Genomic DNA, 72,089 nt, shown 5'->3' with positions numbered 1-72,089 from the left:
ATATAGTTTCCTAAAGTGACTAACAGAGAGCAATTTACACATTTTGAGACTCAGGTTCAATATTTGATATAGCATATCATCTTTCTGCCACCAAAATTCACAGGCTGGAGACTCCCCAGGGCAGTTCCCCTTCTATTCCTAGGAGGGTATGAGAGCTGGTAGAGATCTGCCCAGTGTTAAAGGATAATTTCTGAGAAATAAAGTCAAATCATGAGTCTACCATAAATATAAAATGAATGTGAATGACTTTTAAAAATTCTTTAATTGATGGATGAACCAGTACAGTGTTACAATTGATTCAACAGAGAACCCGAAGAACAGGAATATTTTTAAACAATTGGAATGCTTAATGAATTTGCTTAATAAACCCAAAACTGACTCCTGAAGTAGGGGAGGAAAAATCAATACATCTGTACCAGTCAAAATCCATTTGCATATATATAGACAATTATCATTTGTGCTATCAGTTATCTACAATTTATAGAATTATGAAATAGCTCAAAGGCAGTGAAAGGCACAGAGAGCATATAAAATTAGGTAATGAGAAAAGTTTTCCATTGAAGATACCAGTAATAATTTTTGTTCATTTCAAGGATATTTATACCTGCTTTGAGAGTAAGAATTATGAAGTACTGGTTGGAGCCTGAGCTGTAGAGTAAAAAGCTAGGGTTGGCTTCTTGCTCTGTCACCTATTAGATTTTTCACTTTTGAAAATTAAAATTGTTAAAACCTTTCTCTGGGCCTCTGAATCCTCATCTATAAAATGAGATTGACTATAATATTTACCTCACAATGGTGTCACAATCATTGTTTATACTATAGCTTCCTGTGAAATAGGGTATAGGAAGTGCTTTTCCATACAAATGTTATCAGTAACAGTAATTAACTTTATTTTAAATTCTTATTATGCACCAGACATTTTGTCAAACACTAGTCCATGGGTTGCCTTATTTAACTTTCTCTTAAACCCTATGCAGTTAATATTATTATCATATTGCAAATGACAAAAATTAAGCTCACAAAGTTAAATTATCTCCCAATGTCACAGTGGCTGAGCAGGAATTCAGTGACTGGAAGCCTGAGCCAGAGTCTATGATCTTAACTCTACTACCCATAGGAGCGTTGTGTGTATATTGGAAAGGACTGTGGGGCTGTTCACTGTCTCTCCATCTCTCTTTTAAAAAATATTCATTTATTTATTTTGTGCTTACCTTATTTTTTAAAAATAACTTTTATTGGAGTATGGTAGCTTTACAATGTGTTAGTTTCGGGTATACAGCAGAGTGAATCAGTGATACATATATATATATATATCCACTCCTTTTAAAATTCTTTGCAAATATGTCTTAAGGAATTTGAGATAACTGCCCATCTTGGGGTACGGTTGAGAGGTAGGATCTTTGCTGAAAGAGTGGGTGGAGAAAGCTGACCTTTGGAAATTTCACTTTGAATATATTAAGGCATACCTAGAAAGATCCTTACATTATGTTGTGCACAACTCAGTACCTCCTTCTCTTCCCATTTTAGACAAGGGACTCCAAGCAGAAAAGGGAGGGAGCTGGCATATTTTGTTAAGACATACCATAGATTAAAAATCTGGAGTGAGCATTTCCACTTTTCCTCACTTAATATTGTGAAATTTCCTGAGAGATGGAGACTGTTTCTTTTCCCTTTCTTGAGAAACTCATATAAGACTGTGTCATTTTAGCAGAGCTATTTTGTGGCATTGATGATGTCATTGGTATTTATATCAAAGACATTGATTGATTTGTTCTGATATTAACAACCAGCTTTCATGTTCTCTGATATTTATGGCTTTTAAAAAATTTTTTGGACTCAGATGGAATCATAAAAATGCTGAGGAAAATTTATTATAGCTAGTGGCATTTATTTCTTACAAAAATACCATACAAAACAAAAGATATGTATGGGTTTATTTAGCAAAATTCAATGAATTCCATTGTCATTGACATGTTTATTTTTTTTAGTGAACTGAGTACCTATAAATGCTTTTGCATCTGGAAACTGTTTATTTTTTTTGAAGAAAAATAATAGTGATTAGATTTGGCTAAAGACAAGGTAAAATAGAATGTTTCTTTTTAGGGTTTATTTTGTGTGCTCCTCCAGACACTAAATTTGATGAAATTTCTTTTTTGGGTCTGTCATTAGTGTTGAATGATCTACTTTTAGAATTGGAGAACCAGTCTATCCTCCTCCAGCACCTACTTTATAAGCAGGTAAATAGAGCTTAGGTTATTTTATGAGTAACATTATTAAAGGAGTAAATATGATTTAATTACTCAGGCTCTTTAAATCTTCTGTCACTGTCAGGAATCTCTATCAACAAAAATTGAGTTATGTTCTTTTGAAGCTAGGTTTTTCTCTTTCTTTACAACTCTGAAAGGGAGAATCATAGACCTTTATTACCTTCTAATGTATTTGATTTGCTTAATTTCTTTTCAATATTGGCTTTCTAGTTAACGCATGTTAATTGTATAACCATCAGTCCTTCCTCTCTTTTTCTGTGAATGTGACTCTGAAAATGCACAGAATAGCCACCATAGTTGAACTCTCTGGAGAATCCGAAACACTCTAGAGATTTTTCAAAGTATCATCCATTTCCATCTAAATACTTTAAGCATAAAGAAATGAATACATCAGTAACATTTCCACATTCTAGTGTGTGGTTAGCAGACTGAAGCTAAGGTAACAGGAAGACAGTTTAGAAATGTTTGGCTAAGGGGGAAGTGGCTGCTTTTCTAATACAAAAGCATTTCTTTCTGAATTAAAGTCTTTTGTCACACTTGCATGAATAGATGTTAGGGGAAAATCAGCTACTTTTGAAATCCTGGATCCAGTAGAAAAGGCCTTGATTCTTCCCTAAAGCATAGCAATGCTGTTGTCTAAACCAAGTGATGAATTCTTGCAAGAAGAGTAGTTTGACTACTTCCAACTTATTGCTATGTAGTAAAGGTTTTTCAAACTCCTGGAATTAAACTACAATCATTTTATAGAAAGAATGATTTGTGAACTTGAACATCAGTGTGTATGCACATGTGTAGAAACAGACCCAGAGCTAAATCAGGATCTGGAAAACTTTTCATCCCATCAGAATTCACTCTGAATTCTTATAAGGCCTCCTAGATGGGGTTCTGTAAGTCTTTTATCACTGCCATGAAATTTCTGTCAGCTCTAGATTTTTTCTCTCTTGCTCATGCACCACTCTCTCTTTGCATTTCTCAGTCTCTAAGAGATTGCTCATGTCTCTGTAGTGTATTTGTATGTTTACACACACACACACACACACACACACACACACACACACACACACGGGCTTCCCAGGTGGCACTGGGTAAAGAACCCACCTGCCAATGAAGGAGACGTAGAGGTGCAGGTTTGATCTCTGGATCAGGAAGATCCCCTGGAGCAGAGCATGGGAACCCATTCCACTTTTCTTGCCTGGAGAATTCCATAGACAGAGGAGCCTGGTGTGTTATGGTCCTTAGGATCACAAAGAGTCAGATACAACTGAAGCAACTTTGTGTGTGTGTGTGTGTGTATACATATAAGCTCAGTTTTTTCTTCACTTATCTCTGTCTTAATTATTGCAACAAGTGGATTAGAAACTCTTTAGCATCATTCTTTTTCTGTCATTGAGAGCTAAGAACACTGAATTTGAGGTCACATGAGTTGAATATATCTTTTCTCTCACCAGCGAAGGGAGCTTGGATAAGTTATTTGACTTGACATCACTGAGTTCCACCTTACTTATCTACAAAATGGAGTTAAGCATGCTTGTCTCACGATCATGAGGACTGACCAGTAATGCTGTGTTTTAATGAGTGCCTTTTCAAAAATTTAATGTTTATTTTTTGGCCATGCCTTGTGGCATGTGGGATCTTAGTTCACCAACCAGAGATTGAACCCAAGCTCAGAGTCTTAACCACTGGGTCACCAAGGGAAGTCCAAACCCTTGGTCTTTTTTTTTTTTTTTTTTTGGCCAAGTTGGGTCTTAGTTGTGGCACTTAGGATCCCTGATCTTCATTGCAGCATGCAAGATCTCTTTTAGTTGAGGCATGCGGGATCTTTAGTTGCAGCTTGTGAGATCTAATTTCCTGCTCAGGGCTTCAACCTGGGCCCCCAGCACTGGGAACATAGAGTCTTAGCCACTGGACCATCAGAGAAGTCCCCCCACAGTCTTTTAACTGAGATCATACCTGGTCTCATCTTATGAAGCTCAGGTTCTTGATGTCTTGTCACAGAAAGAATTCAAGGAAGAGACACCATGATAGGTAAGAAGTGGACTTATTTAGACAGGAACACATTCCACAGGCAGAGTGTGGGCCATCTCAGAAGGTGAGAACAGCCAGAACCTGTTTTTGACAGACACTGTGCAAGATGCTTCACACACATTTTCCCCTCATGAAGCAGATCTCCAAGGCAGAGTATTTAATCACCATTTTATGTACGAGGAAACTGAGGTCCCTAGAATTTCCTCCAGCTACTGAGTGCCTGTGATCTGTCTCTCTGGTTCATGACAACCTGAACCACATATGAACTTTCTTCACTGGTTGGATGTTGCCCTTTGGATTATCTGTTTACTGTTTAGTCTTTAGAGCCAAGTTACAATGTTACTTTTTCCAGGGCTTTTCTTACTTGGGCTTCCCAGGTGGTGCTAGTGGTAAAGAATCTGCCTAATGCAGGAGACATAAGAGACCTGGGTTCAATCTCTGGATCAAGAAGATCCCCTAGATGAGGGCATGGCAACCCCCTCCAGTATTCTTGCCTGGAGAATCCCATGGACAGAGGGGCCTGGTGATTCATAGGGTCAAAAATAGACATGACTGAAGCAACTTAACGAGTAGCACAGGTGGTAATCAGGAGCATAGACTTAGAAACTAGATAGCCTAAAGTCAAACCCTAGCTTTCCAGCTGTGTGACCTCGATCAAGTTACTTAATTTCTGTATGTCTCGGTTTTCCTATATGTAGATGAAGATAGAAATACCTATGTCAAGGTTGTTGGGAAGATTAAGTAAGTTGTTCTATACAAAGCATTTAGAATACTGTCTGAAATTTGTTAAGCACTATTATCAGTGTTGGCTACAAAATCATCCCAGAAAGCCCTGATTTTTTAAAGTCCACTTGCAATATAAAACATAACTATAGTTTCTTCTCCTAGCCTTCAGTTTCCTAATCTTCAATTTGGGAATTTCTAAAAACTATAATCTTCTTTTGGGGATTTATGAACCATATTTATAAATCTAATTCTCTGAGAATTCCTGATGAAAAGGTACCTGTTGAATTTTGTTTAAGCCAGTATTTCTCAAGTTATTTTTCCACTTCCCCCTTATATGTTTTAGAATACCCACACACTGTTAGCAATGGTAGTCTAGTGAGATCTGGCTTCTTTTACTAAGAGACCATATGAAGACAGTACTTAGGAAACTTTGTCTTAAATATATACTGTATAGTAATTTTATCTTTGTAGCTAATTAAGTTACCAGAAGACTACTTGCTTAGCTTATCTTGATCCAGGCTATTCAGATTCACCAAACCGTGTTGCATTTTAATATTTTGAGCACTAATTATGCTGAAAATAGAGATAAAAAGCAATCATTTGCAATTTATTTGGGCTATTGTGGTCTACCATGTTGAGAATATTATCTTTCATATGAATTAAGCTCTTCTATATACAATCACCTATAGTGAATATTACTTTAGGGTTCTCTCTTGGGAATAAACTTGTTTTCCTTGAAGAACCAAGGTAAACAATATTTTTCTCCTTTCTGTTGATAGTCTTTTCATGAAAAATTCCAAGAAGTTCAAGGAAATATTTGAAGCCTATAAAGGGCAATTTTATGTTTGACAATCTTATTTCTTCTTTTCTATGGTCCTAGTTTTCTATTTCCATATTTGCTTGCACTGTTTTTTATTATAAGCCACTTCAAGTTCTTTATGGAAAGATGTAGATATATAATAAGTGTTAAATAAGAAAACTTTAAAAGGGAAGCACTTGCTATCAAAGGAAGCAATTGCGATATAAGTTTCTGTGAGATTTAGGTGCAGATTGCCAAGCTGCTCAGGAGAATTCAGCTGTGGGAATGAGAGAAGGACAGGAACATCAAAGAGGATCTAACTTGTGAGATACATCATTAAGGAAAATGTCATGGTCCCGGCACAGGTTGGAAAAGAATTTCCAGACATGGACAGAATGAGAGGGAATATTAGAGTGGGAGATGCTGTTAGAACAGCGGGGCAGCTCAAGCGAGAACCAACATTGAACAGGGGTCTTTAGTCCACTTTTATACCCAGAGTACAAGGAGTGGAATAGGGGTCTTGTGGGTCTTTTGCTGATTGGATGAGTCATGTATACTGGATGGGGGAAGGTAGGGCAAATATCTTCTCCCTATGGGGTAGGAGATGAGACAGGTTGTACTGTCCCATTAATAGTTACAATATAGGGGAGGGAAGGACAATAAGGGTCTGGTTTTTCTGTTCCTGCATTCCAAGACCCTCCTTGGTTTTATCTGCTCTTTCATCCTTGGTCACCACAGAAAAGATAGGAAAAGTTCTCCTTATTAAGAGAATAATACTTATAAAGGCAAAATTGGAAGACAATATGCCTACAGGCTATTTAGGGGTTGGCTGGTAGTGCAGTGAGGTGAAATAGAGTTGTTGGGAGTAATGAAGCAGGGGTGTTGAGTAGGGCCTTGCTCCCTCTCATCACCACAGTGATTAGTAGAATGTTCTCAGAGTTATGGTGGCTCCTGGGTTTAAAACCACTCTCCCCTAAATTCTGATGATATTTCTGTGTCTGGTAAATTCTATGTATTCCTTATAATAATAGTGATTTATAATCATCATGGGTTTCCCTTGTGGCTCAGTGGTAAAGAATCTGCCTGCCAATGCAGGAGACAAGGGTTCAATTCCTGAGTTGGTAAGATCTCATGGAGAAGGAAATGGTAACCCACTCCAGTATTCTTGCCTGGGAAACCCCATGAATAGAGGAGCCTGGTGGGCTACAATCCATGGGGTCGCAAACAGTCAGACATGACTGAGTGACTGAGCTTGCTCGCATAATCATCAAGGACCAACATAGGGATTATAGATATATTAAATGAGGATTTACATATTACAGAACAATGAGAGTCATAAGTAACCTGGGATTGTATGAAGTGTTCTGGGGAGAAATAACATTATAATGGAAGTTTTATTGGAGAAGTAGTTTTTAACTGATGCTGTTCTGATTGTATATACTGTTTTACTGCAACCTGTCAAGGAAGTTATTATATATCAAGAGGAGTTAGTTGTCCATGCCATTCTGTGCATATATTATCCACTTAATAGCAAATAGTCTTCATTGTTAGTAGAATGTATCTTCCAAGAGCCGCTGCTTCATTGTATTGTATTTTATTACTGTGGCCAGGATGATTCACAGAATTCCTAACTTTTCTACTGTGTGTTGCAGTGAAAAGATATCTTTGGAACTCTGCCAAAAGATGATGGCTCCACTATGGAAACAGTCAGAGATGATTCTCTCCAGTTCTCTTTTTTCCTTTTTTTTAAGAACAGTATGCTATTTGGGATCCCCTATATGTATTCATTCCCTCATACCAATTCTTAGTTTTTCTATAAGGATATTTCTGAAATATATCTGACAACTTCTCTAAATTGCCATTATTCCTTTTTAAAAATCATGGGATGTATGTATGGTAAGAGAAGAACATTATTAGAACAGATAATTTCTGCCTAGATAATAGTTAATGTCTAATAATTCACTGAAGTATGATTAGCTCCTGATTATTTTTGCTCCCATTCTCTGATTCAGTATTTCCTTATTTTACCAAACTAGGCATTTTGCTGAGACACAGTGAAGTAGAAGGTTATATAGTGAGGAATTATAATGGTTAATTTAAGGTAGATTTAAACCTGCCATATCAGTATTAATACTAAATGTAAATGGTCTCACATCACATTTTGAAGATTGAGATCGTCAGATTGGATAAATGTCTCTACTGCCAACCTAATACTCACTTTAAGTAGGAAAACACAAATAGGTTAGAAGTAGAGTGATAATTAAAATATACCATGATAACACTATTTAAAAGAATCTTTATCTTGCTGTATTAGTATAAGACAAAATATATTTTCAAGCAAAGAAATTACCAGAGGCAGAGAATGTTATTTCATAATGATAAAGGGATTCTTTCATCAAGATGACCCAACAATTCTAAAGGTTTATGTACCAATCCTAAACACCCAAATAATGGAGCAAAAACTGATAGAACTGTGAAGTGACATAGACAGATCTATAGCTATACTTAAGTATTTTAATACCACTCTCTCAATAATGGAGCCAGTGTACAAAAATATCAGTAATTATACACAAGATCTGTACAACATTGTCAAACAATTAGACACAATTACCATTTAAAGAACACTTTACCTAATAAAAGAGCAAAAGACATATTCTTTTCAAAGTGCACATGGAACACTTACCAATATAGACCATATTCTCAGCATAAAGCAAGTGTCTATAAATTTAAAAATGATCAAGTCATGCAAATTATGTTCTCTGACTATAGTGGAATTAAGCTAGAAATTGGTAATGTAAAGATATCTTGAAACTCTCCAAATATTTGGAAGTTAAACTCAGTCATTTCAGCTGCTCAGCCGTGTCCAACTCTTTGCAACCCCGTGGACTGCCACACACCAGGCTTCCCTGTCCATCACCAACTCCTGGAGCTTGCTCAAACTCAAGTCCATTGAGTTGGTGATGGCATCCAACCATTTCATCCTCTGTCATCCCCTTCTCCTCCTAAATATTTCATGGATTAAAGGAGTAGTCAAAAGGAAAATTTGAAAATACCTTGAATGGAAGGGAAGCAAAACACAATATATCAAAGTTTCTGGATGCCACTAAAGCAAGGTTTAAAGGGAAATTTATAGCACTAAATGTCTATATTAGAAAAAAAAACAAAGAACTAAAGTCAATGATCTCAGCTTTTACTTTAAAAAAACTAAAAATGGATGAGCAAATGAAACTTAAATCAAGTAGATGACAAAACTAATAAATATCAGAGCAGAAATCAGTGAACTAAAAAAAGTCAAAAGAGGAAATCAATGAACCCAAAAGCTAGTTCTTTAAGAAGATGCATGAAATTAATAACTCCCTCTGGGTCTTCCCAGTGCACCAGCCCTGAGCACTTGTCTCATACATCCAACCTGGGCTGGTGATCTGTTTCACCCTTGATAGTATACTTGTTTCAATGCTATTCTCTCAGAACATCCCACCCTCACCTTCTCCCACAGATCCCAAAGTCTGTTCTGTACATCTGTGTCTTTTTTTCTGTTTTGCATATAGGGTTAGGCGATAGGGGGGATCAGGATGGGGAACACATGTAAATCCATGGCTGATTCATGTCAATGTATGGCAAAAACCATTACAATATTGTAAAGTAATTAGCCTCCAACTAATAAAAATAAATGAAAAAGAAAAGTTAAAATGAAAAAAAAAAGATTCAAATGAAACAAAAAAATAAAATAACTCTGTAGCCAGATTTGTAAAGAAAAGAAGGGCCAAGACAAAAATCACCAGTACCATGATTGAGAGTTGATGATACTACATAATCTAGAGATATTAAAAGGTTAATAAGTGAATGAGTGTTATGAAATGCATTGTAAAACAATGCCAGTAAGTTCACCAATTTATATGATATGGACAAATTCCTTAAAGTACAATCTATTAAAACTCACTGAAGAAGAAATAAATAATCATCTAATATTTACTTTTAAATTGAATTTTTAATTAAAAATTCACTTGCAAAGAAAATTGCAGACCCAGATTGCTTTGTTGGTGAATTCTGTCAAACATTTAAGGAAAAATAATATAAATTATTCCTAAACCCTCTGAAAAAACAGAAAAGGAGAGGCTCATTGTTTGTGGCCAACATTATAACTAAAACTAAAGATACTAATACTAAAACCAAAGATATTGATTGTTACGGCAACAACATGTAACCCTTCATTAGAACATAAATGCAAAACTCTTTTTTAAAAATTTAGCAAATATAATTTACCAATATATACAAAGGATAATATTTCCTGACTGAGTAGGATTTCTTCCAAAAATATATGATTGGTTTGGCATTAAGAACTCAATCACTTCAAGTCAGTATATTCAAGTATGGAAAAGTAAAATTCATAGAATTATCCTAGTAGATGCAAGAAAAACATTTGATGAGATTCAAAAGATTCAATAAATTTATTCATTGTTAATGAATAAGACAAAACAAAAACTCAAAGATAAGGTGTAGAAAGGTAGTTGTTTAACCTGTAAAATCAGACATCTAGGAAAAACCTATAATCAACATCACTATGAAAGATTGGAATATTTCTCCTATAAGGCTAGGATATTCCCTTTCACCACTTGTATTTAACCTTATTGGTGATGTCAGCCAGTGCATGAAGGCAGTACAAAAATTAAAGGTATCTAGAATGCAAAAGAAGTAAAACTATCTTTGTTTGCAGGTGATATGATGATTTTTGTGAAAAAACTGAAGTCTACAAAAATGCAACAGACCTAACTGTATTTTGCATACCCACAGGATATAGGATTGATATATAAAGATCAATTTTGTTTACATGGTAACAGCAAACAATTGGAAATTCAAATAAAAATGCAAGTTATTACAACATTAAATTATATAAAATGTTGTGGGATAAGCTTAATGACATATGTATAAGACATCCACAATGAAAACCATGAAACATTGCTGAAAGAATTTCAAGGATCTAAATAAATGGGGGACATATGTTAATGATTAGACAATGTTTCCAAGATGTCCGTTCTATATTAATTCATTTTTAGATTCAATGCAGCCCCAATCAAAACCTCAGCAAGCTTTTAATTTTTTTGTAAAAACTGACAAGCTGAGTCTGTAAGTCATATGAGAATGTAAAAGGAAGGCCTAGAATTGCCAAAAGAACTTTGAAAAACAAAGGTGGAGATCATATACTAACTGCTTTCAAAGTTTATTATAAAGCTATTAGCAAACAAGTCAGTGTGGTATTTCATATGGTGATACAAAGAACAGAACAGAGTCTAGAGACAGACAAAACATGAAAGGTCAATTGATTTTTGATAAAGTTGTCAAGGTAATTCATGGATTTGGTGAAAAGCTTCAACAAATGATACCAGAACAATTGGATATCCATGTGAAAAGAAATAAACCTCAGCTCTTTCTACACTCAGCTCTTTCTATTTATCGTGTATAAAAATTAAATTGAAGTGCATTATAGATGTAAAAATAAAAGATAATATTACACAATTTCTAGAAGGAACCATAGGAAAAAAACGTTATATCCTTGACTTAGGCAAGAATTTCTTAGAATACCAAGAGCATAATGCATAAAAAAATAATGTTACATTGAACATCTTGAAAATTAAAAGCTTTGCTTTTCAAAAGATACTGTTAAGAATCAGAAAAATTAAGCCACTTTCTGAAAAAAAATTATATAACATATATCTGATAAAATACTTGTAATCAGAATATGCAAAAAATTCTTACAACTCTCTGAAAACAATAAAACCAGAGAATTTAAACATTTCACAAAGGGAGATACAAGAATGGCAAGGAAGCACAGAAAAAATCCTCAACACCTTTGTTGTTCAGGCTGCTCAGTCCTGTTCGACTCTGTGTCACACATGGACTGCTGCACGCCAGGCTTCCCTGTACTTCACCATCTCCTGGAGCTTGCTCAAACTCATGTCCACTGATGTTGCCATCCAACCCTCTTGGCCTCTGTCATCCCCTTCTCTACCTGCTTTCAAACTTTTCCAGTGCCAGAGTTTTTTCTAATGAGTCAGATCTTTGCATCTGGTGGCGAAAAGTATTGGATCTTCAGTTTCAGCATCAGTCCTTCCAATGAATATTCAGAGTTGATTTCCTTTGGGATTGACTGGTTTGATCTCTTTGCAGTCCAGGGGACTCTCAAGAGTCTTCTCAAAACCATAGTTCAAAAGCATCAATTCTTCGACGCTCAGTCTTCTTTATGATCCAGTTCTCACATCCACACTTGACTACTGAAAAACCCATAGTCTTGACTAGATGGCAAAAAAATGTCTCTGCCTTTTAATATGCTGTCTAGATTTCTCACAGCTTTTCTTCCAAGAAGCAAGTGTCTTTTAATTTCATGGCTGCAGTTGCCCTCTGCAGTGATTTTGGAGCCCAAGAAAGTAAAGTCGGTCATTGTTTCCTTTCTTCCCCCATCTATTTGCCATGAAGTGATGGGACTGGATTCCATGATCTTACTTTTTTGAATGTTGAGTTTTAAGTTATTTTTTTTTTTACTCTCCTCTTTTACCTTCATCAAGATGCTCTTTAGTTCCTCTTCATTTTCTGCCATAAGGGTGGTTTTATCTGCATACCTGAGGTTACTGATATTTTTCCCTGCAGTCTTGATTCCAGCTTGGGCTTTATCTTGCCTGGCATTTCACATAATGTACTCTGCATATAACTTAAATATGCAGGGTGACAATATACAGCCTTAACAGACTCTGTTCCCAATGTTGAATGAATCTGTTGTTCCATGTTCTGTTCTAACTGTTGCTTCTTGACCTGCATATAGGTTTCTCAGGAGACAGGTAAGGTGGCCTGGTATTCCCATCTCTTTAAGAATTTTCCACAGTTTGTTGTGATCCACACAGTCAAAGGCATTAGAGTACTCAATGAAACAGAAATAGATGTTTTTCTGGAACTCTCTTGCTTATTTGATGATCCAGCAGATGTTGGCAATTTGATCTCTGGTTCCTCTGCCTTCTCTAAATCCAGCTTGAACATCTGGAAGTTCTCGATTCACGTACTGTTGAAGCCTCACTTGCAGAATTTTGAGCATTACTTTGCTAATGTGTGACATGAGTGCAATTGTGTGTTTAAACATTCTTTGGTATTGCCTTTCTTTGGGATTGGAATGAAAATTGATTTTTTTCAAGCCCTGTGGCCACTGCTGAGTTTTCCAAATTTGCTGGCATATTGAGTGCAGCACTTTCACAGCATCATCTTTTAGGATTTGAGATAGCCCAACTGGAATCCCATCACTTCCACCACTAGCTTTGTTCATAGTGATGCTTCCTAAATCCCACTTCATCTCACACTCCAGGATGTCTGGCTCTAGGTGAGTGATCACACCATCCTGTTTATCTAGGTCGTGAAGAACTTTTTTGTAAAGTTCTTCCGTGTATTCTTGTCTCCTCTTCTTAATATCTTCTGCTTCTGTTACGTCCATACCGTTTCTGTCCTTTATTGTGCCCATCTTTAAATGAAATGTTCCCTTGGTATCTCTCATTTTCTTGAAGATATCTCTAGTCTTTCCCATTCTATTGTTTTCCTCTATTTCTTTGCATTGATCACTGAGGAAGGCTTTCTTATGTCTCCTTGCTATTCTTTGGAACCCCTGTTCAAATGGGTATATCTTTCCTTTTCTCCTTTGCCTTTCTCTTCTCTTCTCAGCTATTTTTAAGGCCTCCCCAGACAACCTTTTTACCTTTGCATTTTTTTTCTTGGGGATGGTTTTGAACACTGCCTCCTGCACAATGTTATGAATCTCCATCCATAATTCTTCGTGTACTCTATCAGATCTAATCTCTTGAATTTATTTGTCACTTCCACTGTATAACTGTAAGAGATTTGATTTAGGTCATACCTGAATGATCTAGTCATTTTCCCTACTTTCTTCTATTTAAGTCTAAATTTTATGGTAAGGAGTTCATGATCTGAGCCGCGGTCAGCTCCTGGTTTTGCTGACTGTATCAAGCTTCTCCCTCTTTGTCTGCAAAGAATATGATCAATCTGGTTTTGGTATTGACCATCTGGTGATGTCGATGTGTAGAGTCATCTCTTGTGTTGTTGGAAATGGATGTTTGCTATGACCAGTGCGTTCTCTTGTCAAAATTTTTCTAGCCTTTGCCCTGCTTCATTTTGTACTCCAAAGCCAAACTTGCCTGTTACTCCAGGTATCTCTTGACTTCCTACTTTTGCATTATAGTCCCCTATGATGAAAATTACATCTTTTTTGGTATTAGCTCTAGAAGGTCTTGTAGGTTTTCATAGAACCATTTAACTTCAGCTTCTTCAGCATTACTAGTTGGACCATAGACTTGACTTACTGTGATATTGAATGGTTTGCCTTGGAAATGAACAGAGATCATTCTGTCATTTTTAAGATTGCCTCCAAGTACTGCATTTTGAACTCTTTTGTTGACTGTGATGGCTACTCCATTTCTTCAAAGGGATTCTTTCCCACAGTAGTGTGTATATATATATATTTATTTATATATAATGGTCATCTGAATTAAATTCACCCATTCTGGTTCATTTTAGTTCACTGGTCCCTAAGATGTCGATGTTCAGTCTTGCCATTTCCTCTTGACTGTTTCCATTTTACCTTGATTCATGGACCAAATATTCCAGGTTCCCATTCAATATTGTTCTTTACAGCATCGCACTTTACTTTCACCACCAGACACATCCACAACAGGGTTTTGTTTCAGCTTTGGCTCAGCCTCTTCAATCCTTCTGGAGCTATTTCGCTGCTCTTCTCCTGTAGCATGTTGGGCACCTACCAACCTGGGGAGTTCATCTTTCTCTGTCATATCCTTTTGCCATCTTATACTGTTCATGAGGTTCTCAAGGCAAGAATACTAAAGTGGTTTGCCATTCTCTTCTCCAGTGGACCACGTTTTGTCATAACTCTCCACCATGACCCATCCGTCTTGGGTGGCCCTATATGGCATGGCTCATAGTTTCATTGAGTTAGACAAGGCCATGATCTGTGTGATTAGTTTGGTTAGTTTTCTGTGATTGTAGTTTTCATTCTGTCTGCCCTATGATGGATGAGGATAAGAGGTTTGTGGAAGCTTCCTGATGGGAGGGACTGGCTTTGGGAGAGTTGTGTCTTGTTCTGGTGGGCAAGGCTGTGCTCAGAAAGCCTTTAATCCAATTTTTGTGTTGATAGGTGGGGCTGTGTTCCCTCCCTGTGAGGTCAATCTACAGTATGGTCACCTCCTTCAAAACAACTTATGCCAGCATGCCACAGATTCCAGGACTGTTGTAGTCAGTACCCCTGACCCCAAAGCAGGCTGCTGTCAACCCATGCCTCCTATAGTTATTCAGTTCAGTTCAGTTCAGTAGCTCAGTCATGTCCAACTCTTTGTGACCCCATGAATCGCAGCATGCCCGGCCTCCCTGTCCATCACCAACTCCCGGAGTTTACTCACACTCATGTCCATCAAGTTGGTGATGCCATCCAGCCATCTCATCCTCTGTCGTCCCCTTCTCCTCCTGCCCCCAATCCCTCCCAGCATCAGGGTCTTTTCCAATGAGTCAACTTTTCACATGAGGTGGCCAAAGTATTAGAGTTTCAGCTTCAACATCAATCCTTCCAATGAACACCCAGGACTGATCTCCTTTAGGATGGACTGGTTGGATCTCTTTGCAGTCCAAGGGACTTTCAAGAGTGTTCTCCATCACCACAGTTCAGAAGCATCAATTTTTCAGTGCTCAGCTTTCTTCACAGTCCAACTCTCACATCCATACATGACCACTGGAAAAACCATAGCCTTGACTAGATGGACCTTTGTTGGCAAAGTAATGTCTCTGCTTTTTAATATGCTATCTAGGTTGGTCATAACTTTCCTTCCAAGGAGTGTCTTTTAATTTCATGGCTGCAATCACCATCTGCAGTGATTTTGGAGCACAAGAAAATAAAGTCAGACACTGTTTCCACTGTTTCCCCATCTATTTGCCATGAAGTGATGGGACCAGATGCCATGATCTTAGTTTTCTGAATGTTGAGCTTTAAGCCAACTTTTTCACTCTCCTCTTTCACTTTCATCAAGAGGCTTTTTAGTTCCTCTTCACTTTCTGCCATAAGGGTGGTGTCATCTGCATATCTGAGGTTATTGATGTTTCTCCCGGCAATCTTGATTCCAGCTTGTGCTTCTTCCAGCCCAGCGTTCCTCATGATGTACTCTGCATAGAAGTTAAATAAGCAGGGTGACAATATACAGCCTTGACATACTCCTTTTTCTACTTGGAACCAGTCTGTTGTTCCATGTCCAGTTCTAACTGTTGCTTCCTGACCTGAATATAGGTTTCTGAAGAGGCAGGTCAGGTGGTCTGGTATTCCCATCTCCTTCACAATTTTCCACAGTTTATTGTGATCCACACAGTCAGGCTTTGGCATAGTCAAGATAAATGCTAATTAAAATCATGATGAGTTATCACCACCACACACTAGAATGACTAAAATGAAAAAGATTGACAAAATTAACTACTGGCAAAAAATGAAACAACTGGAACTCTCCATATGTTGCTGTGGGACTGCTAGATATAGTGAAGGACAAGGAAGCCTGGCATGTTACCGTCCATGGGATCACAAGGTGTTGGATGGGACTGAGGGACTAAATAACAACAATGATAAATGCCAGCCCCTTTGTGGGCCTGAAGAAGTAGCAGTATATTATAGGGCATTGTCAAGGCTTTTTAAGAGTTTACTCTTCACCATTTTTAGTTGCAAGATCTTAAGCAAGCTACTTGATATTTCCGGGCTTTTATTACCTTCTGTATAATAGGGGTAGTGGTGAATAGATAAAAGTCAGATTTCAAATAAATCTGCTTACTATTTTCTGGCAGTATTTTCTCCAGAGGAATATCCTAGGCATCTTGGAAGGAGTAGTATGTCTTTATTGTGATTCCTTCTTTCAGTTCATTAAATGGGGCTTTTTTTCTGTTTTCCCTAAGCCGTTGCTACAGATGATTTTTTTTTAAATGACCATTTAATTCCCAAAAGCTAAGTTACAGATTGTTGGGTGGGTGGTGAGAAGCAGTACATTTTTCTTTCAGGCGCTTATTTAGAGTGATTGTTAACATGTATCCTTAGTGATTAAATCATTAAGTGAGAATACAATCTGTGAAATAATGTTTTCTCAAGCTACTGAATTTTTTAAAGCATGGTACAGCAAACATCAACTCATAGCTTTCATTCTGACTGATCTGAATTCCTATTACCAAACACTTCATAAATAATTCAAAAGGAAAACAATGGATAAGTCATGTTATATTTTTCTTTCATAAATAATGCTTTCAAACCATTATGTCATGTCTTCATGGCGACTTGTGAAATGAAGACTTGCCCATTCTTTGTTTAAATATGATCAATGTATTCAGAGATGATAAATAATTATTATATAATAAGTAGCACAGAGTGCTTCTATTTATTGATTATCTTCAGTATGGCAGGCACTATTCTTGTCATTTTACATACCTTATTTTATTGAATTTTTACAACAACTGTGCAAAGTAAGTATTATTTCTTCCACTTTGAAAATTAGAAATCTGAACTGAATAAAAAATCGAGTAGCTATTGCACAGTTAAAAAAAAGAAAAGCTCAAAGTCATCTCTGTTTGATTCCAGACCATTGCTTTTAATAACCATACTGTATGGATCCATCACAACTCTACCACCCTGCCACTTGATAAATGAGCACCTCCTGGAAGACAGAAGGTTGGGGTTTTGGCCCATTTCTCTGACACTAATTTTTATGCATTTGGAGTGGAATATTTGTGCCTTACCCCCACCACTCACTCTTTTTTTCCTCTGGAAATTCTTACTGAGAGGTCTTGACAGTAGTGATAACTGCTAGATTGTAAACAAAAAAATAGTTTTCAAAGGCAACTAAAGCCTCAGGATCCTCAAGATTTAGGGACTTAAATCATAAGACTCAATCATGGGGTTCCCAGCATAATCTTCTTTCTGACCCCCCACTCTGAACTAGATAGTCTTTCTTTCATGTCAGATTCTAATAGAAATCATGAGGTAATTCACTCAAATTACAACATGATCCAAAGGCCAGATCTTTGCTGTGTGCTTGCTGCGTGAAAGAGGAGATAGAAAAATGGCCCACTGAATGCCTGGTGGGAAGGAAGAGGGAGCAGGATAAGGTGAGAGGAGATGCATAGAGTAGAGAATCTTTGCCTCTTTACAGGTCCATGTGACAACTGTAAGAAGAAGCATCTCAATTGCTTTGGCCCCCATGGCACAGTATTCTTGCTACCTTACTAAACTGTGGCTCAAAAATATATCTGGCTTAGATCATTGCAGAAGAAGGATAGTATGTCATTATTATTTAAGCCAAGAAACCACATGGTGGAATGGAACAAGTGCTTGTTTTCATTGCAGGCCTCACTATAGACTTGCCTTATTGCTTGGGGCAAGTCATTTAGAGTCTCTGAGCCCCATTTTCTCACTTTATAAAATAACAATTGCAATATTTATCCCTTAGAGATATGAGATTGAAATATTTATGAAGTAAATGTTACCAGACATAAGTAAATATAAACACAAATTTTATTATTATTGATGTTATTGTTAAGAATAATGATACATAGTATGTATCCATAAATTCTTAGAATAATAATTTTTAGATTTAAGAAATAATCAACACAGCTGATATTTACTGAATTCATACTCAATTCCAGGCAGTTCTGTTGTGAACTATTGTTATGTTCATTTTATACATAGGAGTCTTACAGAAGATGTTACTTTAGGTCACCAAGCTAATAAATGGTAGGAAGTCAAGTCCTTGTGTTATTTTATACCAGTTTCATGAGTTATTGCTTATACTTGCATTGTCACAAACATGAGAATCTTATTTTCAAAGTTGATATGACCTTAATAAGACCTTATTTTCAAAGTTAATGACTTCATTATTTCTGCCTTAAAAATCTCTAATGTTTCTCTATTGCTCTCAGGAGAGAATGTAGACACTTTGGCATGGTATTTAACATAGTATCAGCACAGTCTTCCTCTCCAACCATATCTCCTAACAGTTACCCCCACCTCATCTCCACCCTTTACTGCCGCATCAGTCTTCTCATCGTTTCCTGAATGTGACCAACCCTGTGAAGGATTACACACCTAGCTCATTGCTTACTCTGCCCGGAATGTCCTTAATGCCTTCTATGCACCCTCCATTCATTCTTGAATTTATACTCTCACTTAAGACCTGGTCAAATGTTATCTTCTATGTGAAAGCTTGTTTGAACTCCAATGCGGTACTATGTTATTTTCTATGCCTTCATTTAGCGTTTTTCACATTTTATCAAAAACATTTGTCTTGTGTTTACTCTTCTAGCTAGAATATGAATCTCTCAAGAGGGAAGCTCTTGACTTACTCTGTTCTGTAACCTCAGTACCTATAGCTGTTGGCAGTAAGTAGGCAACCAGTATATGTTAGCTGATTGAAAAAATAAAATATGCTGATTGGTCTCGTCTCTTCCACCCATCTCTGTGTCAATGAGTAGTGCTGGGTCCAATGATGAGTGGTCTGGTAGTGACAGAGCTCATATGGGAGGCCAGGGAGCTGTTATGTCCAGCCATATGTATCTTCTGGGCCACACACCTGTCTAGTTGTGAAAAGGCAGAATTTTAATAACACTTTTGACAAGCAGTCAACCCTGGAGGAACTCATCTTTGTTCAGTAGTTTAACCTTAATGGTTGATTTTTCTTGTTTTCCATGAGGCTCCCTTAGCACCGGAAATACAGTGAAGCAGGTTCATATAGAGGAAAGTGTGAAACCTGTGCTGACATTTGTCTGCATTTTAACAAGGTATTTGACAGATTCTCATGATAGGCTGATGAACCAGCTGGAGAGATACAAGCTGGATAAAATTAGCATTCAGTGGATTAGTAGCTGGTTGAGGAGTTGTACCTAAATATCTATACAGTGGGATTGCTGCTCCCAGGATGCGTTCATTGCTAGTCTCACTCTCTCAGTCTACTGAAGTGTAGTCCAAGTTCTATCTCTTCCAAGAGCCAACCTTGATTACTTTGATCTGTAATCATAAAATAATTTAAAAATAATTATAAGGGCTTTTGTTTCTTTTATATGTGTTTATGATCGCCAGAGCTCTCTAGAACAGAGTCAGTATCTCATTATTCTCTTCCATAGAACCTATATAGGTTTTGTATAATGGTAATACCATAGAACCTAGAGTTAGATATTGGGTCAAATCTCTGATCAGTCATGAACTAGCCATGTAATCATAAGCCTTTGTTTCACACCTCATGTATAAAATGGGGACAAGGACATCTTTGATCCCCCAAATATAATCATTCATGACTTCGCTTGTGATCACTTTCTCACAGTAGCCTTTCTTTTTTTATTTTATTTTATTTTATTTTATTATTATTATTTTTTCCATTTATTTTTATTAGTTGGAGGCTAATTACTTTACATCATTACAGTAGTTTTTGTTATACATTGAAATGAATCAGCCATGGATCCACATGTATTCCCCATCCCAGTTCCCCCTCCCACCTCCCTCCCCACCCGATCCCTCCGGGTCTTCCCAGTGCACCAGGCCCAGTAGCCTTTCTTGATGCTAAGACTATGTTAGCTCCCTATGAAAATATTCTCATAATACTATCTTTTTCTTAAAATAAATTACAGTACTTAATTTTATAGATAGTTGTTTGTTAAAAGTCTTATCCATGAAACTGTAATCTCTGTGAGGTCAGAGACCATGTTTGTTTTAAATACTTCTGTATTTGGAGCACCCAGCTGAAAACATGGACCATGAAAGACAATAAATTTTCATGGGTAAATGAACCACTTTTAGCACCACCTCCATGCTTCTGTTTGCCACAGCTCTTCCATTTGGAGTCATCCTCCTCATTACCCTCCAAGTGTCAGCCACATTGGCCTTTTCTTAGTTCCTTAAATGATTCCTGCTTTTTCTCTCTGGCTTTTTCTCCTGTGCTCCTCCCACTCCAGTCTTTGCCTATCAAATACCTACTTTTTTTTTCAAGTCTGACCATAAACACCTCTTCCCCAGCAAAGCCTTCTGGGCATCCCTTCACACTTACTTATTTCAGCTCTGGGCTGACTGTGACTGAAAGCTGCTCACCAAAGTCCATTCTCCCTTCCTGAGCACAGGGCTACCGTACACGTTAAATCTCCAATGCATCTAAATGCAACCACGTGTTTTAGCAAAAGCAACATGTACCCCTTGCTCTTTCAGATCTGACACAGGACAGAATCCTGCTCGTGTTTTTCCATGCTTTTTCTCCCTCCTGGATGACCTGAATTGAGATGGCTGTCATGATCTTGGTAGCTACACGTTGAAGATTTCATAAGCTCCTTTTGCCTGGATCCCTGGTGTCTATTTGGAGAAGAGCTGTACCTATCTTGCTGATTAGGAACACCTGTCTTGGACTGTCACACATGCATGAAATAAATCCCCTTCTGATATTTCTTTCACCTTGTCTTTGAGTCATTCTGCATTTTGGAGTATATCTAAATGTAACTATTTGTAACTGTTTGTCCCATGCTAACCAGTAAAAAAGCTACTATGAAATATTGGAAGGACCATTTTGTGGCAGAGGAAGCAGACTTACTGCATAAAGTAGGTTGAATGTGTACTAAGTCAGTTGCCCTCCAACTCTGAGTGGCAGCACCATTGCTGAGAATCTTCTTAAAAATGCAAGATTCTCAGGCCCCAGCCCAAGCCTACAGAATCAGAAATCCTGGGGAAGGGCCTGTTTTCACAAGCCCTTCAGGTGTTTCAGATACATATTAATTTGGAGAAGCAGTGGATTCTGAATATACAGGGGCTTAATCCTTGGAAGCCTTTTGTCTTTGGACAAATTAATTAGTCTGAGTTGTAACATTTTTTTCAATGAAATGTTAGAGATATATACTAAGTGGCATTGTTTTGAGAATGTTTTAAATAAAGTGCCTGTCACCGATTAGATTCTCAAACCATCTCTGTTCTCTTCCTTCCATTTCTGTGCCATGGTGGCATTCTAGGAAACAGAGGAATAGGAATGAATAGAACATCACAAATGCAGTGTGTGGAAGTTAAGATGTCCTGGGCTGCTATGCTGAGCTTAAGGGAAGAGGAACAGTTTATGATAGATACAAGTGCTAGTCATCTCTGCTTGTAAGGTTAGGTTGACCTATATTTAATATCATGCTTTAACCTGATAATTCATGAACATTATTTTCAGCTGTTAACCTCTTTTTTTCTTGTAAACTATACATATAAAGGACTTAGAACAGTTCTTAATACCAATTAAGCACTCAGTATGTGTGAGTTACTCACTATTAGAATAAATTCCATGAAGTAGGAGATTTTTATTTTATTTCTTGTAGTCTCCTTCGCATGTAAAACCATTCTCCACACATGGCATGTGCCTGACAAATAAATGTGGAATGAATAAATGAGATAGCATCTGTTATGTAAATTGCACAGCTTTATACATGTGTGTGGGAGAATGCAAGGGCAACCCACTCCAGTACTCTCGCCTGGAGAACCGCATGGAAGGGGGAGCCTGGTGGGCTGCAGTCCATGGGGTTGCTGAGAGTCGGACACAACTGAGTGACTTCACTTTCACTTTTCACTTTCATGAATTGGAGAAGGAAATGGCAACCTACTCTAGTGTTATTGCCTGGAGAATCCCAGGGACAGGGGAACCTGGTGGGCTGCAGTCCATGGGGTTGCTGAGAGTCGGACACAACTGAGTGACTTCACTTTCACTTTTCACTTTCATGCATTGGAGAAGGAAATGGCAACCCACTCCAGTGTTCCTGCCTGGAGAATCCCAGGGACAGGGGAGCCTGGTGGGCTGCCGTCTACAGGGTCGCAGAGCTGGACATACTGAAGCGACTTAGCAGCAACAGCAGCAGCATACATGTGTGTGAAATTGCTCGGTTGTGTCTGACTCTTTGCAACCCCATGGACTGTAGCCCACCAGGATCCTCTGTCCATGGGATTCTCCAGGGAAGAGTACTGGAACTAGTTGCCATTCCTGTCTCCAGGGGATCTTCCCAACCCAGGAATCAAACCCGGGTCTCTTGCATTTCATGCCGATTCTTAACCATCTGAGCCACCAGGGAAGCCCATTAAAATCTTCTTTTTTCCTCCTCTTCTCCCTCCCCAATGTGGCTTTAGTTTACAACCATGCTATGAAAAACTCCCTGACCTTTAGATCACTGAGCCCCAAAGTTTAATGTGTATATCTGTCACATTGGAAGGTTATTAAAATGCAGATTCTGATGCAGCATATCTGGGATGGGACTTGACATTCTGCATTTTGGACAAACTCCCATGTGATGGTGGTTTAGGTGTTGCCTATGCCCAATTCATTCCCACATCTTCAGACTACTGCAGTTCTATCACTATCACTATTGTTTTGAAATGCTTACTAATCCTCTTTGGTTTTCAAAGTTCTCTAGAGAAGACAATGCTTTTGAGTGGTATCATTTGATTTATAAGTGATTCATTATCTCTAAAATATAAAAAGTCTTAAAATACAGCAACAATCTCATTCTTGCACCCCTTGAATTGATAATTTCTTAATATCATCAAATATGTATTCAGTGTTCAAATTTTCCAAATTGTCCCTTTGTTTTTCAGCAATTGATTTGTTTAAATAAAAGTCCAAGTAAGGGCTGCATATTGAATTGGTTTTTATGGCCCTTAGGGTTATTTTATTTACTTTATGCCATAGATCCCTCCCTGTTTTTTGTTCTTAAAAGTGATGATATCATTCGTTCTGTAGACCTTCCCACATTCAAAACTTGATGATTAGATTGTCATGATGTCCTACAAAATATTACTCTGTCCTCTGAATTTGCTGTAATTATGTATTTAGACCTCGAGGAGGTTTGATATGTTTCAGGTTCTGTTTTTTGGCAAGAAGTCCTCATAGCTGCTATTAAAGGGCATTTTTAAATTTGAAAGAGTGCTGAATACCCATGAGTGGGAGGAGGGGAGGATTTATTGTCTAAGACTGGAAGCTTTTGACTGCACAAACTTTGGAAACCCTGGTTTCTCCTCATGTGGATGAAGACTGCGCCGTGTCAGAGAGCCCTGACTCAGAGGACTCTCCTGGGAAATGTTTGTAAGGTCATGTCTATTGGCTTCTCAGGAAAGTGCTGTGAGTCATGACAGAACTCTTGGCTTCAAAAGAAGAATAGAAGTAAGGTTTTAGAATAAATTCAGTGGTTAGAACTTAAAGAGTGTGAAAGGAATTAAGCTCTGTTTTGATACAGATAATAATAAAGAGTGTTCCTTTTTTTTTTTCCTGAGAGTTACATAGTGATTGCTGTGTGACATAGATTAAATAACCAGGACATACAGTTAAGTGTCAGAGGTGGGAGTTGAAGCTTAAAAGTCAGGTTCTACGGTTTGTGGCCACAATCACTGAACTATACTACCTTCTGAGGAATTATGTCATTTCTCTGCTAAAATCCTGTGGTGTATCTCATTGAAAATGTCAAATTGTATTAATAAGCTAAATAAGGTTCTTTATATGTGGACCTTGCTTATCTTGACAGCTTCTCCAGATACGATCTCCTTCCTCTCCTGCCCCTCCTTAGAAACCCAGACAATACATCCTCCGATTATACTGAAATTCTTTCATTTCTTTGAGTGCACCATGCTTTTCCACTTCTCGGCTTTTGCACGAGCAGTTTCGTCTCTCTCAAACACTCTCTCCTTGTCTGTGCTTCCTGCCACTATGCCCTCACCACCCTATTGCTTACTTATCCTGCTGGTTCCAAGTTCAGCTTTTTCCTTTTCAAGAGTCTTCTGTGCCCTTTCCGTCTGGGTTAGCAGCTGCTGTGAGCTCTTAGAAAACCTTTGTTTCTGCTGTGGGAACACTCCATGCACCACATTCCCATTCTGTGTCTTACTATAAGACCAGAAGATCTATAGGACAAGAGACCATGTTCACCTCATTCACTGCTCTATCCTAGGCACACTGTTCGTTGCCTGCCACATATTAGATACTTGAAGAAATCAGTCTGAAGGAAGGGCATTCAGACTAGTACCCTTCCACAGAAAAAACTGCTCCAGTGGACCCTCAGACCCACTTCTCAGATCATACCCAGCTCCTTCCACTTGAACGTCATAAAATGAGATCTTAAGGTCCTTGCTCATTCCCGTGCTCTTTCCTGATACACTTAAACCTTTTGGCGAACTGATCAATTTGACCAACAGATAGGCGAGGCAGGGAAGGCAAATAAGATCTTCATTCCATGAGTATAAAATCTTTCTGTGGCTGAGAAATTTTTAAATAAGGCATGTTTGTACATGGGCCTGCATTTTATAAAGCCCCATTAAGAGGCATAAGGGCAGCAATCTGTGGTGATCATTCATCTCCCTGCCCACACAGCAATTTTAAGTTACTTTGAGGCAGTGTTTTCTTTCATCTACAAACTGATAGTTCACCAGGGGGCTGGCAAGCTGACTAATATATGTAGTGTTATTGGTGGCTGCTTAGAAACCCTGTTTCCCAGAATCATGTAAATTGTATTATTTTGACTCCCGCTGACGAGATGTGACTTCTGTTAACTTTTCTTGCCAAACTCCCTTCTTCTCGCTTTGTCAAGTTCTCAAAGCACTTTCATCTCAGTAGGACTCAGAAAATTACTGAGGATGTTGTTAAAACATATGTATTTTTATGTATAGTACAATTCATAAGTAGCATGTATATTGCCGGGAGAAACCTAGCCTCCCTTTTCCTTTTCTGTTTGAAATTATATTTGAAAAATTTAACTATTAAAGGGTATTTTGTCATTGTTGGTGTTATAATTTAGCTACCAAGAACTTCCTGACCCAAGATTTCACTCACTGTGCTACTGGAATACCGCTGCAGATGCAGATGGTTGTTTTTTGTATGTTTGATTGTTTAGTTTGTAATTTAAGTTTTATAAACTTATGTAATGGTATACGCCAGTGAGGTAACATTGGTTTGTACCATTATATAAGTTTCATGTATATATTATATTTACACTTCTATATAAACTACAGCATGTCACCACCACAGTTCTAAACTCCATCCATCACCACAGAGTTGATCTCTTTACCCATTTTGCCCTCCATCCTTGCCCCTTCACTTCTAGTAGCCACTACTCTCTTCTGTTTATCTACACACTTGGTTTTGGTTGATTTTTTCACTTATTTTTTGTTTGTTTGTTTCTTATATCACACATATGAGTGAAATAATATGGCATTTTTCTTTCTCTGACTTATTTCACTTGGGTTAATACCCTCAAGGACCATCCATATTGTCGTAAATGGCAAGATTTTGTCTTTTTTATGGGGCATGTTCTGTTATATATATGCCAGTCTTCTCCTTTCATACACTGGTAGTCACTTAGGTTCTTTCTATATCTTGGCTATTGTAAATAATGCTACAATGAGCATAGTGGTGCATATATCTTTCCAAGTTAGTGTTTTCATATTCTTTGGACAAACACCCAGAAGTGGAACAGCTGGATCATATGATGGTACTCTTCTTGATTTTTTGAGGACTCTCCATACTGTTTTCCTCAGTGGCTGCACCAATTTGCATTCCCACCAACAGTGCATGAGGGTTCCTTTTATCCATATCCTTATCATCACTTCTTTCTTGTCATTTTGGTAATAGCCTTTCTAACAGGCCTGAGGTGATATCTCGTTTTGATATTTTAAATTAATTAATTTTAATTGGAGAATAATTACTTTACAATGTTGTGATGGTTTTTGCCGTACATCAACATGAATGGGTCACAGATATACATGTGCTTCTCATTCTGAACCTCCTCCCCACCCTATTCCTCTGGGTTATCCCAGAGCACTCGCTTTGGTGCCCTGCTTCATTGTGATTTGATATGCATTTTCCTAATAATTAGTGATGTTGGATCTAAGATGATTTTTGATGCCTTTCTAGACACCTTCACCTGAAATGACTGGGCACTAGAAATCAAGTCCTTCTTCAAAGGGTGTCAGTGAGAGATGCCATGCTTTTCATGATCAGTGAATATGTTATATATGTTCAAAGTGATCATTGATTGGATTACTTGATTTTATTCCAAATTTCATCTCTTTTGTTGGACAGTTAGCTTCTCAAGGACAGAAACAATGTTTTACTCACATTTGGTCCCCTTTAGTGCATAGAGTTGTTCCATGTATAAATCACGTATCCAATATATGTTGAATTTAATTAAATATTCATTTCCCTGAATTGTGAAAAATCCATCCTTATTAGAAAGCACTAAAACATAAATACTTCTTAAGATAGAGCATGAAATTAAGTAGACATGATCCAAGCTTTTTAAGTATTAAAATGTTCATCATCAACACCTCAATAAAAGTTCTGTTAAACATTTAAGGGGTACAACAATGACTGTGATATAGTATCTGAGTTCTGATACATTATAGTTATGGAAGTAGACATGCAAACAAGTGATTTTATTTTTATTTCATTACGAAGTATTCAGCTACTCTGAAGCACCTTTGGACATTTCTAAAATTATGAGAGGATGGGAATTGGCTACTATTGAGAATGTTCATGAGATTGTGGTGTAGATTCTTATTTTCAAAGCAGCTGTCCCAAAGGTCAAGACCATGCTAGTGTACTTGGCATAGGACTACTGCTCTGCAGAATGATGGAGAGAAGACAATTTCTGCATTTGAGATAAGACCACTTTTCTGCAGGAGATCTTCTCACCTTACCAGCAGTAATAAAGGGGAGGCCCAGAACCCTTCCTGCTCTGAGAAGTATCCTCCCTGTTCGTCCTTCTCTTCCCTATGTCCTCGTCACTTCTCCATCACTATCTGCTAGGGATTGTCAAGGCTAGTTCCTCATGCTCCTTATTCCAGATTAATTATTCATCCCCCCGAACCACAGCTATTTCTCATACTCAGAATTCTAATCCTCAATGACTTTGCTGATTCATTATTGAACCCTCCCCATTTCCTAAGCCTCTCTGCCTCCCAAAGCTCTCCCCATGCTCCCTGGACCTCAACATTGATCCTCAGCAAAACTTTAAACTCAACCAGTTTATGAGTTTATGAGCTACCTATTTACTCTCTTCCTCTAACAGAAACTTGTCTCTTCACAGGTGTTTCTCCAAACTTTCTTTAATCACAGGCTCTTTCACCACTTAAACCCTTCCTACCATAGACTCAGAAGGTAGGGTAGATGGTATCCTTATTTCTCTGTGCTCCCGTCACATCCTTTTTTCTTCATCATCCGTAAAAGCACCCAGCTCTGATTCTCATGCCGTGTGGCTATACCACCCATCATTCTACTTTGCTATCGTCACCCACCAGGTCACTTTTAGCATCTGGCTCATTGTCACTCTCTAGCACTAATCCTGTCTTAATTGTTAATGAATTCAATATACATAGTGATGATTGTTGCAATACTATAGTATTTCAGTCCATTGAATCTTTTCCTGCAATGATTTTATCTTAACTTACCTTGCACACTACCATGCTTATACTCTATACCTTATCATTGTCAATAACTGCACCCCTATATAACTGTAAATTTATACACCATCTAAGCACTATCACCTGACTGACTGTCTTTTGTAAATCTGAATTATAATACTCATTGGAACTCATACTCATTGGAACTTTCAGTATTTCAGTCTTATATTTTTTGCTCCCCACCACTCTCAAGACTTGTCCACTAGGTCCTAGTTTTGACTCTGATAGTGACTTTCTGGAACACCTTGTATTAATCAATTTATTTCTCTATGCATCATATTTATTAATCTATAAATTAAAGAAGTTGCTAGAAGTAATAATGGTAATAATGTTGTTGTGTTCAGTCTCTAACTCATGTCCGACTCTTTATGACCCCTTCGACTGCAGCACACCAGGCTTTCCTGTCCTCCATTATCTCCTGGAGATTTCTCAAACTTGTGTCCATTGTGTCGGTGATGCCATCCAACCATCTCATCCTCTGTCACCCACTCCTCCAGCCCTCAACCTTCCCCAGAACCAGGGTGTTTTCCAATGAATCTGCTTTTTGCTTCAGGTAGCCAAATTTTTGGAGCTTCAATTTCAGCCTCAGTCCTTCTGGTGAATATTTAAGGTTGATTTCTTTTAGGATTGACTGGTTTGATCTCCTTGCTCCAGGGGATCTCCAAGGGACTCTCAAGGGTCTTCTCCAGCACCACAATTCAAAAGTATCAATTCTTCAGCACTCAGCTTTCTTTAAGATCCAACTCTCACATCTGTACATGACTACTGGGAAAAGCACGTGTGTGTTAGCCACTCAGTTTTGTCTGATCTTTGTGACCCCAGAGACTAGAGCCCTCTAGGCTCCTCTGTCCATGGAATTCTCCAGGCAACAATACTGGAGTGGATTGCCATTCCCTTCTCTGGAAAAATTCCCAACCCATGGATCGAACCCTGGTCTCCTGCCTCACAGGCAGATTCTTTACCATTTGAGCTACAGGAGGCTTCATAGCTTTGACTATATGGAACTTTGTCAGCAAAGTGATGTCTCTGCTTTTTAATATGCTATCTAGTTTTGTCATAGATTTTCTTCTAAGGAGCAAGCATCTTGGAATTTCATGACTGCAGGCACCATCTGCAATGATTTTGGAGCCCAAGAAAATAAGCCATTTTTCACTCTCTTTCATAGTCAGTGAAGCAGAAGTAGATATTTTTCCATAATCCCCTTGCTTTTTCTGTGATCTAGTGGATGTTGGCAATGTGATCTCTGGTTCCTCTGCCTTTTATAAATCCAACTTGTACATCTGAAAGTTCTTGGTTCATGTAGTGTTGAAGCCTAGCTTGAAGGATTTTGAGGATTACCTTGCTAGTGTGTGAAATGAGCGCAACTGTACACTAGTTTGAACATTCTTTGGCATTGCATTTCTTTGAGATTGAAATGAAAACTGAACTTCTCCAGTTTTGTGGCCACTGCTGAGTTTTCCAAATTTGCTGGCATATTGAGTGCAACACTTTCACAGTACCATCTTTTAGAATTTGAGGTAACTCAGCTCAAATTCCATTACCTCCATTAGCTTTGTTCATAGTAATGCTTCCTAAGGTCCACTTGACTTCACAGTCCAGTATATCTGGTTCTAGGTGAGTGATCACACCATCATGGTTATCCAGGTCATTAAGAGCTTTTTTTTTTTGTACAGTTCTGTGTATTCTTGCCACCTCTTCTTAATATCTTCTGCTTCTGTTAGGTCCTTGTTGTTTCTGTCCTTTATTGTGCCCATCTTTGCTTGAAATGTTCCCTTGATATCCTTTATTTTCTTGAAAAGATCTCTAGTCTTTCCCATTGTATTGTTTTCCTCTATTTCTTTGCACTGTTCACTTAAGAAAGATTTCTTATATGGTCAAATTCTCTTGCATGCTTACTATATGTTAAACAAAGTTCTAAATACTTTTTATTTATTAACTCATTTAATCCTTACAACAACCATTTAAGGTAGGTGCTGTTATTAGTTTTCTTCTCCACATGAGAAAATGGAGGCAGAGAGTGGGTAAATAGCTTGCATAGTATCAGTAAAGCTATTTTCTGACTTATATAATATGTGGGCATTTTATTGGAAAATATCATTTGAAAGCAGTTTTTAAAAGTAATTTTTTTGTTATTATTTAACCTTTCAGTAACTACAAGAAAGTATATAAAACCTGTCTTCCTTTCCAGACCTTGACTACTCTCAGGTATTATAAGATGTAATGGATATGCTTTATTTTCTAGGTAAAGAAGGAATTGGCCAATGTAACATGGTGTTGTTGCTGCTGCTAAGTCGCTTCAGACGTGTCCAACTCTGTGCGCCCCCATAGACGGCAGTCCACTAGACTCCTCTGTCCCTGGGATTCTCCAGGCAAGAACATGGTATTGATAGTGAGGTAAATGGGAGAGGTGAAGATTGGAAAGATTTTTTCTGGCTTAAAAAATGGAAATAAATATATAATATCAATTCATTTTCAACAAGGACGCCTGCAAAGGCCAGTGGTATAGTTTGGGTAAGCATGATTTTCTTTTTGCTTATAAGCAAAACAAAACACAGTTCAGTTCAGTTGCTCAGTGATGTCCGACTCTTTGCCATCCCATGGACTACAGTACACCAGGCTTCCCTGTCCATCACCAACTCCCGGAGCTTACTCAACTCATGTCCATTGAGTCAGTGATGCCATCCAACCATCTCATCGTCTGTCGTCCCCTTCTCCTCCTGCCCTCAATCTTTCCCAGCATCAGGGTCTTTTCAAATGTGTCAGTTCTTCGCATCAGGTGGTCACAGTATTGGAGTTTCAGCTTCAGCATCAGTCTTTCCAATGAACACCCAGGACTGATCTCCTTCAGGATGGACTGGTTGGATCTCCTTGCAGTCCAAGTGACTCTCAAGAGTCTTCTCCATCACCACAGTTCAAAAGCATCAATTCTTTGGTGCTCAACTTTCTTTATAGTCCAACTCTTGCATCCATACATGACTACTGGAAAATCCAAAACTTTGACTAGATGGACTTTTTTGGCAAAGTAATGTCTCTGCTTTTTAATATGTTTTCTAGACTGGTCATAGATTTTCTTCCAAGGAACAAGGGTCTTTTAATTTCATGGCTGCAGTCACCATCTGCAGTGATTTTGAGACCCCCAAAATAAAATCTCTCACTGCTTCCATTGTTTCTCCATCTATTTGCCATTAAGTGATTAGATCGGATGCCATGATCTTAGTTTTCTGAATGTTGAGTTTTAAGCCAACTTTTTAACTCTCCTCTTTCACTTTCATCAAGAGGCTCTTTAGTTCTTCTTCACTTTCTGCCATAAGTGTGCTGTCACATGCATAACTGAGGTTATTGATATTTCTCCCTGAAATCTTGATTCCAACTTGTGCTTCATCCACCCCAGCATTTCACTTGATGTACTCTGCATTTAAGTTAAATAAGTAGGGTGACAATATACAGCCTTGACATACTCTTTTGGAGTATGTTGGAACCAGTCTATTGTTCCATGTCCAATTCTAACCATTGCTTCCTGATCTGCATACAGATTTCTCAAAAGGCAGGTCAGGTGGTCTGGTATTCCCACCTCTTTCAGAATTTTCCACAGCTTTTTATGATCCACATAGTCAAAGGCTTTGGTATAGTCAATAAAGCAGAAATAGATGTTTTTCTGGAACTCTCTTGCTTTTTTGACCATCCAATGGATGTTGGGAATTTGATCTCTGGTTTCTCTGTCTTTTCTAAATCCAGCTTGAACATCTGGAAGTTCACAGTTCTTGTACTGTTGAAGCCTGGCTTGGAGAATTTTGAGCATTACTTTCCTAGCGTGTGAGATGAGTGCAATTGTGTGGTAGTTTAAACATTCTTTGGCATTGTCTTTCTTTGGGATTAGAATGAAAACTGACCTTTTCCAGTACTGTGGCCACTGCTCAGTTTTCCAAATTTGTTGACATATTGAGTGCAGCACTTTCACAGCATCATCTTTTAGGATTTGAGATAACTCAACTGGAATTCTGTCACCTCCTCTAGCTTTGTTCATAGTGATGCTTCCTAAGGCCCACTTGATTTCACATTCCAGGATGTCTGGCTCTAGATGAGTGATCACACTATTGTGGTTATCTGGGTGATGAAGATTTGTTTGTGTAGTTTTTCTGTGTATTCTTGCCACGTCTTCTTAACATCTTCTGCTTCTGTTAGATCCATACTATTTCTGTCCTTTATTGTGCCCATCTTTGCATGAAATAATCCTTTAGTATCTCTAATTTTCTTAAAGAGATTTCTAGTTTTTCCCATTCTATTATTTTCCTCTATTTCTTTGCATTGATAACTTAGGAAGGCTTTCTTATCTCTTCTTGGTATTCTTTAGAACTCTCACTTTGCAAGTTACTTTAGTTTGCAACATTTGTCTGTTCCCACACATTTGAGGGGCATACTCATTTTCATAAGTAACAATGGCTTCTAACAAAAGTAATCCTCATTTAAGTATAGTGGAGCAAATCTTCTTAAAGCATGTACCTCATAGAGAAGAGGCTAAACATGTATAATATATTTAAAAAAATCCAAGTTTATTCTGATTTGTTTTTCTGAGGGTTCAAACCAGATAGTCAAAAAGTATAGTTCTCACTTATTCATGTGTCTATGTATAATCTCAGTTCTTTTACTTCATTTTCACTGCCATTATCCCAGTTTGGGCTTTCATCATTTCTTACTGAGATAATTATAATTTCCTCCTACCTATTTTCTCTGCTTTTAGTTTCTTCCTTCTCCATTCCATTTACCATAGGTAACTAGAATAATCCTTCTCTTAGGTTGAAACAAAGGAAATTGCTATTTCACTGTTTTTGACTAGCAAAAAAAAAAAAAGAGAGACAGAACAGTTTCATATAGTTCAACCTAATATAACATAGGTACAATTGTGTCATTCCTTAATTTATAGTTTTTTCACGGTTCTCTACTGTATTTATGAAAAAGTTCAAACTCCTCAGAGAAATATTTAGGAGCATGCTTTGTTAACAACAAACCTTGAACTTGAGGGCCTGATCAGGATTTGAAAAGTCAAATGCTTACAGGGATCAATGAACAGTGTAATTGTTCGACAAGACTTAGAGTGAGTCCTGGGAATGGTTCACATGGCGGTGTGCTGATTGTGAGGCAACATATTTTCTCTGTAGGAGCATCTCCAGTAGATTGCTTCAATGCTTCCCTATTTCTCATCTTCCCGAAAAATCTGAAAATCTAGAAAATCTGAAAATCTGAGTTTTAATATAAATATTTTGATTTTTTAATATTAATGTCAAACATGAATATAGCATGTATTATGGGCTATATATTAAGTTCTTTTCAATGTAGTCAGCTAATTAAAAATTTTAATAACCATTGTGCAGTTAAATCATAACCCATCTATGAACAAAATCTGACCTGGAAAATTCCAGTTCCTGGCTTCTTCCAGACAATTCTGCCAGCATATTAAACTACACCCAATCTCAGAGCAAATCAGTCACATATATGCCTCAGAACTTTTGCTCCTGTGATGTCCTCTACATTGTATTCCTTTTACCTTATCTCCTCACTTTAGCTGAGACCAGCAATTTTCTATTCATTGGATAAATTCTTGGGTCCTCTTTTGTCAAACTTTTTTGATTTCCTTTCTAATCTTGTTTCTTCCTTTCTTCCATTTCTACTTTTCCCCATTTTTCCCCTCAGCACACAGCTCACATAACAGTAGGCATTCAGAACTATTTACTACATATGTGAATGACTATTCTAGAGAATTGTGTTTAAGGCCTATTTATTTATTTATAATTTTTAAGTTTTATATTGACTTATAGTTGATTAACAATGTTGTGTTAGTTTCAGGTGTACAGGAAAGTGATTCAGTTACACATATACATGTGTTTATTCATTTTCAAATTCTTTTCTCCTTTAGCTTATTACAAAATATGGAGGAGAATTCCCTGTGCTCTACAGTAGGACCTTGTTGATTATGATTTTAAATACAACATTGTGGACTTGTCAATCCCAAACTCCCAATCTATGCCTCACTAACTCCATGGTAAGTATAAGTTCATTCTCCAGGTTTGTGAGTCTGTTTCTGTTTTGTGTATGTGTATATCTCTATACACACACACACACACACACACACACACACACACAAACCCATAACCTTTTTTATCTATTCGTCTGTTGTTGGACATTTAGTTTGCTTCCATGTCTTGGCTATTGTGAACAGCACTGCAGTGAATATTGAGGTGCATGTGTCCTTTTGAACCATGTTTTTCTCCAGATGTCTGTGCAGGATTAGGATTGCTGGTTCATATGGTAACTCTATTTTTAGTTTTTTAAGGAATTTCCATACTATTTTCCATACTGGCTGTACCAGTTTACATTCCCAGCAACAATATAGCAGGGTTCCCTTTTTTCCACACCCTCTGTAGCATTTACTGTTTGTAAATATTTTGATGATGGCCATTCTGACTGGCGTGAGATGATATTGCATTGTAGTTTGATTTTTATTTCTATAATAATTGGTGATGGTTAAGCAGCTTTTCTTGTGCCTCTTGGCCATTTATATGTCTTCTCTGGAAAAATATCCACCCATTTTTTTTTTTCTATTGAGCTGCATGAGCTGTTTGTAAATTTTGGACAATAATCCTTTGTTGGTTGCATCTTTTGCAAATATTTTCTTCCATTCTGTGGGTTGTCTTTTTGTTTTGTTTACAGTTTCCTTTGTTGTTCATAAGCATTTGAGTTTAATTAAGTCATGTTTGTTTAATTTTGTTTTTTATTTCCATTACTTTAGGAGATGCCTTGAGATGCCTCGAAAGCTATTGCTGTGATTTATGTCAAAGAATATTCTGCCTATATTTTCCTCTAAGGGTTTTATATCTGGTCTTACACTTAGGTCTTTAATAAATTTTGAGTTTATTTTTGTGTATGGTATTAAAGAATGTTCTGATTTTTATTTGCTTATTTTTTACATGTAACTCTCCAGTTTTCTCAGTACCATTTATTGAAGAGATTGTCTTTTCTCCATTGTATAGTCTTTCCTCCTTTATCATAGATTAGGTCACTATAGATATGTGGGTTTATCTCTGGAATTTATAGCCTGTGTCTTTGACCTATATTTCTGTTTTTATAACAATACCATACTATTTTGATGACTGTAACTTTGTAATATAGTCTGAAGTCAGAGAATCAATTCCTTCAGCTATGTTACCCTTTCTCAAGATTGTTTTGGCTATTCAGGGTCTTTTGTGTTTCCATACAAATTTTAAGAGTTTTTATTCTCATTCTGTGAAAAATACCATTGGTAATTTGATAGGGATTGCACTGAATCTGTAGATTGCCTTGAGTAATATTGTCATTTTGAAAAAGTTTGTTCTTCTAAACCAAGAACTTGGTATATCTTTGTATCATCTTTATTTCTTTCACCAGCATCTTAGTTTTTGGAGTCTGTATATTTTGTTTCCTTAGGTTGGTTTATTTGTGTATTTTATTCCTTTTGATGTGATGGTAAATGGGATTGTTTCTTTAATTTCTCTTTCTGGTCTTTTGTTGTTAGAGTGTAGACATGCAACGGATTTTTGTCTATTAATGCTGTATCCCAAAACATTACTGAATTCATCAATGAGCTCTAGTAGTTTTCTTCTAAAATCTTTAGGATTTTCTGCTTATATTATCATGTCATCAGCAAACAGTGAGTTTTACTTTTTTTTTTTCAGTTTGGATCTTTTATTTCTTTTTCTTATCTGATTTCCATAGCTAGGACTTCCAAAACTATGTTGAATAAAAGTGGTGAGAGTGGATATCCTTGTCTTGTTCTTGATCTTAGAGGAAATACTTTCATCTTTTCACCATTGAATATGATCTTTACTGTAGGTTTTTCATATATGGCCTTTATTATTTTGAGTTATTTTCCCTCTGTGTTCACATTCTGGATAGTTTTTATCATAAATGGATGTTGAATTTTGTCAAAAGTATTTTCTGTATTGAGATAATCATATGGTTTTTATTCTTCAATTTGTCCATATGGTGCATGACATTGATCTATGGATACTGAAAAATCCTCGCTTCCTTTCATTAAACCCCACTTGATCATGGTGTATGATCTTTTTTTTTTTTTTTTGGTGTATGATCTTTGTAATGTATTTTTGAATTTGTCTTGCTAGTATTTTGTTGAGGAATTTTGCATCTATGTTTATCAATGATGTTGGCCTGTGATTTTCTTTTCTTGTGGTACCTGTCTGGTTTTGGTGTCAGGGTAATGATGGCTTCATAGAATGAGTTTATAGGACTATTTTTCCCCTATAATTTTTTGGAAGAGTTTCAGAAATATGAGCTTTTTAATCACAGTTTTAATTTCAGTACCTGTGATTGGTATGTTCATATTTCCTATTTATTTCTGGTTCAGACTTGGGAGATTGTATCTTTCTAAGAATTTGTCCATTTTTTCTAGCTTGCCCATTTTTTGACATATAGTTGCTTATAGTAGTGTCTTATGATCCTTTTAATTGCTTTTTATAGAGCATTTCATCTAAAAGCAGTAGAATACACATTCTTCTCAAGTGTGCATGGAACATTCTCTAGGATTGATTACATGCTGGGCCACAAAGTGAGCCTCAGCAAATTTAAGAAAATTGGAATCATATCAATCATCTTTTCTGACCACAACATTCTAAGATTAGAAATCAACTACAAGGGAAAAAACTGTGAAAAACACAGACATGTGGAGGTTAAACAGTATGACTGAACATCTGGTGGGTCACTGAAGAAATCAAAGAGGAAATAGAAAACACCTAGAGACAGATGAAAGCAAAGCACACTATAATTAAAACCTATGTGATGTGGCAAAAGCCATTCTAAGGGGAAAGTTTATAGCAATACAATCTTACTTCAGCAAATAAGAAAAATCACAAGTGAACAACCTAACCTTACATATAAAGGAATTAGAGAAAGTAGGAGAAACAAAACCCAACGTTCGTAGGCAGTAAGTCATAAAAATTGAGCAGAAATAAATGAAGTAAAAACAAAACTATAGAAATATCAATGAAACTAAAAGTTGGTTCTTTGAAATGATAAACAAAATTGACAAACCTTTACCCAGATTCATCAAAAGAAAAGGTTGAGGGTTCTAATCAATACAATTAGAAACGGAAAAGATAAAGCCCATTTATTTTTTGACAAACATGTACAGCCATGTTTGTTTCAAAAGAGTGTTTTGAAACAGTGTTTCAAAAGAGTCTAAAATGCTTTTGTTAAAATCAGAAATAATATAAAGTTTCCAGATTTGTACTTTGCCAAAGCACCAGTGTGATATAACTTTATTATTTGCCTAAAAGACCCTGCTGCTGGGAAAGATTGAAGGTGGGAGGCTATGGGGACGGTAGAGGATGAGATAGTTAGATGGCATCACTAACTCAATGAACATGAGCGGGTGATGGACAGGGTGGCCTGGCATGCTGCAGTCTGTGGGGTCACAGAGAGTCAGACACACTGAGGAACTGAACTGAGCTGAGCTGAAACTTTCTGCAAGGCTCAAGTTCCTGGGTGCTGCTATCATAAACCCAAGGGATACTGGATTTTGTTACATCTAGAAAATGGCAGTTAGGTAGCAAGATGCAATTTCTGAAGGCTAATCCTTTCCAAAAGTTCTACTAGCCTTGTTTGGCAGCTTCTTTTCTAGCTATATACTCAAAAACAGGGAGAATGAATTGCAATCAAGTTGCTTACTGAATGCTACATGACAGGCTAGTGGTAGAATTTAAGAAAATATTTCCTGCTTTAATACACACACACACACACACACACACACACGTATGTACACAAAAACAAGTTACCATGAGAGAAAAATAAGGCAAAGAGCAAACAATGATAAAGACATCAAAATAACTGGAAATGGGGTTATTTAAAACACATAAACACACATTTTTATTATCAGTGTCTGATATCACAGGTGGTGCTGGAGGTAAAGAATCCACCTGCCAGTGCAGGAGATTCAAGAGACGTGTGTTCATTTCCTGGATTGGGAAGATCCCCTGGAAGAGGAAATGGTAACCTACTCCAGTATTCTTGCCTGGAAAATTCTATGGACATTGGAAACTGGCAGGCTACAATCTATGGGGTCGCAAAGAATTGGACACGACTGAGCAACTGAGCACATACCTCAAATGTTAATGAAGTCAATCTAGTTATGTATTCATTTCTAGTGTTTAATAGCAACTTATCACAGATCTAGTGTTAACACATAGTTCTTTAACAACACATCTTTATTATCTCACAGTTTCCAGGGTCAGGAATCTGCATGTGGTTTATCTGGGGTTTCTGCTCAGATCTTGCAATGCTGTAAGAAAGTTGTTGGCTGGGCTGCATTATCATCTGGAAGCTTGGTAGCAGTGGAATCCATCTCCAAGCTTGTTGAGGTTGTTGGCAGAATTCATTTCCTTGCATCTCTATGACTGAGGGCCCTAGCACTTTGCTGACTGTTGGCTGGAGGCTGTGCTCAGATCCTGGAGGCCACCCACAGTTCCTGCTACATAGACCTCTCCAGTGTTATGTAGTCCCTAGGGAGAGTTTCTCTCCACATCCAAGGTCTTAGGCCTGGCTAGCTCTGCCCCATGCAGGGTAATTTCCCCTTTGATTAACTGAAAATCAACTGAATTGAGAAATGAATTTTATTCATAAAATATCTTCTCTTTTGCCATATTCTGTTGACTAGAAGCAAGTCACAGGTGCTCATGGGCTGAATTATATGCCCTCTCCCTTCATTCTCTTCTCCAAAATTTATATGTTGGATTCTTTAGCTTTCAGTACCTCAGATTGTGACTATATTTAGAGATAGGACCTTTTAAGAGAGTAATTAAGCCTCTCCCTTCACTCTCTTCTCCAAAATTTATATGTTGAATTCTTTAGCTTTCAGTACCTCAGACTGTAACTATATTTAGAGAAAGGACCTTTAAAGAGGGTAATTAAGCCTAAATGAGGTCATTGGGAGGAAAGAAAGTGAAAGTGAAAGTGCTTAATTATGTTCAACTCTTGAGACCTCATGGACTGTGGCCTGCCAGGCTCCTCTGTCCATGGGGATTCTCCAGCAAGAATACTGGAGTGGGTTGCCATTTCCTTCTCCAGGGGATCTTCCCAACCCAGGGATTGAACCCAGGAATCTCTTTACTATCAGAGCCACCGGGGAATCTCATTGGGTGGAGGGGGCAGGGGGCTAATCCAATGATTAATGTCCTTAGAAGAAGAGGAGATTAGAACACAAACATGTAGAGGAAAGACTTACAGACAGAGAAGATGGCCATCTACAGTGCAAGGAGGAGGCTCAGAAGAAATCAATTTTTAATTAATACGTTGGTCTCAGATTTATGATCTCCGGGAATTTTGAAAAAAAGTATTTTGTTTAAGCCACCCAGTTTATGGCCGCCCCCCCGCCCCCTCCGGTGGCATCTCTATCAAATGAATACAAAGATCCCACCCAAAGTGAAAGAGCACTGGTGGAGGTGAGGTGGGGGTCAAAGTACATACAGGGCGTGAACACCAGAGGGCGGAAATCATGGGAGCTATCCTGGGATCTACACTCTACAAACTATAACCCCAGATAGCCTATTCCGGGGAAGAAAGGATACAGTAGACTTTATACATCAATTTTGGAATCTCCTTTCCTTTCTGGAACATAGAGGATTTCACTTCTCTACCTTTTTAAAGACAATAAATGTGAGCAAAATTGTCCAGTGTCACTTCCAGGATTCAATGGTTCAGTTCTCTCATTTCCCCTGCTGGTACAAACCTCAAGACTTCTTGTTGCAGTCGTAGCATTTTAATATGGTGAATCTCCACCAGTTTGGGTTCTTGAATATTTATCATGAACAAAGCTTCATCTACCAACCCACACTAAACATGTTGCATGAGCAAGAAATAAAACTGTTACTATAAAGTTCCTGACATTTTGGGATTGTTTGTTATAACACTGTAATCTAGCCTAACCTAGTAGACAATTGAGATGAAGTAAGGTTTTACACTGTTACCGAATTGCGGGAATTAAAATGACTAAACAGTGAAAACCAAAGTATTTGCACAAACTTGTGCAAAATTGAGGAGTGAAGTGGCCATATCATTTACACCGTATGAATTGCTATCAGAAGGTATATACCATTGATGCTGATGAAAAAATTAACTGGAGTTCAGATAAAACTTAGTCCTGCTTCCCCAAAAGATTCCTCTGATCAATAGTCTACAAAAGCAAACTAATCCTCTGAGTCATCAGGTTCTATGATAGAACTGCATCGAACTTTCTAATATTGTAATAGAAGGAAACTATATAAGATTGAGAAAATTCTCCAAAGTTTTGAAATGAGTAATCCTCAAGGTGAATTAAAATTCTGTACCATATTGCCTCAAGCTTACTTTTCATTTCACCTTTTTTTTCCTATCTCTGTCCCTCTCTTTCACTCTCTCTTTATTCCCAGTCTGCTTAAGTATTATTATTTTTTTCATTTTTTAACAGTGATTTTGGTCTAAATGGAACACTGGAAACATGATTGTGTCAATATTTTTTTTTTTTTCCTGGTTTGAGATCAAGAAAAGATAAAGTTAGGGAGGACCTGAAAGGGTGTGTTTTTGTTTAACTATGAAGAGGAGTTGCAGTGATACATAGCTGATTCAAACGGACCAGCTGGAATGGTGGCAGACAGATCTATTCTTTGGAGTCATCTTTGCTTTACTGTGCAGTGTTAACATCAGATAAATGCTTTCAGGTAGCAACTCTTTAGCTCAGATAAAAGGAAGGGTGGCTATCCTGTCTAATGGGAGAGAAGTCATGCGATTTATCCACTTTTGGCATGTGACATCATAGTATGTCAAATTCTGTAGCCTACCCTCTTTATGAGAAGCAGTTCGCTTTCTCTTTCTAGTCCATCATGCCTACTGAAACGTTCCTTGGAAGTGTCAAAGCTACCTGGAAAAGATCAATCTTTGTTGATTAGGAGACTTTGACAAAGAAGAGATGTGAGGAAACTTGGAGAAGAAAGAATAAGTTAGATAGCATGCTACTTAAAAAAAGATCTGTTACCTCTGTCAATATTTCTCATATATACCTACATATATCTGTATAAAATATATAAAAATTTATTTATATTGTGATATATATATATTTACTTATTGATTATATATAATTATTTAGCAGAGAGTCAGACCAGTAACTGTTCTGGTTACTATGGAGACCAACGTGGAGCTTGGGGAAAATAAGAATTTTGATTTTTGAATTAACATTTTGCTACCATTCTTGAATTTTTAAAAATTTTCTTAAATTACTTTAATTAGAAGTATTTAACACCTACTGTGAAATGAGTTTGATTATGTCTAGACAAGCACAGAATTTTTAATGTGTGCTTCTTTGTTACCCCGCAGATGTGTCTATTTTCCAACTTTTTCAAAGAGAAAAGCTCTGAAAGCATGCAGTCCATTTCCTGAACATTGACAAGAAACAGAGTATTATGTTTCATTTGTGCATATTTATGTTCTTAAAGTTTGAGTAAACAAATAAATGGGTCAAGTGAAACCAGGGGGAAGGCCAAGGGGGAAAAAAAGAGCAATGAGATTATCTCCATGTATGATGAATAAAATAAAACATATTTTAGGGTTTCTGTGTGTATGTATGTGTGGGCTACTCTTGGCTTAGGTAATAGAACAGAAATAAAATGGAAATTATAAAAAAATGATCTATAAATTTAAAACTAGCTTTTAAATGCTTGATTAACTAAGACAAGTGATTCGTTTTAGCTTCACTAGCTTAAAGCATTCTTTAGGTAAAGTGCTTTTAAAACTTTGAACTATGAACTGTTTTTATTGAGGAAGTCATGTGAAGTATAATTCATAATATTGTTTCCCGTTCTTCTCAGGTTTAATGACTTATGTATTGAAAGAGAATTAAGTGATTTTGATAGTAATATTACTAAACTGTATCAGTTCAGTTCAGTTCGGTCACTCAGTTGTGTCTGACAAATCTTTGTGACTTCATGGACTGCAGCATGCCAGGCTTCCCTGTCCATCACCAACTCCAGGAGTTTACTCAAACTCATGTCCTTCAAGTCAGTGATGCCATCCAACCATCTCATCCTCTGTTGTCCCCTTCTTCTCCTACCTTCAATCTTTCCCAGCATCAGGGTCTGTTTCAGTGAGTCAGTTCTTCACATGAGGTGGCCAAAGTATTGGAGTTTCAGCTTCAGCATCAGTCCTTCCAATGTATGTTCAGGACTGATTTCCTTTAGGATGGACTGGTTGGATTTCCTTGCAGTCCAAAGGACTCTCAAGAGTCTTCTCCAACACCGTAGTTCAAAAGCATCAGTTCTTCTGTGCTCAGCTTTCTTTATAGCCCAACTCTCACATCCATCCATGACTACTGGAAAAACCATAGCTTTGACTAGATGGACCTTTGTTGGCAAAAGTAATGTCTCTACTTTTTAAATATGCTGTCTAGCTTTTCTTCCAGGGAGCAAGCGTCTTTTATTTTCATGGCTGCAGTCACCATCTGCAGTGGTTTTGGAGCCTAAGACAATAAAGTCTCTCACTGTTTCCATTGTTTCCCCATCTATTTGCCATGAAGTGATGGGACCAGATGTCATGATGTTAGTTTTCTGAATGTTGACTTTTAAGACAACTTTTTCACTCTCCTCTTTCACTTTCATCAAGAGGCTCTTTAGTTGTTCTTCACTTTCTGCCATAAGGGTGGTGTCATCTGCATATCTGAGGTTATTGATATTTCTCCCAGCAATCTTGATTCCACCTTGTGCTTCATCTTGACCGGCATTTCACTTGATGTACTCTGCATATAAGTTAAATAAGCAGGGTGACAATATACAGCCTTGATGTACTCCTTTCCCGATATGGACCCAGTTTGTTGTTCCATTCCTGGTTCTATTTCTTCTTGACCTGCATACAGATTTCTCAGGAGGCAGGTCAGGTGGTCTGGTATTCCCATCTCTTGAAGAATTTTCCACAGTTTGTTGTGATCCACACAGTCAAAGGTCTTAGCATAGTCAATAAAGCAGAAGTAGATGTTTTTCTGGAACTCCCTACCCACTTACTTTTTCGATGATCCAGCTGATGTTGGCAATTTGATCTCTGGTTCCTCTGCCTTTTCTAAATCCAGCTTGAACATCTGGAAGTTCATGGTTCATGTATGCTGAAGTCTGGCTTAGAGAATTTTGAGCATTACTTTGTTAGCATGTGAAATGAGCTAATACTACTAAGATGTAGAGTAGTACCCAAATATGATTACAACCATTCTCCTTATTGAGTTCTTTGTGCATTTCCCCCACTTTCATTTGCAATCCATTTTTATAAGTTCTTTTGATTGTTAACATTCGATTTATTTGTCATATTTATCTAGATCTTTCCACTTCCCATTCTTCCCCTTTTCTATAACCTCATCCCTATCCACTGCACTTGCCCCCTAAATGATCTCCATATCTTTATTCTTGCCCACCTGTAATCCATTCCCCACATTTTGGTAGAATAGTGTTTGTAAGACAGATCTGGTGGTGTCACTCTCCCACTTGGAATACTTCAAAGGGGTTCATCATTCTCAACATGGCTTACAAGTTCCTACGGGGTCTGGTTTCTGTTCATCTTCCCTCTACTCCCAAGTCCATACCCTAGTTTCATACATCTCCACACTTTCCATTATGCAGTCTTCTTGGCTGACTTTCTTTTCTATGACCATCTCATGCTCATTCCTGTCTTTGGCCCCTTTGCACTTGCTCTTCCATGTGTCTAAAGTGCTATTCTTTTCTTCTGCTTCTACTGTTAAGTATTTCATGCCTATACATCCTTGAAGTCTCATCTGAAAGGTCAACTCCATGGGGAAAACTTTTCATAAACCTTTTGTATACCTATGTGACACCCTGTCCTTTTTCTTTACAGTGTTTTTCACAACTTGTAAATATAAATTGTGCTTTTATGAACTTTAATAGTTACAAAGTACACAAGGGTACAAAGATATTATTTCCTTTTTTTTGTTCAACAGGGTTTCATTCCTGGGATTCTATTTCCATTCATAGTGTCACAAGTCCCTTTCAGATGTTTTTCTCAGTCTCTTTGGTATAAATACTATTCTTTCAGCTCACGAGCCATCCCTCCCTCAGCTCCTTCCCCTCTCTTAGGAGGATATGAGCTCCTGGACCTGAGAAGGAATGGGGTACCTTCTTCATAACGGTTCTCTACTCTCTTTGGCCTGTGCTGATATCTGCCTGCTCTTCTTTGTTCCTTCTGTGCTGGCATTTCCTGCTACTGCACCTGATCCTGCCCTGAGCTCCAGTTGTGACATTCATGTCCTATGTGTCTTCCTCATTTTTACCCTGAAGGCCTGGTGACTATTCCTGATCCTGCTGTGACTTCTGATTGCCACATTCATGACCTTTTCTAATCCTCATTTTCACCCCAGGGGCCTGCTGATCTATTTTTAGGACTTGAGTTTGTCTTGGTTGCAGCCAGTTGAGGTTGCTTTCAAACTTAGTTGGTTTTCTATATCCCACTGGGATCTTCTGTGCTCTGGGAGGCTGCCTTCAGCTTCAATACCTGGGACACCTCACTCAACCACAGCTACAGTGGGGCTGTGATGTCATGATAGAATTTTGTTTTCCTATAAGCCTTGCCTTCTTCTCAGTAGGGGAGGTGAGGCCCTGCTGTAGTCTGGCTTATTTATGATCTTGTCTGAGAAGGAGTCTGAGCCAGGGGTCCTTTCTCAGCAATGCACGCCAACCACAGGCTCACTCTCTTGCTTTCTCTCCCAGTTTCAATGAAAACTGGATGAAAGATCCAGATGATCCAGATGAAAGCTGGGTCTTCCCTGATTGCCTTTCTTGTATAAAGCTATGGATAAACTTGGCACCCACCTCTTTAAGATTTTGCCTCCTCTTGATATTTGTGATCAAGTTTTTTTTTGAACTTCATTTCATTAGCTTTCAAGACATTTGTCCCTGCAGTGAGCTTAAAAAACCCATTCAGAAACTTAATTTGCCTTTTCTTCAAACTGATTCACACTTTCCCAGGGCAACAAGGATGATTTGGGGAAGAACCATTTGGTTATTTTTCAAAATATTATCTTTCTACATGTGACTGATTTTTGTATCTTCCACAGAATTGTAAAGTCTCCAAGGTCAAGCATCAGGTTTTCATATACCATTGTATCTCTCAGTCCACATTAGACATCTTTATTAATAGATATTTTGAAGAAATACATATACAAATAAGAATCTTAACAAAGAGAAATAAACTCATACTTCAGTATTAATAAGTTAGACTGTCTTCCAGGCAGAGATCTCATAAGCTCTGCTAAAGTAGGTAGTCTGACCTGGGGTCTGCCTATCTCTGCCATCTCCCCTTGTATCTTATCTCATCCTGGACCTGCCCTGAACAGGCGAAGGCCACAGTCATCTTTTGTCTCTAGATACATTGAGAGAGGAAAGAGATAAGAACATATGTGACAGCCAGAAAAGCTTACAGTCCAGAGGAAGGGTGCAGAGGAGAGAACAGCAGAGACAGGGCTGAGCTTTGCAGGTAACAAAATGTCACAGACCACTTTGCTTCAGTGGTTGCATCAATGAAGGAGGAAAAGAATCACACTCATTGACTCATATTTTGATGTACCTGTCATTGTAAATGCCTCCCAACTGGTGACTTGGACTCTGACTAATATCCTTTCTCTTTGGGTAGAAGAGAAAAGAAAGAATGAGAAGAGCTTACCCTGGCTTTTGCCTGCTATTCTATTTTCATTAAACTGTTGTAGGAAAAGCAAAACTGGTCCAAAGAGCAACTAATCGCTTTACTACATGGGACAGCAAACAAGTATCAGGGGATGGCCACCTGGCAAAAGCATATAGTTTGATAGCTGAAATCCAAACATAAAATGAGATTCCATCTTCTTTTTCCCACATACTTTTTGTTATTGGCTTTTACAGTAAGAGAAACTTTCCATTTTAGAGGTCAGATCCCTCTTTATTTTGACCACATTTCAGATTTCACAAAGAAAACCATTTCAGAGGAAAATAAAACTAAACTGTCTTGAGCCTCTTGATACAGCACAGTTTAGAAAGAAATTTTGGGAAAATAGCCAAAGAAACATTCAGGTTTCTTAAGACATGCATGAAATGTGGAAACGGCCTAAAATTCTATTTAGATTATAATTTCAGAGCTACAAACAATCACTGGAGTAATTTTGTTCATCATGCATGGTAATCACTTCATTAAGTGGTTTCCTTAAGGTCAAACCAATTCAGTGCAACATCCTAGGCAAAGATTTTGCTTTTGACTCCCAGTTAAGCCAGTCATATCTCTGTTCAGGTAAAGTGAATATAAACCCCGGAGTGGAATGAGAAGGAAACCTGGAGCCAAGGTATTTATTGATGTGGCCTAAGGAAGGTTCGTGTCAAATCTGCCTTGACTGACCCCTGTCCTTCTAGAGAATTCTTGTATTCCCTGCTAGAATCTGTGAGCTTTCTACCCAGCACTCTTCTAATAAATTCCTTTGATGAAGTGAACCAGAGGTCATTTCTGTTGCTTACAATCAAAGAGCTCAAAAAGACTCATTAAGCATCTTTTTGTGTGTTTTTATACTGCTTAAGATTTCTCAAAGTCCTTTGCATGCTAGTGTCCATTTCAAAAGGAGGTACAACAAATATTTAATGATTTTTATATTTATTTGACCTTTCTCAAGGAGTATTATTTGGGATTTCTTTCTTTCTGTTTTGGTAGAATACACTCTGAAAAACACTGTATTACACCGTTGCTGCATTGCTGTCCCTTAAGGCAGTGCCTTAGCCCTAGAGCTAATTTTCAACCTACTTAGCAGAGCTTCAAAAGCCTTTCCTATTTATTAAATCAGGGCACTGTATTTATGGTATGATAATATGAACCTTCATTGGAAAGACTGATGCTGAAGCTATAATACTTTGGCCACCCGATGCGAAGACCCAACTCATTGGAAAAGACCCTGATGCTGGGAAAGATTGAAAGTGAAAGGAGAAGGGAGCCGCAGGGGATGAAATGTTTAGATAACATCACCAACTCAATGGATGTGAATTTGAGCAAACTCCAGGAGATAGTAGAAGACCGAGGAGCCTGGCTTGCTGCAAACCATGGGGTCACAAAGAGTCAGACACAACTTAGTGACTGAACAGCCATGACAAGTACGGCCCCTGTGTAGTAATATTGTAGTAGTTAGAGCATTGCTAACAGTTTTTACTTGAAGCATTCTAGTTTATTTCTATGGGAAGGGAGACAAAATTTCTATAATTTCATTTTTTGTTGTTTTATTGTCTAAACTATATTCCAAAAGGGCTTTATGCCTCAGTTTCCCTAGAAATAAAACAAAAAGGAATGGTACTTAGCTGATATCCCTCTGAGCATTGGCAGTTTGATTGAATTAAGTGATGCCTACAGTGTGGTCTGAATTCTGCAGAGACAAGATTTCTAAAACACCCAACAATAAGTGTTATAGAAAAGACTTCACAGTGCCTTTCATGTATTTTAATCCAATGTTTACATAATTGCATAACAAGTCTGTTAAATCCTTCTGAGAAAAGATAAAAATACAAGTCAGAGCAGTTCACAGTGAGTTTTATACCTGTTTAAGAAAGTCAGATCTTGTCACAGGGCTGTTACTTCCCACTAATCCTGGGGATGGAGACACTGATTACTCTACAACCAGTGCGGGATGCATTTAATAAAGTGGAATTATGGGTCATGTCCATGGCATGTCATATCTCTGTTGCTTGGCTGACTGGAAAACACATACATAAATTATCCATTGTTTTTTTTAATCAATACTCTGTCCTTTGGGGCTTCCCAGGTGGTTCATTGTTTTAAAGAATTCACCTGCCAAACAGGAGACATGGTTGTGATCCCTGAGTCAGGAAGATCCCTTGGAGGAGAAAATGGCAACCCACTCCAATATTCTTGCCTGGGAAAATGTCACAGACAGAGGAGTCTGGTGGCCTGCAGTCCATGGGGTCCCAGAAGTGTCGGCCATGAATGAGCAACTGAGCAGGCACACATCCTTTCATTTTGCCAGTTATACCAACCTGAGGCAAGATAGTGGGAAAATATGGTAATTTTTAGTGTATGTTAGTGATTCATTCTATTCATTTATCTCCAGAAAATCTTCCACATTCAGCCCTCTCAATTGAACAAATATGGAATTGAATATTTAAAAACAAACACCGCTCCAAAGCTGTGAACCTCTTTCCTTGGTCTCTACAGAGGTTTTTACAAATGGAGGAATGCTTACAGGGCAGTGAGTGTGTTGCTTTTGGGCACACAGGTTGTGAGCTGATGAACTGAATCTAACAAAGACTGAAGCAGTAATAGGCTAGTGATTTGTCTGCAAGAGAAAAGGGACATTGTCAAAGTCCCCTAAACCTTGAAAGAGGGGAGTGATTGGAGGTTGCTGACAAAGAAGAGGATGAACGTCTGAGTTCTCTTCCTCAGTGGGAATCTTAGCCATCCCTCGACAGAAGGGCACAGCAGAAGCAAATAATTGAATCATCCCTTGGATAAGGTTCCAAAATCTATTATCCATTGTTTCTCTGCTTGGGGACTCTTGGCTGGAAGCAGTTAATCAGAAACACTTCTCAATAGGAAAAAAATGCTTTTAATTTTAACCAGGATGTATTAATTAGTGACATTTAAATGGAACTTGCTATGTCTTCTTACAATACTATATTTCCAAATGTACTCTGTTTTGAAGTGAGGTGTTACTTTATGGTGTTTGTTCATTAGTTCATTTATTCAATAAGTAGTTTTTGGGCATTACTCCATGCAGTGTTTTCCTGTCTTCTGGTGACACAGTGCTGACAGGACACATTGCCTGCCCTAGGGCATCTCATATATTAGTTGTATATTTAGACAGTAAACAGATGACTTTAACTGTATTGCATAGTTGAAATTTGATATGGATAAAATTTAAATGTTTTCACCAAAAAGGGTAAATATGTGGGGTGATGGGTATTAGTTAATGGCAATCCTTTTACATTTTGTATGTGTGTATATACATACATACACACATACTATATATATGGCTTCTCTGGTGGGCCAGTGGTAAAGAATTTGCCTGCCAAACAGAAGATACAAATTTGATCCCTAGGTTGGGAAGATACCCTGGAGAAGGAAATGGCAACCACTCCAGTATTATTTCCTGAAGAATTCCATGGATAGAGGAGCCTCATGGGCTACAGTCCATGGGGTCACAAACAGTTGGACATGACTATGACCAAACAACAACATGTATATATGTATGTATATATATACATACAAATTTTATGTGTCAATTCTACCTTAGAACAATGAAAAAATGAGAAAAAATTTAAAAAAAACAGGTGATTTTAGTACAGTGAGATAGGCATTTGATAAAGTTAGGGAACTTTAGTGGAAGGAAGAAATAGATAAACTAGTTTAAAGCATACTGTGTGGTACATTCCAGAGGACAGCCAAGGTGAGAACTAAAGATGAATAGGAGTTAGTTAGGTGAAGAAAAAAGAATTGGAGGCAACCTTCTCTCACGTAGTCTAGATATTCAGCTTTTACTAGTCAGCAGTTTTGAATATTTAATAAGTGACCCCGCTATACATGTATCTTTTTTATTTCTTATAACAACCTTCTTAAGAAGGTGCTATTTTTATTCCCATTTGAAGTGTGAAGTAGAATCTCAAAGAGGTTAAGCTGTTTACTCACGTCATACAGCATATAAATAAGTAAAGGAATCTAGATTCAAACACAGGTTGGTCTGCTCACAGAACCTTGGTTTTTTTCCCCATGGGGTATATTGGGTCTCATGTCTCCCAAACTACCCGTCTTTGGTTGGACATGGGATAGAATTGTGATACAAGACCACCGATTTACTGACAGTGGGGTGCAGTCAGATTATCTATCTTGTGACTGCTACCAACATAGATAGAGATATGTGGAATATATATCTAGATATGTAGATATAGACATAGACATAGAGACATAGACATATAGACATAGATACAGACATAGATAACTTGGTGGATTAATGGTTAGCACTGGAACTGAAAGCTGTAGTATAGCTACCAGGAGTGGCCAGAATTGAAAGTGTGTAAAATGAACAAATGGAGTATTTTTATTTAACAGAGAATGAAGAATGGGGTTATTCACAAAGAAAGGAGCAAAGAGGACTCTTCTGAGAGATGGAGAGAAGAGACTTGGTGGCTGCATCTTCAGTCACAGAGTCTATGGGGCCATTTTGTTTTCTGCCCTCTGGTACCCATGAAAATGTTTATGACATCTTTACAGTCTATAAATATAAGTCATCTCTGTTTCCACAGCCAAAAAATTCCAGCTGAAACACATCCTTTGTGCCAGGCCTTGTGCATGCAATGCCTCTAGTCTTCCTAAAGCCCTTCTAACTCAGGATTATGGTGAGTTGTTTTTTTTGTTTGTTTGTTTCTAGCTAAAAAGAACCTGTAAACAGAAGTCAAGAAATTTTTACAAAAATTAGCAGTCAGTATATTCTGGAGCTAGAATTTGGGACCAATACACTTATTCCAAGGGCTATTTCATACTCTGCACAAAATCACAAATCACATTGTTGGTACTTACATTACTGAGTTCCTTTTATGTCCCTGCCAACAAGTCACCATGTGATTTGGGGAATTTGCATAAAATTCTTTGGACCTCATTTTTATCATGTGTAAAATTATGGGGTTTGATCAGAAATAAAATATATTTATATATTTTAAAATTCTGTAGACGTTTTTGTAATACAGGTACTTCTTTTCTCTCTGTACTAGATCTTGCTGTTTTAGCAAGTAGGACATGGGTACCACATGAAATATGATGTTAAAACTGTGACTTTATGCACATGTTTGGTGGTGTTAGTGGTAAAGAACCCGTTTGCCAATGCAGGAGATATAAGAGATATGGATTCAATTCCTGGGTTGGGAAGATCATCTTGGGGAGAGAATTGCAACCCACAATGGGATTCTGGAGAATCCCATGGACAGAGGAGCCTGGTGGGCTAAGTCCATGGAGTTGCAGAGTCGGACACGATTGAATGACTAAAACTTTTAATACTTTAACCTTTCTCAGCATTGATTATCATTTTTTCAAAGGAAAAGTAACAGTGCATAAGTTACAAGATAGTTGAAAGGATTAAATAAAATAATGTCAGTAAGCTGTTGATTGAAATGCCTGAAATGTTACATTTCTTTCCTTCTTCCCTTGACCCTCTCCTCTCACTATGCACTTTTTTCCTTTCCTCCTTCTCACACTTCTTCTTTCAAAGTGTGCTTTATATGAAAGTTCAGGGCTTATGTTTCAGGAATATATTTTAAAGGGAAATGAGAACTATGTTCCAAATGTTTAATGGTGAGAACCATAAGGAGATGTAAGAGTGCAGGAATTCCTGTCCACTGTCATTGTTTCTCCAGGGCAGTGCCAGAGGATGGAAGAGATGAGCTAATGTAATGTGTCGCCTCTAATCTCCGTGATCATTTCTTCTGGAACTGATACAAGGGCCAGATGTGATTCAGAGAGAAAGTGTGCACTTGGCTTTGGAAAACCTTAGAGCTTTTAACAACAAGAATGTTTGATTTAACCTTAGAAAGAAACCCAGGGAACTCCAAAAGACCTGTTCTGTGTCATTTTGCCCATAAAGAATGTTTTGGAAGAGGAGAGATGAGATTGGAGGGAGTAGGAAAGGCAAAGTGTAAATATAGTGTCAGAGTGCTTCTTATAAAAGTGTAGTATCAGAGTGCTTCCTGACATTGTCAAGTTGTCAAGTTGGTTATGAAGGACTATGAGCAGATAATGAAAATGGCTGGCACTTTTAGGAACAAGTGACCTCAATCTTCTCGCATTGTCCACTTAGAATAGAGCCTGTCTAGAGTCAGTTGGAAGTTTCCTAAGCAGAGTTGTTGCCTTGGACATCTAAAGGAGCATCATTTGCATTGTAATCTATGTGAAAGTTATCCCTGGGGTTGTGCAGTTTTGTGGTGCAAAACCTGATATAGACATATTAAATCCAGCACCTTGTTTGTTAGTAAAAGAGCTTTGAGACTCACAAAGGGCAAGTCTTGGGCCAAGGTCATGTAGGCAGTTGCAGAATTGAATAAGAAGCCAAATTTCTCTAGTTTCAGTTTAGTGATCTTTCAGTTAAACCTGCGATTCCCAGACTATGGTGTGCAGTTCTCTAAGAACCATGCAGTTGTCACAAGTACAAGGAGCTTTACATATATGTGTTTCCCAATATATGGTAAAAGTACAATTATTATCATGTACTAAACTTTTTATAATTTTTGCATGAAAAAATGATCCCTCATTTAAGATTAGGTTAGCAACTACTGCTGAAATCACTTTGCCTGTCAAACTGCTAATTTATATTGTTGTTCAATTTCTTTTTTTTTTTTTTTTTTGCTAAAAAGAGAATGGAAACAATACCTTTGTAACACAGATTTTGAGATATACCTATCAGAGAAATGCTCCCTGTATGAAGATAGAGAATCCAATGAGAGTATTTTACTGTATCTTGAAAACAGATCACAGTATTCCATTCATGGAAAATGCTTTAGATTCAACTCTAACTCTGTAAATAACTAAGTGACCTTTGACAAGTCACTTATCCTCTTTCATTTATTCAATAGGCAATTATTTAGTGCTCACCAGGTACCAGGAATTTACCTGGTGTGAAGAAACAGATAAAAGAAACCTTTCTAACCTTAAGAATCTATCTCGCATTCTAATGAGAGAGAAAAAGAGAGAGAGAGATGAGAAAACATTCGCCATATATCACGGTAAGTTCTGGCATCATTTTTGTGAAAAACTACATTTATTTATTTACTTACTCAGAGGTAAACTCTGAGGCTTTTATGTGAATCCTCATGGACTCTCTAAAGTCAGTTCTCTGGATATTCCTATTTTTGAGAGAGGAGGCTCAGAGCTGGAAAGTTCTTTCTCAAAGACACACAGTGAGAGCTAAGATTTGAATTCTGGGTCTGATGACTGAATACTCTGTGTTTCTTTTAGAAAATTCTCTCTGGAAGCCAGAGTGGACTGGGGCAGAGAAGGGGACATAAGAGTCTGGGCTGTGATCTAGGAGAGAGGAGATGGAGCCATGTAGATGGAGAGGAGCAGGACAAACCACGATCTGTTAGTACTTAGCTGGGAGGGAGAATGCTGAGTGGAGGGAGTGGAAGGCCAGAAGGAAGTTGATACCAAGGCCTTGGTTTCTGGTTGGGTACTTAGATGGTCAGAAGACTGATTTTCCAGATCATCAATGCAGTCTTCCTCACTTCACGGTGCATCTTTACTCCATTGAATTTCCTCACTGTCCTAGAGGTCCTGTGTCCTCTAAGTTCTAGGCTGACCTCTCCTGTGGGGGACACTGAGAGATAGTGTTCTAAAGAGACTGCTAGAGGGCCAAGTTATGGGGAAGGCTATCCCAGAGCTAAAGAGTTCAGGAGGTCTAAGCAGCAGTATGGTTCAAATTATCATAAAAATATTTTTAAAATTTTATGATGAACTTCAGGCATGGAGGTTTGAACAATGATTCCAGTTTGCAGCTTTTGGTTATCATTAGTTTGTGCAAGGTCCTCTTATTTCATACATTTATTCTTGTTCTTTAACCTTTTTTCCTTTTCATTCTGAACAATTTTTAAAAATTTCCTTTTAAAAATTTTTATAATTTTTATTTTTTGGTTTGTTTTTTTGTTTCTTTTTTTCCTCTTTTTTTTTTTCCATTGGAGAACAACTGGTTTACAATATTGTGCTGGCCTCTGCCATACACCAACATGAATCAGTCACAGGTATACATATGGTCTTCCCAGGTGGCCCCAGTGGTCCTGCCAATGCAGGAGATAGATGCAAGAGATGTGCATTAGATCCCTGGGTCAGGAATGGCCTCTAGAGGAGGAAATGGCAACCCATTCCAGTATTCTTGCCTGGAGAATCCCATGGAGAGCTACAGTCTATGGGGCTGAAAGAGTTGTACACAATCGAGCGACTGAACACACATACATATGTCCCTTCCCTTCTTAACCCCCCTCCCATCTCCCACTCCACCCCAGCCCTCTAGGTTGTCACGGTTTTTAAAAAAGACTTCATGTGTACCCTTAGATTTTTATGTGTTCTTGCAAGTTTTTTTTTTCTGAAGTCTTTTGGAGTGTAATTGACTTACAATGTTGTGTTACTCTCAGGTGTATAACATAGTGATTCAGTTATGTATATACATATATTCATTCTTTTTCAGATTCTTTTCCAATTATTGGTTATTACAGATATTGAGTAGAGTTCCCTGTGCTATAGAGTAGATCCTTGTTGATTTTCTATTTAGTGTAATTGTTAACAATGGGAGCCTATAGGAATGAAATCGACCCTAGATCTGGGAAAGGAAGTGGGTTTTAGGATATTCTTCCGAGAGGATCCCATTCAGAACATGAATTGTGAAGCAGAATTTGTCCCTGGCAAATGAAGGAGGAGGAAAAGGAAGACTTTCCAGACAGGGAGTGCCATGTTCAAAGGCAGAGCAGGATGAAAGACTGTGTGCTGTCTGGCTCTCATTTTGAACCTCCTTTGAACCTGAAACTGCTAAGGAGAAGCAAATTGGAAATCTATGAGCTGTTTTACACATTTCAAGAAACTTAAATAAAACCACAAAATCTCAAACTTAAGGACTGCTGAGGCTAAAATGTCAAATTGCTTAGCCTTTGGTTTTAAATTGGTTTAAATTTTATCAGTTGAGTTAATCTCTCTGTTTATTTTATATCAATCAGAAGTATTATTTGAGAGTGCCATATAGAATTGATTTGTAATGAAAACATAAACATGTTACTTAATAAATGAAATTTTGTAGACAAAGTTTTTTTCATGAATGAATGAGGAAGAATGAGGATGAATGGAGGAAGACATAATGAAATACATGAAGTCCTAAAGTACTCATATGTTTTTGGGAAACAGGATATTCATCAATATGCCTGGATGATAGATATTAATTCAACATGTGGGATTAATAAATAAACAGATATCTAGGTTGTAGGTTATATTGCTTGGAGAGTTTAATTCCTTTGCTGTTCATTAGCTTTCAAATCCAAATTTAATTTATTCCTTCCTCTCTTTGAGATTCATGAATCAAGAAGCAGATGCCAAACATACATATGAAAATGTCTTGATTGCCATCTTTCTCCTAAAACAATTAAATTTACAATTAAGTCAATAAGAACTCAAGGTACCAAACTAGGATACTAGACTTTTGCCTCAAATAAAGACAATAGAAGATCCTTAATAGGATAAGCCTTCTGTCTATTCTGAATTGTAATTCAGTTTAGTGACAACTTGCTTAGACTATGAATACTTAAGAAGTTCAGGATACAATTCCCGACTTAAAGGGATTTGTGAGTAAATTAGGTCCAAATAAATACAAATAAGACGTTTCAAGAGGAGAAACCAGATAGTCATGGTGCTCCATTCCTCCTGCCCACTTCCAATTTCCCAGCTGCCTTTGAACAGATGCAGTCTTTAGTTATGGCCAGAACTCTACCAACACATCACTTTGCCGCCTATATTCCAGTCTCTGTAGTACTATTTGGTTTTCTTATCTGGTTAAAGAGTAACATCAATATGATACTAACTTTGCAAATTAAGGTGGCTAAAAAATATTTTGAACTGTCTTTCTTCCTAGTGGTTTTGCAGATACTGTCATTTCACATGATTCAACATTTATGCACTAAGCTTTAGTGTGTACTTTGTCCCTAGGAAGAAACTCACAATCACATTAAGCCATTGCATTCAGTAGTTATGATTTTCTTAAGTCCTTTTGAAGACCTTCATCTTCGTCACCCACAAGTTCTAGGTGATGCTAATTCTCCTATAGCCCTACCATACTTCCAACTAAACTCCTCACCATTTTACAACCTATAAACTAAAATGGTAGCTATCAATACCAGTAATAGACCAAATATATAATCGTGGAAAAAAGATAAGATTAAACTAGTATTGATTACCTTAATTATTCTTGTGTTTAAAACAAAAGAAGATATAGGAGACCAGGGTATTTCATTTCCACACATGATGCATTCCTTTAATCTTCAGAACAACACTTCAGCTAGACAGGGATTCTACTTTAGGAAATGTGATCTTCACTCCTATAGGGTTTGAGTCCTTGGTAGTCTTGCCAATGTGAAATTGAGGTCATTTTCCATTAACCTCTCCCTTGGATATGATGATACAAAGAATTACTCAGGTAGCCTCCAAGTTCTAGGGGTCTATCCATACTCTCTGCAAGCACTGAATATAGTAGAAGCCAATGACCTCTTTAGACTTAGCATTAACAATTTGGCCAGTACTGGTCCTATTTCCCTATAGTTCCATTAGTGGCCCAAGAAGCTAGAAAAGTCCACATGGCAATCTGAACTGCAGTAAGAACTACGTTGTACCTAATTGAATGAATGTGTCATTCTCTTGGGAACAAAAAAGCTACAGGTCACCAGAGTTCAGAGTTATTGGGATAGGAAACAAAATTTAAAGCGATTGATTCTCAGATCTATATAATTTGGCTATGTAAGAATCAGCACCAGTTGTATATTTAGTTGTTATGATACTCAGGTTAGCCATGGTGAGGTGCCCCTGTAAATCTCCTGTTACTTCCAGTATCAAATTTTAATCCTAAATATAGTTCTTGTTTTGTTTATGGATTTCTACTGGCATTTTTTTAGGAAGGGGTAGGGGTCACCAATGTAAAACAAAACAGAAGTTTCTCATCTCTAATGAATGATACCTATTTTTTAGAAGAAAAGTTCCAGTAAATCCCAGTTTTCTAGTTTTTAGTTCTTAGTTACAATGATGATAGCCTTCCTTGGTGGCTCTGGTAAAGAATCTGCCTGCAATGCTGGAGACCCGGGTTTGATCCCTGGGTCAGGAAGATCCCCTGGAGAAGGGAAAGGTAACACACTCCGGTATTCTTGCCTGGCGAACCCAAGGACAGAGGAGCCTGGTGGGCTACAGTCCATGGGGCTGCAGAGTCGGAAACAACTGAGTGACTAAAGCTCCTACTACTGCAGGAGCTATCTGAAGGCCCTTAGAAGCTAATTTTCACTGGGATGGGAAACTATGGCAGTCAGATTACAGTGTTCAACAACGGAATGAAGAAGTAAAGATATGAGTATGATTACCTTTAGGGAAGTGCGTCAGCGTAAAGGAGCAAAATGGGGTCTTAACGTGCAGAGGTGGAAGCTCAGGTTAAGGTCCTTACAAATGAAAAATTGACAATTACATTTGAAGTCAGAGGTCACATAGCTAGAAAAGAAGAAATGGATCAGGAATCACGAGTCCTGGTCTCAATTCCATGGATACCTGCGTGACCTTGGGCAATTTGTTGGGTGTCTCTCTGCTTTAGATTGCCCATTTGACAATGATAAATTAACTCCTTTCCCCAAAGTTCACCAAAGCAATTGCATCTGATCTGGTCTCATACAAGTTTTCTGTGTAAACTGGAAGGAAAGAAGGGTTATTACTTTTGTTTAAGATCACATTGTCCTTGATAACCCCTGGAATTCTGGCCACTTAGGATTGAAGTGTATAAATAGCTATGAAAAACATCTTTTTGGCTTAGAAGGTATATAATTGGTGGCCTTTCACAAACCTTAGCTAACATCCTACACAGAAAACGTCCTACTGCTGCCAGCCCTGCAAAGACAGCACCGTGTGGCCGAGCAAAATGCATTCTGTTCTGCATCATGCATCATCAACAAAATTGCCACTTAAGGCCTGATTCCAGAATCTTTATTGTTGGTTCTAATTTATGAAGCAAACATCGGAACACAGCTTGATTTTTCAAATGCCAAGATGAGTTGGCAGTTGCTAAAATCTTGTTTTCACTTACAAATCGATTGTATTAAAGCTTAAAGCTATGAGGGATCCACAAAAAGGAGACACCAATGTCCTGTGGAAATTCCTTGATTTATTGCTGTAGCTTTTAAACCTTTGGAAGTGGTGTTTGTGTAAAGATTGGGAGGTATCCTTGCAAAATTATTTTTATATTAGTTAACTATTTGAAAGTGAAAGTCACTCAGTCAGGTCAGACTTTTTGTGACCCCATGTCTATACAGTCCATGGAATTCTCCAGGCCAGAATACTGGAGTAGGTAGCCTTTCCCTTCTCCAGGGGATCTTCTGAACCCAGGGATCGAACCCAGGTCTCCTGCATTGTGGGCAGATTCTTTACCAGCTGAGCCACAAGGAAAACCCTAATATTTGAATGAATGATTATATAAATAAATAAATAGCATTAGCACCTGTGTGTACATTGAATTGTTTCATTGATCAGGATAAGGAGCTACTATAGGACTAGGAGCTATTAGTTATCTGGAAAACTAAGAACCTATTTAGGTCAAAATGATTGACATTATTCAAAAGGAGGAAATTATCAGGATTTCTTGTAGATTGTAGAAAGCATACATCCATGAATAGTGGTTTCAGAAGGGGTTGTTTGAGACAACCAATCAATCTGCCAACTGTTCATAAGAACTTCTAGTTTGAAATGAGGTTTGGGAAAATGTTTAGGGAAAGAAGGGGAAAGACTCTTCAACAGTAGCGCTCCGAGGATCTGGGGATAAGCACTACCTGAGGAAGGCTTAATGTTAGATTCCAGGGACCACATTACCTCCTTATCTGGTCATTCAAGTCCTTCTATAACCTTACCTCATCTCACTTCCCATGTTTTCTTTCATGTGGATATCATATAACAATATATAGAAATCCTAGTGTCTCTACTATATGTAGCCTGCAGGGGGCATTCCAAGTATTACTTCAATCAATTTCTATAAGAAATCAACAATGTGAATTGCTATTGTCCAGTTGCTAAGTTGTACCCAAATCTTTGTGAGCCCATGGACTGCAGCATGCCAGGCTCCCCTGTCCATCACTGTCTCCCGTAATTTTCTCAAATTCATGTTCATTGAATCAGTGATGCTATCTAACCATCTTGTCCTCTGCTTCCTCCTTCTCCTTTTGCCTTCAACAATGTGGATATTATTATCTAACTCTGTTATTATCCAAATGAGGAAAACTAATTATGAAGAATAATTCATTGAGTGAAAGTCACACAGTATGTCCATTGCATGGCCAGGATTAAAAATTAAGCCTGAATCCCTGGATTACAAATGTGGAATAGACATGTTATAATATTACTAGTGCTAAAGGAAACCGAAAGAATAAGGCAGCCCTACTTTCTAGCATAATACAGTTGTTTCAAGACTGGTAGAGAAATTCCCCTCAACTCCCACATCAGCATGAGCAATATATGTAGAAACCCAGAGCCAACCTCCCAGCAGTGGGTTATATACAGTAGTGTTAGTAGGAAGGCCAGTGAGGTAGAGAAAAAAGAACAGCAGGAAACAAAAAAATCCAAGACTAACACATTATGGTCATGACAAGACCAGTTCACATCATTGCTCAATACAGTAAGGGAACAGAATACAGTGTTTTAAAACACGTTATAGTGCCAAGTAGAAAGAATGTCTCTAGTGGCCACAGAGGAAACCGTTTATGACTATGCTAGACAGAACAATAGTCCCTCAAAGATATCCATGTCCTAGTCCCCAGAATGTATGAATATGTTATTTATCCAGTAAAAGAGAATCGGCAGATCTGATTAAGAATGTTAAAGATAGGGAGATTTTTCTAAACTATCCAGGTGGACCCAATATAATCACAGGATCCTTAATAAGGAGGTGATGTATCAATGAAAGCAGAATTGAGAGAAAGAGACAGAGGGGAGAGAGGGAGTGTGAGGACAAACCCAGGAAGAGCTGGGTTTGAAGATGGAGGAAGGGACCGTGAATCAGGAAATTCAGGTATTCTCTGGAAGCTGGCAAAAGCACAGAAGTGAATTCTCCCCTTCAGAGGAAGACAGTAGTGCCAGCACCTTGGTTTTAACCCAGTGAGACCTATTTCAGACTTGTGATCATAAACATAAAAAAACAGATTGTGTTGTTTTAAGCTACTAAGCTTATGGTAATTTGTTACTTACTGCAGGAACATAGGACACCCATCCAATGGCCAACAAAAAGGCTCACTTTTTGAAACTCCTTGAGAAGAGAACCCTTGGCATGTGGGGGCACTACAGAGTTAAACATTGATTGTGTGTTGAGTGAAGGAAAAATGGGGCAAACAATTAATAAAAAGAGAAATCCCTAGAGTGGCAAAGTGAAGTGTTGGTTCTTTGTTTTACATTTTCCTAATTCCTGAGAAAGCAGTTGTTTGCTTCAGGAATTACTCAAGTGTATCCTACAATTAGAAGAATTCAAAGGAATGACTTCCTGTGGGTGTATCTGATGTGTCAGAAGAAAGGTTTCCCTGTGTGGCTCAGGCATGGAGCCTGAAATGATAGCTGCAAAGCCTGTGGCTTCCACATGTCAACATGAATGTGTTTCAAAAGTACTGAATAATATTGATCTCAGGAGACAGTCAGAGAAGGCTTCCCTGAGTCAGTGCTAAGAGGAAACCTGAAGGATTAATAGAAGAAACTAGATCTAGTGCAAGGATCTAGGTAAAATGGATATTACAACAAAAGATGCAGAATGCAAAGCTCAGAACAAGAAAGCACATTTGTGAGGTCTCAAGTCAATATTCTTGCTTAGCATGGCTTGAGGTGCTGAATACAAAGAAGGAGGTGATGGTGAGTGATCAGAGATAAGACTGAAGGTGAAGTAGGTTTCTGGATGTGGAGAGTAGCTGGCCACTGAAACTTCTATACTTGAAAGCTCATTTCTGCTAGACAGTGAGTTTCATGAAGGGAGTGACTATGTTGATCTCATTTATTTTGGATTCTTAGTGGATAGCATAGTTCTTGAAACAGAGTAGAGTTTAGTAAATATTTAAAGAATGTAAGCAAAGGATGCAAGGAGAAAGAATAGTGAGGAAAAGGGCAAAGGGAAGGAGGAAAGTGATGGAGGGAGAGAAGGAAGCAAAAAAGACCAGGGTGAGGATAGATATCACCAAAGGAGGCCCTGGGAGAGTGGTAGGTATATTAGTTATATCAGTAGCAGCACTTTCTGCTTGCTTTTGTCTCTGCCCTGTATTCCAATGGCTCAGTTCTATTAATCTGCTTTGCACAGGAGGCAGTGAGTATAGACAGACTCCCAGTTTACAGCCCTAGCAAATTCTGTGGACTGTGAAGGAGATGCTGACCTTATTTCTCAGAGTTCTAGACAAACAGCAGTGTCTCTGAAGAGTGTGTTGATTTACCTCCTTACTCTTCCCCAGCCTCTAAAGATTCAATATTTTCACTGATGCTATTGGCATTAACTGCAATGAACACAAAGGGACAAAACAATGGACAGGGCCAGGTAGAAAAGACCATAGTAGATATACAGTAGGATCAGCTGGGATTCCATCTAGTCTCTCTTCCAAGGAGGGGACAGGGTCTAGTTCTGTACCCCCGTCAGGAAGGCTGTGGAATGTATGATTGTCTGCAGATAAGGAGCAAATCTGACCAGTGAATTTCTGAGTTTGGGGTCTTGGCGGACTTTAGTTAATACTGACACATACTATATGGGTGCCTTTAGATGACTTTCTGAGTTACTTTTCTGTTTTAATGCCTGGATGACTGAATGAAAGGAATAGGATTCTAGAACTTGAACTTAGATGCTTAAGTCACCATAGTATAGGAAAGGATTAACTTAGAAGGTTAAAATCCTACACATTCCCAAGAAAAATTTGTTTTTAGGACTGAGCCTTGGCTGGCCTGTGGGAGCTGAGAGCTCTGAACCCTAGAAATGTCTGCCTGGTGAGTGTTTTTGTATGTGTGAGCAGACCTTGGGGCATGCTGTAACAGTGTGATTAGAGTTTATCGATGTGGTTTACTATGAACATCTGTTTTTGCTTTGGGTACTGGAGTCTGAGTAGCCAAGCTAGTTGTACATGTGCTACCAACCTATGTTCCTGACTAAACCAAGCCCCCATGAAAACCCTGGACTCAAGGCTAGGATGAGCTTCCCTGGCTGGCCACACTGTTGTATTGCCATGCATCCTTGCTGGGAGAATTAAGTGTAACTTGGTGTGACTACTGGAAGGCAACACTCGGAAGCTTGTGCCTGGCTTCTCCCTGACTCCACTCCATGTGCCTTTTCTCTGTTCTGATTTTATCTGTATCCTTCCACTATAATAAACCATAACCATGAGTGTACCATAACTGTGAGTGTACCATAACTGTGAGTGTATATCATAACCATGAATGTACCGTAACTGTGAGTGTATACCATAACCATGAGTGTACCGTAACTGTGAGTGTACCATAACTGTGAGTGTATAACATAACCATGAATGTACCGTAACTGTGAGTGTACCGTAACTGTGAGTGTACCATAACCGTGAGTGTACTGTAACTGTGAGTGTACCATAACTGTGAGTGTATACCATAACCATGAATGTACCGTAACTGTGAGTGTCCCGCAACCGTGAGTGTATACCATAACCGTGAGTGTACCATAACTGTGAGTGTACTGTAACCATGAGTGTGCCATAACTGTGAGTGTATACCATAATCATGAGTGTACCATAACTGTGAGTGTACCATAACTGTGAGTGTATACCATAACCATGAATGTACCGTAACTGTGAGTGTCCCGCAACCGTGAGTGTATACCATAACCGTGAATGTATACCATAACCGTGAGTGTACCGTAACTGTGAGTGTACCGTAACTGTGAGTGTACTGTAACCGTGAGTGTACCATAACTGTGAGTGTATACCATAATCATGAGTGTACCGTAACTGTGAGTGTACTGTAACCATGAGTGTACCATAACCACGAGTCCTTTGACTCCTCATGGTGAATTACTGAACTTGCAAATAGTCCTGCAGACCCTGATACAATGCTTTTACCCAAAACATAGTAAAACTTTTTAGACCATGTGTCCTGTTTCTGTATGGTGACAAAATTATAGATGTCAGAAAGATTGCATAGTTACTTACTCAAAATATTATGTAATAAATGTATCAGTCTTCTCTCAGAATGAATCAATGCATCTCTATGTAGTGAAGATGGAAAATATCTTAATGGCTGGAGCCTGAATTCTTTTTAGGAGATAACTTTCATTTAGGAGAAAGTGTTGAAAGCCATTTCATATACAAAAGAGACACTGAGTATATGAGTATAAAGACTGCAGAGAACCTTACTGACTGCATAAGAAAAGGGGAGGAATGTACTCCTGAGAGAGGAACAGAAGAAGAAAGAAAGTAAAGTGAGTGATAGGGGGGAAAAAACAGTGGGAAAACAAATGCCAGGAAAATGGCATGAGGGTGACATAGTGCTGGGGGTGAAGTGGCCATGGTAAAAAAAATACCCTGATGGGAAGGCCAAAGGAAAATTTAAGCCCAGGGAAATCTAATATGCAGTTGACAATATGTCCTTCATTAAGTGTCTACCCTTTCTTGATGCCCGTTGGATATTCAATAAAACAGTGGGAAAACAAATGCCAGGAAAATGGCATGAGGGTGACATAGTGCTGGGGGTGAAGTGGCCATGGTAAAAAAAATACCCTGATGGGAAGGCCAAAGGAAAATTTAAGCCCAGGGAAATCTAATATGCAGTTGACAATATGTCCTTCATTAAAGTGTCTACCCTTTCTTGATGCCCTTGGATATTCAACTGTCAACTCATCAGTGAATGAGCTTTTTGTAAAAATTGAGAGAAGTCTTTTATCTGGAGTAATATAGTTGAAAATAAAGATAGGTAGTACAATAAAATATGTAAAATGAATCAAATAGTGTAGTCCTGAGAACTTTACCATTCCTTTTCCTCAATAATTCTTTAAAAAAAATAAATAAATCAGGGCTTTTGATTTTCCAGTGACATGGAATGAGGATGGGCTTACATTGATCTTAACTCACTGTCAAGGGTCAGGTGGGACCTGAATTATGTCTCAGTTACAGTTATATCATAAACAGTTGTGGACTAAGTGCCTGTGAAGAGAAAGGGGGTTATTGAAGATTATTATCTCCTTGACAGCCAACTTCCTTGTTTGAATTCCCTATATAAATGGCCAGTCAGGTTCCCCAGGAACCAGATTCTAGGACTCACACTTGTTTACAGAAGGTTTATTGAGGAGTGCTCCCAGCAAAACTTTGTGTTTCTTTACTTACGTGGGGAGAAGACAGGGAAAGCGGGATTGGACAAAAAGAAGATGAGACCTGGGTAGAGTGGCAACAGTGGTCCCAGCCAGTCCCATAAGATACTGTGGAGCTAGAATGCCTTTAAGAGATGTCCCGAAAAGAAGTAAGAAGCCAAGTCCTTGTATCCTTACACAGATCAGTACTTGGATCTGGGAGGCCTATAGGAAAGGAAAATACCCTTGTGCAAACCAGCTTCTTGGCAAAGGGCAGTTCTTGGGGAGAGGCTCATTTGTGAGCCTCAGCAGGCAAGCACCCCCTGCAGCTGTGAGCATGAATGCTCCGATCTTTAAGAAGAGGATCTGGGATCAGATTTTAGGAAGTTTATGAATCCTACTATGTACCTATAACTGCTAAAGAAATTGGTGCCATGCTGCCTGCTGTAATGATGCTCATAGCCCAATAGGGGGAGATAGATATGTAAAAACAAAGACAAATAAATCAACAATTAAAGAACAGTGTGCATGCTGAGAGAAGGATGCATGGAAGGCTTGGAAGTGAAGGGAAGGTGGAACATTATGTGATTCAGCAGTACTACTCCTGGATAGTACTACTACTACCTAGGGAAAATGAAGAAAACATATGTCCTTGCAAATAATCTTATGTGAATGTTTGTTCATAGGAGCATCATTCACAATAGACAAAAGTAGGTTAGGCTAAATGTGTATGAGCTGGTAGATGTGTAAGTTTTGGTGTTTCCGTGCAATGTAAAGTTATCAATAAAGATACTGAACATGCTATAACTCAGATGAATCTCAAAAACGGTGTTATGTCAAGTGAAAGAAATCAAATGTGGAAGAACACATATTGTATGATTCCATTTATGTAGACAGTCCAGAAAAGACAAATCTTATAGAAATAGAAAGTAGATTAGCAGTTGCCCAGAGCTGAAGATAGGAATAGGGAAGCACTGTACATTTTATTTCTTGAGTGATACAAATATTCTAAAATTAGATTTGGATGATGCTTGCATAACTCAACAGGTGATGTTATGTTATAGAAATCATTCTTTACTGAAGTTGTGAATAAAAATGAAAGTAATTTTAAAATGTATGGGAGAGACTCATTTAGCTATACTGGAGTGAGGATAGAGAAACTGTGAGAGAATTACTACCACCTGAGAAAAATTTTTCAGATTAAATATATTTTTCTTCTATGTAGCGATCCAGGAAAAGATATTTCAGGTAGAAGAGAAAACATATGCAAAAGTATGAAAGAATATGTAGTTCACGAAATGTTTGGGGTTTTCTTCCGGTATGAAGGGTGGAAGGTATGAAGATTCATTGGTGCATAATTCATACTTGGGAGCCACTTCATGAAGGATGTTTTATGTTGTGATAAGAAGTCACACATTTCTTATTTTAAGGTCTTTGCACAAACCTCTTTCTGTACTTCAGTGGTCTTCCACTGTTTCTGTTTGTTTCCTTTAATGTCTGGCTCATCCTTCAATCCTTAGCTTAAAAATAATGCTTTCCGTGATGTCTTCCCTGATCACTTTATCTCAAAATGTTCTGCTCTCTGCCTCCCATTAGTCTCCATCAAAAAATACTCCTTGTTCACTTATTTTTGTTTCTAGCTTTTCAGTGCCTCATCAAGCAGAAAGTGCAGACTATGTCTGTTTTACTCACTGAAATTAGAACACTAAAATTTGGACCCTGATTTTTCTACTTTTTAACTGTGTGACCATGGGATAGCTTACTGAACCCATTGATTTTCAGCATTTCCTTCTGTAAAATCTGGTAGATTTAACATTTTCTATCATTTGGTCTTATTGTAAAGATTAAGTTTTATAGTAGATGTAAAAATGTTTGTAAATGTTAAATCTCTCAGAAAATTTGTTCAACTATTATCACTGAATAATGAATAATATATTGTTAATATAGTTATTAATAATTTATTAAAAGTTAACTCTTCTGGTAAATGTATTGAACCATTATAACTGTATAATAAATAAGATATTATTAATAAGTAATTGACACATTATTTATTTAGGATTCAGGGTGTATTTTATACACATCAATTATTCCTCTGATCTGCATCATGCTAATATCCTCAGGAACACAGGAATTATTTGCTCGCATATAAATGGTCCCAGGGAACTATAGTTTAGGAAGATGTGCATTTGCTTTTTTATTTTCTAATTTCTTGTTCCTTCATGTCAAGCTTAAAATTGTATATGAACTATAACTTAAGAGACCTAAAGGACAGTCAAAAAGATTTTCTTATATGGGTGCTGTCTTTAAAACTTTTAGTATTTTAGATGGAATGATAAGCTCTAGAGTTAAAATGCCAGGTAGAAAGAGAACAGTACCATGTGAGTGATGCAAATGAAATATATGTTTGGAGGAGGCAGGAAAGTATCATTAGCTAGAGTGAACAAGGAGGGCTTCATTTAAGTGTTGAAAGTATTTGGGATGACACTTTGATGATGGATGAATTTTCCATCAGGCAGAGTGACAGGGATGTGGCTCAGTGGCATTCCAGGCAGTGGAAGTACCATAAATAGACCCAGAGATGTAGGCAAAGCACGAGATCTCTGTCCAGATAAATTTGGACCCGGTGACTAGGAAGATGGCAAATAGAAATAAAGATAAATATTAAGGAATTAAAGAGAGGTCAATGGATTGTTCTGTAGAGAGTCAACTGATCACTTAGAGATAGCAGTTAAAGTGGAGTGCTTTCCTCATTTGAAAAGTGTGTATCGAGTGTCTAATTTATGCCATGCAGAAGCCAGATTGCACTGCTTGTGCGTGTTAATCACATTGTATGAGCTCTGTAGAAGTAACATAGCGTGAAAAAGATACAGATGTTGTATATAAGGTTGGACTTTTAAAAATAGGGAACAAAATGGACAAACAAATTGCCATGCACACAGGTGCACCATTTGATTGAATCACTCAGAGAACTACAAATATTTGAGAAGATATCTGAAAATAAAGGAAAACTCTATTTAAAATGGAGTCAGGAATCCCGGATGGGAGGTTTTGATGCACATGCCACATTTTGTAGTCTGTGTAGCCAGCAGGAAGAAGGAAGACAAGAGTTATTTTAACAAGATATGTTTGGGTAAAATTGTTTGCATAAAATTCTCTTCTTAATTTCCTATCCTTGATGATTAGAATGCTATTTCTAGTGGGGAGAGTGGTTTTCTTATGGGAATTTCATATCCTGAGCTTAACCCACACCCCTCCACTCTTCCTGGACAACAGTGCACTAACCACCACTTGCAGCCAACAGGAAGCTGCCACAACCTCAAACTCTTGTTCTTCTCCAATAAACTTTTATCCAAAACAAACCTCCCCAATTTACCCTGCTATGATTTACCATAGCTTGTCTGTCTGGATTTGCAACTCTCTTGCTATTCCCAAGTTTCGCTGGTAAAATAACTGGGTATTTTATTTTGAGGTTGACAGATGGAATACTCGAAAGGCAGAGCTATTCTCACAGAGTTCCATACCGCTTTTTGAAAAACAGTTTCTTTTTGTTTAATTAACCGTGGATCAGCACCTGGCCATCTAGCACCTTTCAACAGCAAGAGCAGCCACTTGGAATATTTTGAATTCATTAATAAATAAAGAAAATTGAGGTTTCCATTTGCACACTATTTAAGAATGACACAGGCTTTTAAAATTACATTAAAAATGGATTCATTTTAGGGAATGCTTTCAGGCTTTTTAACTATAGCCTTTTATAAATTTAGTTCAGAAGGAATGTTGGTATTTTTTTTTCAATTAGTATTTTAAAACAAATACTGTTTTTTTATATTTTACTGACTTCTTTCCTTTAAGGCAAAGTGCTTGTCTCTGCTCATGGGTAGAGTTTGATAAGGAGTGTGTTATCCTGTCTTTATGCCTTCTTGTTTTCTCATCAGTACATAGCTAAAAGAATACTTACTGCTAAATATTATATAGAAAGAATTTTCATGGATACAACTATTAACCACAAATAATAATATTTCACTGTCTCTACTCTTCTCACATCCAATAAAGGTAATGAGTGCGGCTCAGGACCCACTGAGTTAAGGGTGGTTGGTGGGACATCTGAACAGGAATGTTTAGTATGATGTTGAATATTTAGGTCTGACAATCAGGAGAATATAGGAAAATATTTGAGGATCATTGGTTTATGAGGAGCAGAAGCTATCTGTGTGGCTGGTCTGACTACTGAAAATGTAGAGCATATGGAAGAATATGACTGTGATGTAACAGATAGATATAGATATAAGTCTAGATATAGTGATATGGATGGATATCTATATGTTAAACATAAGAGACTTAAGAAAAAAATAAGAAAAGGGGGTCACTCAAAGAAGATGATGAAATGTGTTGCTTTCATGCCTCTGCCATGTACATTTCTGGACCGATCTCATTAAAAAGCTTAGTTTGGCCACCACTTACACAGATACCTGAGCTCTGGTGGCAGTGACACGATCCTGTTATTGGCATTTAAGTACATGTGCCCAACACACAGTAAGACCAAACAAGCCAAAACATCGGAGATAGAAGCAGAAGGATGTTTATTGCAGGGTCATGCAAGGAGACTGGTGGATTGTGCCCTAAAAACCCCAAACTCCTTGAAGGGTTTCAGCAAAGCACTTTTGCAAGGGAGGTACCTGGTTAGTTGTCGGAAATTTCTTGGTGTTAAAATCCCTTGTTCTTGTCCACATTGGTTGGATCACTACGTTCCTGTAACTCTCCAACAAAACAAATACCATTCTCTGTGCTATAACTTTGTTATCTCTATATGAGTGGACTCTTTAAAGTTCACAGAGTCCTGAGACTCTGTGTATTTCAAACTTGTGTAGACTTGAAGACTTGTGTATTTCAGGCTATAAGCAACATTCTTATACAAAACTTACAGAACCAGCATGACTAAGCACGTGAACAGAGCAGATCTAGTATGGAGTCAGATTTGTTCTTCCCTATTGCAATCTACGTTCCCTATTACAATCCTCCTGTTATAGTCACAGAATAAAAAGAGGTTTCCTAATGAAATAAAATGACTACACCCAAGTAATTTATGGGAAAAAAAAATGGAATGACATCTTTCCATTTCTTTTTCTTCTCACTGTCCATCTTTTCTCACTGTCCATCTTCTCTACATTATGCTTAGGTTATAAGTTACTTGGTCTTAACTAGAGTTCTGTAGTAGCCCTTTATCTGGGACCATTCTCCAGAAAGCTATTAAATTACTGTTTCTGAACAATTGTTTTTATTCTGCTATTTCCTTGCTCAAACACATTCACTTGCTTTCCATTCCCTACAGAATCAAGTCCAAAATCTCTCTTTTGGCTTTCATAACCTCTTTAGAAGAGCCCAACCAGCATTTGTAAACTGTGTTCCAACTGATTTAGCAGAAACCAAGCACCTATTATTTATCTAATACTATTAAACTATTGATAGTAGCTATAGAGATCTATATAAAGCAATTACATTCCTACTTTCACAGATCTTAAAAAAGTAGAAAGTATTGATGCTGAACAAATATTGTGATATGTCCTTATAACAATCAGGATGAAATAAATTCATACTAATTGGGATAAGCATTAGGAAAGAGGAAATATAAGATGATAAAGCATGTATAACCAGAGGATCTAATCCTGGAGGGCAGGAAGTTCTCTGTACTGTCATCATTTTTTAGGGCTAGTTGTCTCTTCAGTAGGAATTAGCCAGACCACAAAGGAGAGGATGATGGTTTGGAGTCAAAGTTCAGGTGATTGAATTTTAGATAACAAAGTTGAGACTGAGAAGTTGAAGCAGTTCAACCTTGATATAGAAGCAGTTCTATGAGCCCAGAGGACTCATAAACCAGGATTAGAGTTTGGGATTTTAGAGCAATGAAAAGTCACTGCAGAGATTTAAGCTTTGCAGGCAATTGGTCAAAATTGCTTCTAAATGTGATAATTTGTAGTGTGGAAAGCTGGAAGGAGGCTATCTTGAGGCATGATTGTTAAGGAGAATTCTTTTTAAGTTTTTATTTTTTATTGGGGTGTGGTTGATTAACAGTATTGTGATAGTTTCAGGTTAACAGGAAAGGGATTCAGTCATTCATATGCATGTATTTATTCTGTCCCAAACTCCACTCCCATCCAGACTGCCACATAACATTGAGCAGACTTTCCTGTGCTATACCATAGGTCCTTATGGTTATCCATTTTAAATATAGCAATATGTACATGTCCATCTGAAACTCTCCAGCATTGTTTGTGGATTTTTGATGATGGCCATTCTGGCTGGTGTGAGGTGATATCTCATTGTAGTTTTGATTTGTGTGTCTCTAACAATCAGCAATGTTTTACATCTTTTCATGCAACTTTTGGCCATTGGAGAAATGTCTATTTAGGTCTCCCACCCATTTGTTGATTGGGCTGTTTGCTTTGATGCTGTTGAGCACCATGAACTGGTTTGTAAATTTTGTAAACTAGTCTCTTGTCAGTCTCATCATTTGCAAATTTTTTCTCCAAATCTCTGTGTTGTCTTTTTATTTTGTTTATTGATTCCTTTGCTATGCAAAAGCTTTGCAATTTAAGTAGGCTCCATTTGTTTATGTTTGCTTTTATTTTCATTATTATGGGAGATGGATTGAAAAATATATTGCTGTGATTTATGTCACAGTGTTCTGCCTATGACCTCTTGGAGGTTTTTTTTTTTTTTTTTTTTTTAATATAGTATCCAGTCTCACATTTGGGTTTTTAATCCATTTTGAGTTTACTTTTGTGTATGGTGCTAAAGAATGATCTAACTTTATTTTATTTTTTACACGTCCAGTTTCTCCTGCACTGTTCATTGAAGAGACCCTCTTTCCAACATTGTATAGTCTTGCCTTCTTTGTCACAAATTAATTGACCATAGATGCATGGGTTTATTTCTGGGTTTTCTATCCTGTTCCATTAATCTATTTTTCTATTTTTGTGTCAGTACTATACTCTTTTGGTGACTGTAGCTTCGTAGTATAGTCTGAAATCAGAGAGCCTGATTCCTCCAGCTTTATTTTTCTTCATCAAGATTGTTTTAGCTATTCAGGATCTTTTCTGTCTCCATATAAATTTTAAGACTTTTTTTGTTCCAGATCTGTGAAAAATACCATTGTGATTTGATTGGGATTGCATTGAATCTTTAGATTGCCTTGGGTAGTGTAGTCATTTTGAAATATTGATTATTCCAGTCCACAAACATGGTGTATCTTTCCTGTTGCTTGTTTCCTCTTTGATTTCTTTCATCAGCATCGTATAGTTTTTGGAGTGTAGGTCTTTTGTTAGGTAGGCTTATTCCTGGTCTTTTTGATGCAATGTTAAATGGAATTATTTCATGAATTTCTATTTCTGATCTTTCATTGTTAGTGTATAAAAATGCAACAGATTTCTGTGTATTAATTTTATAACCTGCAACTTTACAAATTTATTGATGAAATCTAATAGTTTTTTGGTAACATCTTTAGGATCTTCTATTTATAGTATCATGTCATCTGCAAATAGTGACAGTTTAATTTCTTATTTTACAATTTGGTTTCCCTTTACTTGTTTTTCTTCTCTGATTGCTGTATATAGGACTTCTAAAACAATGTTGAATAAAAATGGTGAGGGTGGACATTCTTGTTTTGTT

The 72,089-nt window shown here is 37.7% G+C and overlaps 1 long non-coding RNA gene across 1 annotated transcript; it reads left to right on the top strand.

The window, feature by feature from the left end:
- The first annotated feature begins 34,247 nt into the window (after positions 1–34,247).
- LOC110138807 (uncharacterized) lies at positions 34,248–53,113 on the top strand. The gene is made up of 3 exons (XR_002314302.2): positions 34,248–34,367; positions 50,653–50,745; positions 52,969–53,113. It is a non-coding gene; the product is annotated as an uncharacterized lncRNA (long non-coding RNA).
- Positions 53,114–72,089: the final 18,976 nt, after the last annotated feature.

The sequence above is a fragment of the Odocoileus virginianus genome, chromosome 5 (genome assembly GCF_023699985.2).
Source record: "Odocoileus virginianus isolate 20LAN1187 ecotype Illinois chromosome 5, Ovbor_1.2, whole genome shotgun sequence".
Lineage (NCBI taxonomy): Eukaryota > Metazoa > Chordata > Mammalia > Artiodactyla > Cervidae > Odocoileus > Odocoileus virginianus.
This window is presented reverse-complemented; position numbering and strand designations above follow the sequence as displayed.